We start from the raw sequence: 72,089 nt of genomic DNA on the forward strand, positions 1-72,089 counted from the left end.
TATATATATATATATATATATATATATATATATATATATATATGGTTCTATCTGACTACGTCGACAAGTCAGAACGCCGACAGCGAGAACACCGACGCCAGAAGATCGAAAACGGAGAAGACCGACGGATCAAAACCCCGACGCTGAGAACATCGACATGGGAAAAGGCTGTGGATGTATGCGGTAGTGACGGACGGTAGGGTGCGAGTAAGGTAAGTGTGCGACTGTGATAGTTTGTGGGTTGGGGGCGTTAAGTGAGTTAGGGTCCTGGGGCAGGCTAGATAAGTGTGCGACTGTGATAGTTTGTGGGCTAGGGGCGGGTTAAGTGAGTTAGGGTTAGGGCCGGGCTAGGTAAGTGTGCGACTGTGATAGGTTGTGGATTAGGGACGAGTTAAGTGAGTTAGGGTTAGGCGGCTAGGTAAGTGTGCGACTGTGATAGTTTGTGGGTTAGGGCGGGTTAAGTGAGTTAGGGTTAGGGCGGGCTAGGTAAGTGTGCGACTGTGATAGTTTGTGGGTTAGGGCGGGTTAAGTGAGTTAGGGTTAGGCGGGTTAGGTGAGTGTGCGATAGTGGCGGACCTTAGGGTTAGGGTTTGGGTTAAGGTTGTAGGTAGTTGTGTATGTGAGGTTTAGTGTTGGTTTGTAAGGATTTTGGTGTGCTTGTGTTGTGTGTGTGCTTTTTGGACCGGGGATTTGTTTTGTTTGTTGCTTGTCGGGATTATGGTGTGTCGGGCATGTGAGGTTTCGTGTTTGTGAAATGTCGGTTATGTGGTGTCGGTGATTTCGTTTTCGGCGTTTTGACTTGTCGACGTTGTAAGATAGATCCATATATATATATATATATATACACTGATCCTGCATGTTTACTGTTTTCTCTCTAACTCCTCCTGCAACTTGTGTTGAACTGTGCAGCTGTGGTTTCCAGTGCCCTGTATAGATGCAGGGACCTAGATTTGTAAATTTCCATATAAAACTTCCTCTGCTGTTTTCTCAAGTATGTAGCTGAGTATAGAGCAGTTAGTTTGCCCATCGAAAAGCATTACCCCAATAGTATTGTTTTTGTTTTAGATCAACCCTAGACAACCCGCCCAGCCCAAAAACTATAACCCCTAATTGTACCACCCCACATAGATCACAAAAAAGAAGATACACAGCCATGGATGTGCAGTTTCATATCATCCCTGTAGCTAGACTGGTGAAAATGGGCATCTTGAGACAACTGTCTCATGTTTACTGACAACCATCTTATTCATAAGCAGACTGACACACCATGTGCAAGATGTAATTGATGTAATATGTCTTTGATGGCAAGGCCCTTGCATATAGAGACTGATGTCTCTGAACAGGTTGCTAGTAATACACACACACACACACACACACACACACACACACACACACACACACACACACACACACACACACACACACACACACACACACTACACCTACTATGGATCAGACACACAAACCTACATATGCTAAGGCTCTTAAACGTAATCTACCCAACCCCCAACAACCTCCCATACATTGCCTTCAGCAACCTCCCAAACACTCTACAAAGACAGCATTCCACAGGACACACACAGCCATACCTCACACAACCATATATTGGTCATTGGAGACTATTTTGAGACACACTGATGCCTCTCTTACCAGGCTGAGCAAGGAGATGGTCCTGGTCAGTTGCCTATCAGGGCAAGGATCCACCAGATCACACATGCACTCATGACACTGAACCACAAGTACTAGTGTGACTGTTATAGTCCATGTGGGTGTTAATGATCAGCAATGTACCTTCCTGGACTATATTAAGAGAGACATGATAGAGATTTCATATTATGTTTCCCAGGCAGGTATGAGCCTAACGTTGAGCAGTATTCTACCTTCTCCAAGTATGATAAAATATAAACTGAAGGTGATTGACTTTAACAATTGCTTATTTACTGGTGTCATTCTATGGGGGATCCAATATTTGTCAGTTTGGGAGGACATGATCAGCGGACTATGCTGCTTTGTTAGGGATTGTCTGCACCTGTTCTCACTAATCTTTCGGATACTGGCCAGAATATAATCCACCCTATAGTGCCTTTTTTAGGCAATGCTAATCTGATAAAAAAATGATCATGAATGAGAAACTAAAGGTGTTACTGCTCAGTGCTAGGAGTCTCAACAAGAAGCTCCACTCCATGGAAGCACTCGTCACCCTGGAGAGTGTTGATATCTGTGCAGTTAATGAGATGTGGTTTTAAATCCATGGAAGGCACACAAGGCTATAATGCCTTTGACACATTTAGACCAGCTACTGTACAAGAAGGGACAAGACCACTGAGTGGCGCACAGCTACAGTTATCCCACTCCACAAGGGGGAATCCACCTTGGATCCCGGGAACTACCATCCCATCAGTCTGACGAGCCTGATCTGCAAGGCCATGGAACGCATAAACAAAGACATGGCAACCTTCAAACACTGGACCCAACCCAGTTTGGGTTCATGAAGGGCCGATCGTGTCTCCTGAACCTGATTGACTTCTTCAAATTAGTCTCCAGAGCCATGGACGAAGGTAAGGCTGTGCCTATCTGGATCTCACCAAGGCCTTCAACACCATCCCCCACTCTGGAATCCTAGATAAACTTACTAAGCTGGGCATAAATCCCTACGTCACTCGATGGGTTGCCAACTGGCTTACTGACAGAACCCACACTGTAAAAGTAGCCGACTCCAAATCCAGCTCCAGACAAGTGACAAGTGGAGTACCTCAGGGTTCAGTCCTGGGACCGCTCTTGTTTGGCATCTACTTCTCTGAAGTACAGGTCAACACTAAGGGACTCTGGCTAACAAAGTTTGCAGATGACTGCAAACTGGGAGCCATTATTGAATCCCCAAATGATGTGGATATTCTACAAAAGGGCCTTACAGAAACAGATGCTTGGTGCTAGAGCCATGGGATCAAACTCAATGCCAAGAAGTGTGTAGTTATCCTCTTTGGAAAAAAACATGTACCCATGAATTACCACATAGGTGGCAGTACATTAAGCACTAAAAGTGTGATACGAGACTTAGGAACACAGGTGGACAGTGGTCTCACCTTCACTAACCGCATCTCCACAACAGTCAGGAAATCCTTCTATGTGGCACACCTCATCACTAAGGGCTTTTCATCCAGAAAAAAGGAGGTCATTGCCCTACTGTACTCATCCTTCATTAGACCCATCATAGAGTACAACACCCCATTTGGTATGTACCTCACAAGACATCTGCAACAACTGGAAAGGCCACAGAAACACCTCACTAAAAGAATTGCAGGCCTAAAGCAGATGCCCTATGCTGACCGACTAAAAAACTCCAACTATATTCTGTTACATATTGTGTACTCAGAGGTGATCTCTGCTTAACATACAAGGCCATGTCAAACCCAGAGCTGTTGGACATGCTGCACTTAAAGAAATCCCAATCCATCAGAGCCACACATAAACTTTGTTATCACAATGAACAAAACATGCTGGAAGGATAAGTTCCTGACCGAGAGACTCCCCATACTCTGGAATAGACTGCCCATACATGTCAACCAGAGCGCCTCCTTGGCTTTCTTCAAAAGGAACTTTGACGACTGGATGGGTGATAGGAAATTTACACCGGGGATTACGTCAGTTGCCCTGGTAGACAGGGGTTGAGGGGAAGTAAATATTGTGGGAAGAAATAGCCAGGGAATTGTTATGGCTGGGCTTGTACAGGCCCCAGGGCTGATAGCCTAGTAGCAACCTATGAACCTATAAGAGGTGGAGGTGTATAAATCTACATAAAAATTAAGAACACCTTAAGACTGGTCAAACAATATAACATGCTTGAGCTACTCCATATCCAACTAAAATCCAGTACCATATCCTTGCTAACAATAGGTCCTTGTCTATGACCCAGGATAAGCATATCATATACCTGAATGTACTGCAGTCAATCACAATTCAGTCCAACACCATATTCATGGGTGATTTCAACTATCCCACCATCAATTGGGATGCATACACAAACACCATCATGCAGGCTCGAAGATTCCTGTATTTTTTCAATGGAAACACCCTGGAAGAGCTAGCCTGCACATTCAGTAGGGGTGCAAATATCCTGGATCTGATACTCACAAATATAAGGGAATATTGCACACCCCTTGAATAAACCCTCACTGTTCAGATCAAATCACAAAGCAACAATCATTGAAATAAATATAAAGGCTGAACTCCCAGAAATAAATATAAAGGCTGAACTCATGACAAACTCCAGAACCTTTAAGAACTTTTCCAAGGCTAACTTCCGCCTATTAAGTGAAGGCATAGCTTAATTTCAAGCACCCCACCCAAACTCAGAGAACACAGTGGCCTATGCTGAAGTGTTTATGGGAACCTTGTATAAGCATGTAAATAACTGCATAGAAACAGCAGTACCAAACCAAAATAAACTTAGGACAAACTACAAAAAAACAACCTCCCTTGGTGAATCCACAGTATAAATGTGTTGTACAGCAAAAAGAAAATCCTATCCAAAAATATGAAGCGCTATACCCAGAAGACAAAAAATTCCTTCATCAGTCTCAACAAGCAACTCAGAGGGCTAAACAAGTTTACCAAAGCCATCTCTGAGACAAAAATAGCCTCCTAGGCTAAGGATAACCATCAGGCATTTTTCAGTTATGTATGCAACCTTAAAGGCAACATCCAGTAGTGCGCTGAACTAATAGTGAATCAAGCTTCCAATACTTAATTGGGGGATATAGCAAATTTGCTAGCTGATAAATTTAGCTCCAGTTTCACCCCCATTTCCCCCCAGGAAATACCTCCTACCATTTCTTCACCAGCTATCACTAAAGAATAGGATCTCATTGCACTCTCCAGAGTTAGAAACATTGCATCAATGGGTCCTGATAATATCCAAGAATACTTGTTAAATAGCTTGAAACATGATCTGTCAGGCCCACTAGAATCACTGTTCGATCACGGCCTCCAAACATGCTTCACCCCTAGGGAATGGAGAGCTGCAACTGCATGTCTCTACACAGTCAGGCCACCAAAAGACCCAAGGAACTACAGACCCATAAGTTTGACTAGTTATATGTGGACCTGATAAAAAAAGACATAGGAAATCGTGGGCCCATCCCAGTTCAGTTTCACCAGGGAGAGGTTGTGCCTACTAAACTTGGTGGACTTCTTTGAGAAGTTATCTGAAGCCATGGATGAGGGCAAAATGGTACATACTGCCTATCTTGACCTGGCAAATGTATTTCACACACAGCTCACTCAGGGTTTTATAGACAAACTCAAAATTTAGGCATAAATTTATGTCACCCTTTGGATAGCCAAAGGACTCACAGATAGGACACATGAAGTTAGGGTGGGGGAATCTACCTCCATCAGGAAGTCTGTTACTAGTGGTGCCCTACATGGTTCTGTACTGGGATTTCTCCTGTTTAGACTACTTATCTGAAGTCAAGGTGTAGAGGGCCTTTGCCTGACCAAATTTGCTGATGACTGCAAGCTGTAAGCAATCATTGAATCCCTCAGAAATGTAGATATCCTCCAGAAAGATCCAACACAGATAAATAACTGGTGCCAGAACCATGGTTTAAAACTCAATGCAAAAAATGACGAATTATATATTTTGGGCAGATGTCTGCACCTGCAAATTTCAGCACTGATAATACTCCCCTAAAAGTAGACCCAGTGGTGAGGAACTTCGAACTCAGGTTGACAGTAACCTTAACTTTGATCACCATGTGCCCATGTGTCCATGATAGTGAGAAATTCCTTCTACATGGTGCAACTTACAAGTAGGGACATGACCTCCAGTTCTAAGGAGATCGCAGTCCCACTATACTTGGGCCTCATTAGACTAATAATTGAGTACAGTGCAGATTTTGGCATGTGCTGGTTTATTTTATTTATTTTGACATTTGGTTACTGGATTTGTCAGACTGAACTACAGCTCATTTTCAGCGGAGGCCCAAGAAGATGCACTTCATACAGTTACAGTAAAAGAACAGTGACAACATTAAGTACAGAAAGTCAAATACAGAGGAGAATGTGGGTACCAATAAAATTTCTAATGTAGTACAGAAATATGCAGTTCATTAGGTAGTTAAGTAATTATACTAGGAAACATATTTTATTTATCATAGGTATATATAAATCACTTAGTTTACTAAAGCTACGTAAAAGAAAGAGTAATCTTACAGTGTGGTAGAAAGTAGAACCAATCTGCTGGGTGTGGAGTAGTAGATAAAGAAAATATGGAATAGAAATACAGCCAGGTGTAGTTGACAAGGGTAGTATGTAGGCAGAGGGGAAAGGGCATGAAGACAAATTTGCTTGAGATATGCAGACAAGGGAAGGGCTGGTATAAAGATGATGGACAGGTAGATTATAGGACAGAGTCCACAGCAGGAATACTGAAGGGAGTTACAGTGTGCTTTGGCAAGAACAAATCCAAAAATTCAGAAGAGTAGCTGTTAAAGCTTTTGTAAAGATGTTGGTATTGGATATAGCTCTGATGCTCAGAGGGAGTTTGTTCCAAGCTAGGGCAACTGATTTTGGCCAGTAGTTCTTTTGGGCTTATATACTTCCAAGAGAAGTTGGTCAGAGCTCCAGAGAGAGCTCTTGGAGATATAGAAGGAAAGGGAGGGATGAGATGGTGGGGCAGGAAGTAGGTTTGGTAAGGATGGAGTGAGTGACAAGCAGTTGAGTTAGTAGGAATGGTTGGGGGAATTCTAGCCAATGTAGGAATTTGACAGAAAGACAGAGAGGCACACAGTAGACTGGGAAGAAGGTGGGCATGTACAAGGGAAAGTCTAGAGTTTTTGGAGAGAAGTTTTTGGTTCCTATATAGCAAGCCCAGTTTTTTGGTGTGTCTTTTTAATGCAATGTGGACATGAAGATCACATTTTAATTGGTCGTCTATGGTAGCGCCTAAGATCTTGTTTTTTTGGGATCGAGTATGAGCTGGTTGTCAGTTAACCATATTTTGACAGAGTTGAATGAGATTTGGGTTAGAGTGTGAAGGTGGGACAGATTGTCAAAAGAGGAGATTATTGTTGAATCACCTGCATATTTAATGAGAGAGGAGTGAGAGAAGAAAGTGTGAAGGTGGTTGGTGAAGATGTTAAATAGTAGTGGTCTGAGGATGGAGCCCTGAGGTACAGCCATTTTGATCAGGAGAAATGGTGAGAAGGAGGATAGACACTTGACAGACTGCAGCCTGTTGGTAACATAGCTGGAGGACCATTTAAGAGTGGGGTTGGAGATGTTAAAGTCAGATAGTTTGGTGAGAGGTAGTGTCAAAGGCTTTAGAGAGGTCCAGGAATAGACAGGAGACTAGTTTATTGTTGTCTCTGGTTCAGAGGTAGCATGGGTAAAAGAAATTAACACTCTAGCCATGCTATGGTTAGGGCAGAAGCCGTGTTGGGTAGTAGTGAGTAGGTTTTCCTGGAGAAGATAATCTAGGAGCTGCTTAGGTATGCATTTTTTGAGAATTTTAGATAGGGGGGATAGAACGACTATGGGCCTGTAGTTAGAGGTTTTGGTGGAGTGGCCTCCTTTGTGGATTGGTATAGTGTAGAATTTTTTCCAGATAATAGGGACTGTTGATTCTTGGATAGATCAGTTAATCAGAATTGAGACTGGGTAGACTATTGAGCTAGTGGCAAGCTTTAGGAAGAAGGGAGGTAGATTACCAGCTGAGGTGGACTAGGGCTTCAGTTTACTAAAAAGAGATTGCATGTAAGCTGGACTGGCTTGTGTGAGACAGAGGTTTTGTGGCATGAGGGAAAGGGTGGAATGGAGAAATTTGAGGTGTGATTATTTTGGGCTAGTTTGCTGTTGGAGTCAATTAAGTAAATGTTAAGAATGGTGGCAGATTCAAGGGGAGAGTTGTTAGGACAGGGGTTTGGTATACTGGGGCTGCCTGGATGGAGGATCTTACTAATTCTATTCCAGATTTTTTTTAAGAGTGCTGTGATGGTTTGCTGGAGGCTTTAGGTAGAAGTTTTTCTTATCAGTATTGACATGTTTTTGGCAAGGTTTTGGAGCTCTTTATAGGTTTCGAGGTTGGTGTGGGATTTGGTTTTTAGCCAAATCTTACAAGCATTGTCTCTCTTGTACATTAGAGAGTGAATGGACTGTGAAAGGCAGGGAGCAGAGAGATTTTACTCTTCTCTTCCTAAGGGGAGCAAGGGAGTTGAGAATATTTAGAAAAATGAGGTTAAATTTGTGTACAGCATTACCAAGGGATAAGTCAAAAAGAAGGACCATTTGAAAGAGGAGAATCTATCATTAAATACCTCAGGGTTAAAGCTATGGAGACTGTGTTACTCTTTGTATTTGTGTGTCCTATTTAATTGGAGGGAGAATCTTAAAATGCAGGTAGGCAGGTGCTCACTTACAAAATCAGGCTGTGAACTGGGGTTGTGGTATAGGTTCAGATTAGATGTTAGGATCCAGTCTAGAATAGAGCTGACTGGACATTAGCAACAGCTGGAACAGCTACAGATGTTCCTCATTAAAAGAATACATGTTGTAAATAATATCTCCTATGCAGTCTGCTCAAAGCCCTGGACCTGTAATCAGTCTACTACAGGCTACTGAGGGGTGATCTAGATCTAACATACAAGGCATTGTCTAATTCAGCCCTGATGGATCTGCTACACATTCAAAAATTCAGTGCTAAAATTTGCCCCATCAAAGGATCTAAATCTCATCTGTGACATAAAGCTTGTTGGAGGGACAGGTATGTATCTCGGAGATTAACCCTTCTCTGGAACAGACACCAACAGAGCTCTTCCCTAAGCCTATTCAAACTCAGTTTGGACCAACGAATGGGAAATTGCAGATTCACACCTGGCATACCTCTCAACTGTACAGATTTTCTCAGAATGTCCAGCTTTTTGCCTCATATATTTTTGGTTTGTTTCTCATAAATTTTGGTTTTCTGGAAAGTCCTTGGCAAACTATTTAGGATTGAAGTCAGAAAATAATGACAGGCAGTTCAGTTTCAGACTTCATACCCTTCACAAAATTCATGCTAATGTAAAAAACTGTTATTCTATTAACTTTCTAAGTTTAGAAGAGCAATATTTAAAAAGGTGCTCCTGTTTTTTGTGCCTTTGTCCCCTGGATTTCTTGCTTTAAGTGGCTGAGAGGTATGACACCTGGCTTGCTGCCTGGGCTGTTATCGACAAGGGGCAGTTTGCAGAAGCCCTAAGACACAGGCAGATATGAAAGCCATTCTAACCTATGGGCATTGATAATTGAGAAAACAGGGGCATGAATAACTAGCCTTAAAAAGGCCCAAGGGTCATTAGCCTAGTAATCTTGTTTGATCACATTTGGGTAAAATAGTAAAAGAATATATTAGTATACCGAGGGAAATGAAAAATGTAAAAGAGGAGGCAAAAAGAACACAAGAGCAAATTATGAGTATTGTAATATCGTATGTAGAAGAGTGAAAAGATGGAAAATAAGAGACTAGAAAGTAAAAAAAAATCCAGAACAAGTAAAGGAAGAATTTGAAAAAGAAATTGTTATTAGTGAATTGGATGAAGTACTTAGGAAATTAAATATTGATTCAGTATCGGGCTCAGATGGCATAGGGTCTAGAATGTACAAGAAATTAATGGACTGGCAAAAAAGAGTATTTTGTAAGTGTACTGAATAGATGGTTATTGGAAGGGATTGTTTATGAAGATTTAGGTAGTGGGATATTAACATTTATATGGAAGAAAGATGAAAAGAATGAAATAAAAAAATTGGAGACCCATCACATAAACAAATTATAATGTGTTATTTAATGAGAATAATGCAGAGAAGAATGGAAGGAACAAGGGATATTATGGAAGAAAATATATGTGGTATAAAAGGGAAAGGATGTAAATAATTGCTACTGGTTGTGAGTGAAATTGTAGATGTTATAAATAAAAAGGAAGATGTGAAACTTATGGTAGGTGATATTAGCAAGGCATTTTGTACATTAGGACATGATGCTTTGTGGGATGTTATGGAGAGGTATAGGATAGGTAATAGAATTAGAAGAGTTTGTACTGTATGTCAGCATATCAAAATAAGAGTGAGTGTGTCAGTGAATGGGAGACTGAGTAAAAAAATATGCATGAACTGTAGTAGAAGACAGGATGGTCCCAAGAGTGGAGCATTGCTTGCATTGATAATGAATGTGATTAGGAATGAAATAGCATATAAAATGAAAGATGCAAAAGTAGGTGGTAATTCCAGTAGTTGTGATGTATGCATATGAAGCAGCTGTTGTTGCTAAGAACAAAATATGGTTGAGGGAAGTGCTGGTTTCTCTGAAAGGGTGTTGGACAATGTAATAACCTTGAATAAAGATAAAAGTAAGGGTTTTGGTGATGTGGTGGAAAATGGATGTATATAATTTTTAATGAATGGTCTTTGCTAAGAATACAATTTGGGGAAAATGATGTGAAAGCTGTGAAGATTAGTATTCAGGGAAAAAAGTTTATCTTGTGAATTTGGTAGTAGTGGAAAATACCATATATGTCAAATGTTTAAATGATTCCAGGAAAATATGAAAAGAAAATTGTGCAACTTGTGTTTTCTTTTATATAGGGGTTCAAGATTAAACCCAGAGAAAAGAGGTGTGTTGTATATTAGTGAAAATGAAGGGAGATTAGTGTTACTAAATCCTAGTTGTTTGCATAGAGTATTAAAGTGGGTAAAGGAAGAGAGTGAGAATTTAATAGTGAGAATGTTTAAATATAAGTATAAAACAAGTATTGGACATCAGAATAAGAAAACAAATATGTTAAAGAAGAAATTAAACATTATCAAGAGAAAATACTAACATGGAAAATAATGTGGTATGATAATGTGAAGAAACAATATTATTATCAAAATCACTGGAAACATCTACCAGAAGAAGTGATTAAAGCCATTAATGTATAGAAAAAGTGTTGTAACGAGATATAAGAATGTCAGGATTTCTTATAGAGGCTGGTAATAAGTTACCACTAAATGAGACTATGCCACATAAAACGAAAGTTGAAAAGTGTGTTTACTTTGTAGGGAGGAAGAGACAGCAGAACATTTTTTTTATGTAAAGGAGTGGTGAAACTCTGGAAAACGTGTGAAGAAAAAAATTAGATTATTAATGACAACTGAGCAGGAAAGGAGAACACAGACCTTTGCCAGTTCAGGTAGTTTTTGGAGGAAACCAGGTGCTTGACAATTTAGAAACACCTTTTTGGTCCAGTGGCAGTGAATCCTGCATGGAATGTGGGAGGTCTTGGGTTCAGTCATCAGGAAGGGTCAATGTTTCCTTACATGTTTATTTGTAATATAATGCTAGGCTCATGGTTTGTACTGCATTGAATGCTTGTGTGTTTAAAATTACCATTATGTTGGTTTTCTAGCTGAAAAGAGAAACTGTCTAGGGGGGAAACCATGTACCTGGCTATCTAGGGACTATCCGGAACCAAAATAAGTCATTACTATCCAAGTCAGTAACAGAGTGTAGTTCAGAAATGAGACTGCTTCACTTTCTTGTTCATTCAGCTAGTATTACATGACCTTGGATAATCTCTGCTGTTTTTGCCATTATCCACTCAGCGTAGCTCATTTTCTATATTAGTGTTTAAAAATGACTTAAAGGACAAATTGAGTCGGTTGTGTGTTTGCGCAAAGTAACATTACTGTGCCACAATATAAATTTGCTGCACAGCATTACACTTCCTCTGTCTTTATGTTTTAATGTAGGACAGAAGAAAAAATGTAACATTAACATAAAGCCAGTTACATCATGCTATCTATTTCTTTATATATTTCTATCACAGACATATGTATGTAGCTGGTGTTGCCATTACTGTCTCTGAACAAATGTTTTTCAACCTTGAGTATTGTCATTTTAAAGCCTAGTTCTACTAGTTTACATGGGATATGTAAGCAACTATAACCTATTACATTTAACCAGCATTATTTTCACTATAATGTAGTACTTTTAACCAGCATTATTTTCAAATGTTTTAAACGTGTGTTGCTCGAACTATTTCCATCTAATATGATGGAAGCCTCAGATTCACATCACATTTGGGATAACAAAAGGTTACTCATGTTTAATTTTTAATTTTGCTTCTCCCCTGGACCTTACTTAATATCTTCACTACTTTCAACCAGCTGTCCCCTTTGTTCCACCAGATTGCATGTTGGGTATTCCTGGACTTGGCAAGAGCCTTGCAGCTCATTTGTTCCTGGCTGAGAATCATTATCAACCCTCCATTCTCTGATGAGAGTCAGGTAGTAGGGAGTGGGTCAGTTTGCTGGTTCTGTGGGATTGCCAACAATTTTCCCTTCGGAATAGTCTTCTCAGCTCTTTGGTGGCACCTCCAAAACCACAATCTTTGCCTCCTGAAGGAAAGTGTGCCTCAACACACAGACAGATGTACCCTCTGCTGCACAGTGTCATCACAAGCTTGGATGCCTCAGAACTTCATTACATAAACAACTTGTTCTCCTTCTAGATGCTGTCCATGTGATGAGCTAGCACTGCATCCCATCCATGGGATGGGCAAGACACTAATAAATGCTCAGTCCCAAATTTTCTGGCCAGCTCCTACAGGCAGCCATGCCACAAGTCAAACTCCAGCTATCTGCAGCACGGTCACAGCTTTCACCCTCAACATTATGGAGCTGGCATCCCCTGTTTAACCAATTTGATTAACTTTTATGAGACCATGGTTGATGCAGTAGATACAGGATTATCACTTGATGTAGTATACCTCAGTTTAGCCAAGGCTTTTCACACTGTTGCTTATGATATGATTTTGTAAATTCTGTCTAGCTTTAAAGATATGAAACTGGACTAGTGAACAGCCATTCATTAAATCAGGGTTTCCCAGGGCTCTGTCCTGGCACCACACCTGTTTAATATGCTCATGTCCTTATTATATATTATGAGAAAGGCTTGGTGCTGAAAATTGTCTGACAATCCAAAAGTAGATAAAACGGTAAGAAGTTTTGATGACCATGCCAATTTTAAACGCATATTAAATGCCTTTTTTGTGCGATCGGTGTTAAATCATGTTAATTTCATCACCAAGGAGTGTGCAGTACTACATTTTTAGAAAAGTAATAAGTATCTGAAAGAACTGATAAGACTGTAATATACTGGACTTAACTGGAAACAAGTGAAATGAGACTGGAATGAAAGTCTTTATCTGTTAATTACCCACATATAAGGCTTTATTAGATGCTCACAATATCCGAATACTGTTTTCATTAACAGTGCTGATAATTAATAAGTCTCTAGAAGTGCTGTAATGCTGTTAGTTTTCATTAACAGTGCTGCTAAATATATCCAAAGTTTTTGCACATATATTCTGATTCTCCTGAATAATATAAACTGAACAATCTTTATTTGACCTGTCTTCCATACTCGGACTTGAGTGTATGCATTGTAACTTCCTTTCTGAAATGCTGGATATTTAATCTTTTCCGTATATCAGTCTGAACTAACTGACTTCATTATTTGTATCTGAAGTATATCTTTAATAATACCAAAATCCTGTAGTGCTTTATACGCCTCCTTAGCCTTGGTTACCTTGGTTTCCAAACTTGGTCTTACATGTGCCTCTTTATCTAGCATTCCATTGCTATGTACATCTTTCCCTTGAGAAAGGACATTCTGTAGCTGGCAAGATTGTATCTTTCCCTTGAGAAAGGAACATTCTGTATTTTCTGCATATTCCATGCTTATCTTTCCGTTCTAATAAACTGTCTTTCTCTGAAACCTAATGCATGCATGTCTGAATCTCTATTTTCAGGCCTTATTCTACCTTAATGTACTATAGTAAATTCACTAAAAATACCCTAACAGTATCCATATGCATTTGACAACAACATCTTCGCTGATATGACCCATTTTCATGGCCCAGGTGTGTCCATGTGAATAACAAACTGAAGTTTTAGATTAATGCTTAGTGATTACAAGAAAATGCTTTTTGTGGTGTAACTACTGTGTTAGTTTTTTTGAATCATTTTGAGACACTCCAAGGTTTTATTACCATATTACAAATCTTCAGAGATGCTACATCTTGAATACTATTCCCCATTCTGTACTCACTCTATAGGTGAGATCCAGAAGTAAAAACAATTATTCACCTAAAAAAATGTTTCTATGAGGGGACTTAATAATATCAAGCATTTGACAAGTCTGAAATGTTATGTTATCATCTAGTTAGAAGGGACTTGATCTTGAGTTTTAAATGTTTGAAGAAAGTGTCCTTACACACTATTCTGGACTTAAATTTAATCAACATTAACGAAATATAAGGAATTATTGTATTCTACTGGTAACAATTTGAAATGCTGGGACCCATTTTAATGAGTCTCCCAATATGGAGATTGAATGGCTGAAAAAACAGAATTGCATATACCAATTTAAAAATGGCCATTTCTTGGAATATTCCCTTTTCTCAGAGGTATGACAATCTTGAAGTTGGTATATATACATTTGGAGGTGTGTATTGTGTGGGTGTATGGTGAGGGGCTTGCTTCCCACATAAGGGTTGCAGGAGGCCTTCTCTCCTGCAAAAAAACAAGTTTAAAGGAGACTAGAGATATCTGATACTTTGATCTTCTAATGCATTTTTTTTTTGGTGTAAAACCAAGTGCCGACATTTCAATAGGGAACTTGTTGTACTTCTTGTTGACAGCTACTCCTTTACCTTGAAATCTAGATTCTTCCAGTGTTAAGTGGGCAAGTTACAGCCTTGACTCTTTTTTTTTTTTTTTTTCTTCACATCAAGTGTATCCTCAGGACACACTCCTAGGCAGCTTCTTATGATGCTTTTGAGTCTGCCAACTAAGAAACATTGAAACATAAAGTGTTTTGTATTACTTTTGTTTTTATAAATTTTAATGTACAGTGATTAATGGGACTATAGTTACTAATATTTCATACTTACACCTGTAATCCTCATTAATTATACATGTACTCTCCCTCTTCATAAATTTAGTTTATAAAGTACTTTTCAGACACTCCTGAAAACATCTTTGTGGCTCTACTGAGTTTGGAGCACTGGCCTTGGTAAACCTTTAGGGAGGGTTCCCTTGTTGGAGATATTGCAACACCAGCATCATGGTGTCACTTGGTGTAGGATGAATTGAGTTACCTCGCTGACTACCTCATGCAGAGGATTATCTGTGAGCTGCTAATTGCTGCCATCTTATACTTCTGGTTAAACTCACTCAATCTTGATTTGCTTACATTGTAACTCTGGGCATTATTTAACCAGGCACTGCTCCTAGGTTGTCTCTGAAAACAGGAATTTGTGCCTTTACCCAGTTTATAAAGCCATAAAAATCCATATATTTTCAAAGATCTGTTGTGGCATCCATCTTTCCCTAAAATGCTCTATGTATTCCATCTTCTTATTTAAGGATTTGGTCAGGCATCTATCTTTATGCATGCTTTTGGTTATCATCTAGTTAGGCATCTATCGTTGTGCATGCATTTGTTTATCGTCTGGTTAGGCATCCATCTTTGTGCGTGCTTTTGGTTATCATCTTGTTGTGTCAAGAGTTGACTGGTAGGCATTCATCACTTCCATGGTTTAATGGGCTGAACACACCACAGAAACACAGTCCACAATACGTAGTGCAAAATCACATCCAACGTTTCGTCACTCCTTCTTCAGATTACAAACACATAGAACCACGCACAGTTACTTAAATACTATGAAATAAATATAATTAACACGCTCAACCAATAGGTAAAATAAATTAATTAGTTACATAATTAATTGCATATTACCAAAATACTAAAAGATATAAATATAATAATAAAGGCTAACACCAAACATAAGTCATAAAAAAGAGCTTAAAATGTGACATTGAGGTTGAAATGTAACATTAAAAGTCATACCCATTTAACTAGTAAGCAGTGTTTAAATTTTCAAGTTTAAAACATCATCACAATAAAAACTTGAAAATTTAAACACTGCTTACTAGTTAAATGGGTATGACTTTTAATGTTACATTTCAACCTCAATGTCACATTTTAAGCTCTTTTTTATGACTTATGTTTGGTGTTAGCCTTTATTATTATATTTATATCTTTTAGTATTTTGGTAATATGCAATTAATTATGTAACTAATTAATTTATTTTACCTATTGGTTGAGCGTGTTAATTATATTTATTTCATAGTATTTAAGTAACTGTGCGTGGTTCTATGTGTTTGTAATTTGAAGAAGGAGTGACGAAACGTTGGATGTGATTTTGCACTACGTATTGTGGACTGTGTTTCTGTGGTGTGTTCAGCCCATTAAACCTTTCATTTTGAGCCTTTTCGTTTTGGAACTGGTGCTTTGTTTTAGTTATTTGTTCAGCTAGCACCTTCCTTTCGTTACGTTTATCACTTCCATGGTACCATTATGCATCTCATATGGTTCTTCAGAACTCAGTTGACTACCGGTTTGCTTTACATTTCTGGTTGTAGGGCATTTCTTAGATGGGTTACATGTCTTCTCCATGCATCATACCACACAACAACAGCATACATTTGAAACCCATTTCTTGAAACAGTTTGGTCCATATGCTGTTTTCTCTCTCCTCTGGCTAGCACCTACTGCCTTAGGGTAGAGTTTCCTCAGTACTCTCCAATTCATATGCTGAAGCTGCATGGCGTATACCAATTAAAGTATATCTTTCTTCACTAAGTTCAATCTAGAGTGCACTTTTGTATTCAGAATTGAAGTGGTTGACAAGTGTTGGTGGATACATCTATAACATCATGGCACTCGAGCAGAAAAATACATATATTGTATTTTACGTGTTTACATTAAGGCTGATAGGATTAAAGGGATTCCTCAGTATTTGCACACGTCTTCCCTCCTCCGCCCATTTGCTGTGTGTGATAATGTGTAGACATAACTGTTTAAGCCCATTTTAATTTATACATTTTAATTCCTGTGACATGAATCATTGATCATTATCAGTAACAATTTGTTCAGGCAAGCCCCTTTTTACAAATATAATTAATTCTGATATTTTCTTTTCAGGAAGTCATTGATTCATACAGATTTAATTCAGATTGCTTTGCGTGTGCATTCTGTGTAATTAAGACCATATAGGACCATTAAAGGCAATGTGAATGAGTGTGTGGTGCAAATAAACAGTTTTAAGGATATAACAACTGTTTTATAATAATTGATTTTATTTTACATACTGACATAGTACTATATACCTTGTCACAACATGTCACTTATTCATTGTGGAATTATTCCACCATACACAAATACTCCATGCATTTCCCCATAAAGTCTCCTCCCTATTAAACTCTCATCTATATTAGACCTCCCAAACACTTCTGTCTATACTATCACAATTTCTTCACCATTCAGAAACTGTTTCAAGTCCACATCTTTCCCCATAAAATCCAAGTAATCTCCCTTTATTAATTTCCTCAATGTTTACTCTAACTGTGCCACAAGTCTCTGAGTTAAAATGATTGAATTATTGCCCAGTACTTGTTATTACTGCTAATACTTTGTGCCATGTATCCCCCCCCACACACACACAGTTCAGGAGGTTTAGCACAATCATCCCCCTGCATGGTTTACACACACCTTCCCCCAGCAGCACATATAGACATTAAATGATGCCGTGTTAAAATTGTAACTATCTTCTTAAATGTTTGTGATCTGATGCTATACGCTTTTAAATATTCTGCTTGTTACTTGCAGTAACTAATGCCTCAGTACTGCCTTCACAGTTAACTAAAGAGTGATTCAACAGTCTTATTAAACAAATCGTCTTGTTTTCTCATGTTGCTTTTCTCCCTGAGATGTCTCTGAAAATGAACTTCACTGTTGGCTATCCCCAATAAATAAATTAAAATAAATACAAAACACATGTATATATGCTTAGATGCTCACATACCTAAATGTATAAATAAATGAATCATGATAATTTTAAGCCCAGCCACAATTCTTTCCCACATTACACTTTAAAGATCAGTTAGGAGGTCATGTGGCCCACCAGTTTTCCTTCTTTTAAACGCCAAATTGCACTAATTCTCTCACCTTCCAGTATTTCCTTTTCAACATATCTGCTTCGCCCTCATTCAGTCCTTTCATGCCCATGTCCTTCCACTCCCTCAGTCATTCCTGTGCCCACATCTTCTGCCCCCAACATCTAGCCCATCCCATCCCAGTATCGTCCACCCTCCTCATTTAGTCCTTCACAGGCCATATCCCCCCCCACTCTCATTTCTTCCTAAAGCCATGTCCTGTCTTCTCAGCTCCTTGTATCTCTTGCTCCCCTTTGCAAAATGATACAACCCTACATGGTATTTGGCAAATACTATCATTATCTAGCTCTTCCCGCTGGATTTCTGTCATCCTTCTTTCCACAACTTCCCTGTTCCCCTTTAAAAATGATTTGTGTAAAGGGGTTTTACTTATATTGCTTATGAGTTCCAGTATAAGTGATCAGAATTTTTAAGAAATGTCAAGCATATGTGTTATATCAGACGCAAGCTCAGTACAGTTCTAAACTGTAAAACCGAATGCTAATAGTCACTAAATAAAATAAGTTAAAACAACTTTTATTAATAAAATAAAAATCTTCTGCAGTAACTAATGCCGCAGTACTGCATTCATACTTAACTAAACCGTGATTTAACAGCCTTATTAAAGCCTCTCTAAATGTACTTATCCATAACATGCTAATGCTGAAGGCATAGCTGACTGTAATGAAACAAAAAGGGGTAGGGGAGGAAGATGATGATAAAAGTGCTTATAAAAGATCCCCATACTTGAGGGAAGCAAAGTACAATACAACACACCATATCTTAAACATGAACTTGTAAATTACTGAACTAAAGAATGAATAAATAAATATCTTAGAATTCCAAGTTAAGTAGTAAACACAAAGTATCTTAAAATAAATTCTAATAAATAAGTAATCATTGTGCCAAATATCTCATTAAAAATTCATGTTTCATGTCTTTGGTCTTGTGTGTGTCATATTTAAAAATTGTCCATGCCTCACCATTCAGAAAGTGCAACTTACACTGTAGTAATGTAGGATGTCTAGCCTTAATGATTTAAAAAACAAAACAAAACTAGTGTCTTGAGTGAGGGACCTTCTCATGTGCTTCTTCAAAGTGTGCTGCTACTGGATTTGCTGTAGTTTTATATTGTATCATAGGTACCGGGGGGGAGGGGGGGGCAAGGGAGAAAGAGGAAATAAATTACTGTACTGACACTAAAAGGGAAACAACATACAACACAACATAGTATAACTTGACAAACTGGGCACCATATGAATGAAAAAGTAAATACATTTATTAAACAATAACTACATTAGAATTCCAAGTAAAGTTTCAAACATGAAACCAAAGTGTTTCATATTTATTTAAACATTAACCATGACACTTTATTCAAATTGGGATAATTTGCACCTCTCAGTAAACATTTTAATATAACACACTTGAGCCCTAAGGAATAAATAATGGACATTTAATAAGATATTTGGTAAACTGGCAATTCATTTACTGGTTTTTATTATATATGTTGTACGTTTATTACAGAAAAGATGGAAATGGACTCAAGACTGAAAGAATGGTCTAAAAAATGCATCTTAAAAGTCAATGCAAAACAAAAAAATGTAAAATACATTTGGGAAGCAAATATCCTGGAAAGTATTAGACAGCTGAAAGGAAGCAGCAGTGACAACCACCAATGATAGTGACTATGGGTGTGTAAAGCAGCTAGGAAAAGACTGGTGCAATACTGAAATATATAGTGTGGGACCTTACCAACAGAACACAAGAGATTGTTCTTTTATTACAGACCACTGGTAAACCCTAACTGCAGTGGTGTAGTGCAGTTATGGTGACCTCATCGTTGTAAGGGAATATCTATCTATCTATATATACACACACACATATATATATATATATATATATATATATATATATATATATATATAATGGGTCTACTTAGAAGACCGAAATACTAGAAGACCAACTGTTAAAATCCTGTGAAAAGAAAGCCAACAGCCGCAGAAAACCAGCATCCTGGAACACTGACTTCCAACTCTAGGTAAGTAATCATTTGGCCACCATGTTGAACTTTGCCTCTTTCCCCCACGGTTTTGCGACCTTGGAGTTGATATATTTAGTTAGAGGGTGTGGGGGTGAAGCCCACCACATAGGAGTGTGTGAGGGGTGAAGCCCCCCACTTTGGTGGTTTTAGATTGCTTTTGTCGGCTTTCCTGTCTCGGGATTTTAACAATTGGTCTTCTGGTATTTTGGTCTTTCAAAGTAGACCCATATATACACACACACACACACACACACACACACACACACACACACACACACACACACACACACACACACACACACACACACACACACACACACACACACACACACACACACACACACACACACACACACACACACACACACACAAAAGGAAGAAGTAGTGAACAGCAGGGCATCACAAAAGATTGGAAAAATCTAATATTCATAGCCTTGAAGAAAAAAATGAATTAAGTAACTGAGAATTATTAGCACCTCAGAAACTAAACAGAGCCCAAATGAATACCAACATCCAAAAATTTATAAGTAAATGAAAATGGAATTTGGGCTGTTAGATGGATGTCTCAGGAGAGAAATAAGGAAGTATTTTTTCCTCATAAAAGGTGTTAAATGATTGGGGCTTCTACTATGACTTGTCAAGTTACAACTCTGTGAAGAACCGACTCACAGAGCACAAATGGTGGTTGGGAATTCAACAAGATGAAAAAAATAAAAGTAACCATATGGTAGGAGGCAAGATCCCAGTGTCCCCACATCACTGAGTTTATATCACCCCCACAATCTCATAAACATAAAGAAGGGAGAAATCTCCCAAAAGAAAGGAATTGCTGTCAATGCACACTTAGCAATGATATCAGCAGTGGTTTCCTATGAAAACAGAGATCAAGGTTTGAAATTTACTGAGCTGTGCTTATTCGGCTAGAACCTCATCCTGCCTGCACTCATTGAGCAGGAGAAAGGTTTGATTTGGAATGCCAGTGATGTAACTGATAGCGAAGAAGTACAGAAGCTCTGTTATGAGTGGTTCTACTATGAAAAGCCTATTTCCACAATGTCAAGCAGCTGAAACACAAAATAATGGCCTAAACACAGAAGGATGGAAAAATAAATGTTTTTTTTTTTTTTTTTGCAGGAGGCATGCCTGCTACACCCTATTATGTAAAACCATCCTTACCTCCAAACTAATGTGTACCAACTCCATGGTTGCACCAACTCAAAGAGGGGAGAAATTTCCCCAAAAAGTGAATCATTACGGGTACACAATTAGAAATCACATTGGTAATTATTTCCTGTGGAAAACAGAGGTCATTGTTGTGTTCTTTGGCTTTTGTTCCCATTTGGGCTACTTATGTGCAAGAAATTTTATTTTGACCACCCACAGAGGGTTGGCATGAGCAAATATGACATTGCTGAATTAGATATAACACATTTATAGTAAAATACCATAAAAGTTTTGATTTGTAATAAAAGCATCTGATTAAAAACTGTTCTTAAGTTACTGATAATAGAGTTTAATTTTAAGATTCCTGCTGTAGAAGAATCACCGAGTTCCTGTGAATTGAGTTCAACCTGTTACAGTTAAAATAGCCTTCCATAAGAGTGAATATGCTGAGAAAGAATGACATAATTCAAAATATACATGGTTGCTATAAAGCAATCCTTTGGAAGATGGACTAACACAAACTGCAGGATGTATATTTTATTCAAGAAGAGGGATGCCAAGCAGCCCTTATACCTCATCAAAGTGTGTGCTTTTATTGGTAGGGAGAGAAATATTTTAGTACCTATGATATATTTAAATATTTACTGCAGCTAAACTGAAGTCATTTAACATTTCTGCAGAAAAAAATTACTTAGCACCACCTGGTGCTTCACCTTGGATTTTATTTGCTCACTATTATCCATGAGAGTGTTGTTAATTTTAATTTGCACTGCATGAGTACAATTAATTTTCTCATCATGGAAGTCTGACTTTAATGCTACAGACTTGTAACTGATCTGTCAGGGGGCTCTGCCTCCAGTGGCCTCATTCCAAATTAAGGCCAAAGACTGCAACATCACCTTTCAGTGTAATGAATAAATCAGGAACATGTACATTGTTAATAATTAATAATGAGACCAGTTCTTCTTTGCAGGCCACAGAGTGACAGCAAGAGGTCATTTCTGTGCTGCCAGTAAATATAAAAATATGTGCAATTGCTAGGAATATTAATCGTTCTTGGTTTTCTGCCCAAATAATGTCATAGAAGTGATAAAATAATGCAGGCTCTCTCTGGAGAGGTGTAGAGCACACATGCATCCTTTAACATGTCTATGAGTATACATACACTTGTGGACACACACACACTCTCTCTCTCCCCCTACAGCTTGAAGCAGTGCCAGATGTGAGCATGCGACATACAGACAGACCACGTTATTGGAAATTACACTTAACTTGCTCCCATACTTATAGGGTGACTGCTAACAAGCTGTTTGGTGTTCCTGTGCCTTATGGTTGTGCATCATCTCTAAATACACAGTGACAGATCCTTAGGCCTAAAGGCAGAAAAGGTTTTGTCTATGTGGCCATTGAAAGCTTTCAGCAGCACACAAAAGACCCAGTTATGACTTCTCTCAGAGACATGCATTTCTAATACCTCTTATTAAAACCACTTATAACCTCAGTAAGAGAGTAAGGTCACCTTTTCCATTACCAGAGTAATTAATGTGGTATAACATGCCACTTTTTCAGCTGCTATAATGCTATATGATAGTATCTTTAAAACCATCTAACTTACTTTCTGTGCCCTAGTGTGTCTGTTAGATATTACACATATGACCTTTCTGCTTTCTCTACTTAATACTTTCTAGACTGAAAAATTAAATTATGAAATATTTCCTTCAATGGTAACCTGAGAATGAACCTGTACATTTTGTTTGTTATTGTATCTTTTTGTTATGTTATCTGAGGCATACAACTGTATTAGCTGGAGTATTATGGTTTTGCACTTTAATTGTAAATCTCAAGTACAAATCATGAAGTTTCTAGTAATATTTGATATTTGTTGCATTACACTATTCTTCTAATTTACTTTATACTGGGACAGGGCTGAAAATAGTTCTTGGACGGTGGACCAGTCCACCCACTTAGGAGTGAAATAAGCTAACAAATTACTGAAGACAAATCCCTAATTCTTGTTAATTTGGAAGCTTGCCTATTTGTGCAATACAGCGTCATGGTGGTAAAGTTAATTTTTTTTTTTTTGCAATTTTGTTGCTTATTGTAGAACAGTCTCCGTCCTGGAACACAGAACTATCTCCTGTTATACAAGAACTAACTAAAGTGAAGCATTTTGATTTAGTTACAGCAGTGGTGATGCTAGCATTAGATACAACATGACTTATTCACGTAAATCTAATCATTGTAACAGTTGTCATCTGTTCTGTGTCTCCAATGAAGCAGGATTAAATATCACAAAAAATCCTGCTTGGTCAGTGAACTGGACTGTATCAACTATGAATAAGTACAAGAATAAAAACAACACAAAAAATCACTAAGCAAAGTGTTTGACAGCTGTGTTATACCAGCACATTCATTACACTCTTTGATCAGCACCTCAGCTTCCTCTTACATCCCAAAGATATGTCCTTAAGTATGTTAACGATCCTCTAAAATGATGGTAGGTGGGTGTGTGTGTACAATGTGAGAGTGTGTGTGTGTGTGTGTGTGTGTGTGTGTGTGTGTGTGTGTGTGTGTGTGTGTGTGTGTGTGTGTGTGTATGTGTTGACTGGATTATTTCTTTACCGTATGCCCATTATTTGCCCAGATAGAGGACCTATAGTAGTTCATTGATGTGGAAGTACATTGAAAACTGAAAATAACAGATGTAAAACATAGACTGTAATAGGTTCAACTGAATCCAGTGAATTATGAAAAACCCTAATTAAACAAAAACAACATTTTTGCAAGTGGGTGGCTCCCTACCTTCCCATACCTCTCCTACCTTAGATGCACCAACTCTGAGATCACATAATAATAGTAAGGAAAGGGACAGATTCCTTTTCTCCACTGTCCACTTGTCTCAGAGAAAACACACTTCATGCTGCAAAATAGATATGTAATTGAATACAATGTGCCTATTCACTAATATTTGTATAGTAAGGCAAGCTGCATGTCGTCCTCTGAATGCAGCATTCGATCTTATAAGCTTTGACCGAATGCTGCAAATCTTAATTTTGATTAAAGCAGTCTTGAACAAAACAATGGCACCCTGGATATGTTGTGATTCCCTATGAGCCTAAAAATTATAAAGCAGGTGTGACAATAAATGAATACATGATTTAAAGTGCTGTTTCTCTTATCCCTTTTTACAGAAGAGGGTATATGTTTATGTTGCAGGGGTACTGCATTTTGGGTATATGCTTATGTTGCAGGGGTACTGCAGTTTTGGTATATGTTTATGTTGCTGAGGTACTGCAGTTTGGGTATATGTTTATGTTGCAGGGGTACTGCGGTTTGGGTATATGTTTATAGGCTCATAGGTAGGTACTAGGCTATCTGCCCAAAGTCATTTATAAGCCTAGCTGGAATGTGTTGGCTTTCACCGTCCCCTTAGATTAGTTCCCTGTGCCTCTGTCCAGCAGAGCCATTGAAGTGATCCCTGGGGTAAACTTTCTGTTTCCCATCTACTCATCAAGGTTTCTCTTGAAGAGGGTTAGCGAGGAGCACTGCCTAATGTAGATTTGAATCTTGTTCCAGAGCATGGGAAGTCTCTGGGACAAGAATCTCTCTCTCCAGCACGTCCTATTTATTGTTGTGGTGAAGTTTAGATCGCTGGAGCATGTGGCTTGAGGGGATATGGTTTCCTTTAGGTGGAGCATGTCCATAAATTCTGGGTTGGACATGGCCTTGTATGTTAGGCAGAGATCACCTCTGAATAGGTGGTATGCAACCGAGTAAGGCTGGAGTTTCTTCAGTCGAACTGCATAGGGCATCTGCTTGAGGCCAGTGATCCTCTTGGTGAGGTACTTCTGTGGTCTTTCCAGTTGTTGCAGGTGTCTTGTAAGGTACATCCCAAATACTCTATGATTGGTCTGATGAGTGATGCGTAGAGGGGCCCAATGACCTCTTTCGATCTGGATGCAAACCCTTTTGTGATTAGGTGGGCCACATAGAAGGATTTTCTAACCACTTTGACAATGTGATTATCAAAGGAGAGGTTACTATCTACTTCGGTCCCCAGATCCCTTATTACGTCTTCCGTATTTAGGGGGCTACCACCTGTGTGATAGTTTGTGGGTACTTTGATTTTTCCAAAGGGGATGACTATGCACTTTTTGGCATTTAGCTTGAAGGCATGGTTTTGACACCAGGTATCTGTCTCAGTGAGACTCTTTTGGAGGATGTCTGTGTCAGCCAGAGAGTCAATTATAGCCCCTAGTTTGCAGTTGTCTGTGAACTTGGTCAGCCATAGTCCTCCTGTGCTTGTCTGTACCTCTGAGAAGTATATGCCGAACAGGAGGGGTCCTAGGACTGAGCCCTGGGGAAAGCCACTTGTAACTGGTTTAGAGTCTTATGGGGTACTGCAGTTTGGGTATATGTTTATGTTGCAGGGGTACTGCAGTTTGGGTATATGTTTATGTTGCTGGGGTACTGCAGTTTGGGTATATGTTTATGTTGCAGGGGTACTGCAGTTTGTGTATATGTTTATGTTGCTGGGGTACTGCAGTTTGGATATATGTTTATGCTGCAGGGGTACTGCAGTTTGGGTATATGTTTAGGTTATGGGGTACTGCAGTTTGTGAATATGTTTATGTTGCAGGGGTACTGCAGTTTGGGTATATGTTACTGGGGTACTGCAGTTTGGGTATATGTTTATGTTGCTGGAGTACTGCAGTTTGGGTATATGTTTATGTTACTGGAGTACTGCAGTTTGGGTATATGTTTATGTTGCAGGGGTACTGCAGTTTGGGTATATGTTTATGTTGCAGGGGTACTGCAGTTTGGGTATATGTTTATGTTGCTGGGAACTCGTAGCTCTGGTATATATATTTGTAAAACGCAGGTACTGCAGTTTGGGTATATGTTTATGTTGCAGGTGTACTGCAGTTTGGGTGTATGTTTATGTTGCAGGGGTACTGCAGTTTGGGTATATGTTTATGTTGCAGGGTTACTGCAGCTTGGGTATATGTTTATGTTGCAGGAGTACTGCAGTTTGGGTATATGTTTATGTTGCTAGGGTACTGCAGTTTGGGTATATGTTTATGTTGCTGGGGTACTGCAGTTTGGGTATATGTTTATGTTGCAGGGGTACTGCAGTTTGGGTATATGTTTATGTTGCAGGGGTACTGCAGTTTGGGTATATGTTTATGTTGCAGGGGAACTGCAGTTTGGGTATATGTTTATGTTGCTGGTGTACTGCAGTTTGGGTATATGTTTATGTCGCTGGTGTACTGCAGTTTGGGTATATGTTCATGTTGCAGGGGTACTGCAGTTTGGGTATATGTTTATGTTGCAGGGGTACTGCAGTTTGGGTATATGTTTATGTTGCAGGGGTACTGCAGTTTGGGTATATGTTTATGTTGCAGGGGTACTGCAGTTTGGGTATATGTTACTGGGGTACTGCAGTTTTCGTATATGTTTATGTTGCTGGGTACTGCAGTTTGGGTATATGTTTATGTTGCAGGGGTACTGCAGTTTGGGTATATGTTTATGTTGCAGGGGTACTGCAGTTTGGGTATATGTTTATGTTGCTGGGGTACTGCAGTTTGGGTATATGTTTATGTTGCAGGTGTACTGCAGTTTGGGTATATGTTTATGTTGCTGGGGTACTGCAGTTTGGGTATATGTTTATGTTGCAGGGGTACTGCAGTTTGTGTATATGTTTATACCCAAACTGCAGTACACCTGCAACATAAACATATACCCAAACTGCAGTACCCCAGCAACATAAACATATACCCAAACTGCAGTACCCCAGCAACATAAACATATACCCAAACTGCAGTACCCCAGCAACATAAACATATACCCAAACTGCAGTACCCCAGCAACATAAACATACACCCAAACTGCAGTACCCAGCAACATAAACATATACCCAAACTGCAGTACCCCTGCAACATAAACATATACCCAAACTGCAGTACCCCAGTAACATAAATATATACCTCTCAGTAAATTTACAACATAAACATATACCCAAACTGCAGTACCCCAGCATAAACATATACCCAGGCGCTGCGGTGCTTGCTGCGGCAGGCATGCCCCAAACTGCAGTACCCCTGCAACATAAATATATACCCAAACTGCAGTACCCCATAACATAAACATATACCCAAACTGCAGTATCCCAGTTAACATAAACATACGCAAACTGCAATCTCTACAATAAACATATACTCAAACTGCAGTACCCCAGCAACATAAACATATACCCAAACTGCAGTACTCCTGCAACATAAATGAGTACCTTAAAACTGCAGTACCCCAGTAACATATACCCAAAATGCAGTACCCCTGCAACATAAACATATACCCAAACTGCAGTACCACATAACATAAACATATACCCAAACTGCAGTACCCCTGCAACATAAACATATACCCAAATGGCAGTACCCCTGTAACATAAACATATACCCAAAATGCAGTACCCCTGCAACATAAACATATACCCAAACTGCAGTACCCCATAACATAAACATATACCCAAACTGCAGTACCCCTGCAACATAAACATATACCCAAACTGCAGTACCCCTGCAACATAAACATATACCCAAACTGCAGTACCCCTGCAACATAAACATATACCCAAACTGCAGTACCCCATAACATAAACATATACCCAAACTGCAGTACCCCTGCAACATAAACATATACCCAAACTGCAGTACCCCTGCAACATAAACATATACCCAAACTGCAGTACCCCAGCAACATAAACATATACCCAAACTGCAGTACCCCAGCAACATAAACATATACCCAAACTGCAGTACCCCTGCAACATAAACATATACCCAAACTGCAGTACCCCTGCAACATAAACATATACCCAAACTGCAGTACCCCATAACATAAATGGGTCTACTTTAATTAAACAAAAGCGGAATCCATTGAATACGAATCTGTCGACACGTAAACAGCAAAATGCTGAATTGTCGAATGCACTAAATACCAAAATCGGAAATGTCGAATTGTCATAGTTGGCCCATCTGCGGTAGAGCTCCATAAGGTAAGTGTGCGATAGTTACAGACCTTAGCATTAGGGTGGGGGTTAAGGTAAGTGCATAGATAGGTAATGTATGTAAGGTTTAGTGTAGGGTTTTGTTAAGTGTATGTGTGTGGAATATTTACTTTGTGTGGGTATAGTTCTGTAGGGTAAGTGTGCGGTAGTTACGGACCTTAGGGTTAGGGAGGGGTTAAGGGTAGTGCATAGATAGTTGTGTATGTGGGGTTTAGTGTAGGGTTACAAGTGGGGTTTTGGTGCTTGAATTTAGGGTTAGTAGCAGGGTTTTGGTTAGTGTATGTATGTGCTTTTTGTTGTTATGTTTGCATAGGTAGTATGTTACAGGCGGTGGGGTTGGCCGACTATTGCGGTTTCAATGTTTAAATTTCACGGTTTTGCATGTTCGACATTATTGTGTTTCGCTGTTTATGTGTTGATGGATTTGTATTTGACAAATTCTGCTTTTGTTTAATTAAAGTAGACCCAACATAAACATATACCCAAACTGCAGTACACCTGCGACATAAACATATACCCAAACTGCAGTACCCCAGCAACATAAACATATACCCAAACTGCAGTTCCCCTGCAACATAAACATATACCAAAACTGCAGTTCCCCTGCAACATAAACATATACACAAACTGCAGTACCCCTGCAACATAAACATATACCCAAGCTGCAGTACCCCTGCAACATAAACATATACCCAAACTGCAGTACCCCAGCAACATAAACATATACCCAAACTGCAGTACCCCAGCAACATAAACATATACCCAAAGTGCAGTACCCCTGCAACATAAACATATACCCAAACTGCAGTACCCCTGCAACATAAACATATACCCAAACTGCAGTACCCCTGCAACATAAACATATACCCAAATGGCAGTACCCCTGTAACATAAACATATACCCAAAATGCAGTACCCCTGCAACATAAACATATACCCAAACTGCAGTACCGCATAACATAAACATATACCCAAACTGCAGTACCCCAGCAACATAAACATATACCCAAACTGCAGTACCCCAGCAACATAAACATATACCCAAAGTGCAGTACCCCTGCAACATAAACATATACCCAAACTGCAGTACCCCTGCAACATAAACATATACCCAAACTGCAGTACTCCAGTAACATAAACATATACCCAAACTGCAGTACTCCAGCAACATAAACATATACCCAAACTGCAGTACCCCAGTAACATATACCCAAACTGCAGTACCCCTGCAACATTAACATATTCACAAACTGCAGTACCCCATAACCTAAACATATACCCAAACTGCAGTACCCCTGCAGCATAAACATATATACAAAATGCAGTACCCCTGCAACATAAACATATACCCAAACTGCAGTACCGCATAACATAAACATATACCCAAACTGCAGTACCCCAGCAACATAAACATATACCCAAACTGCAGTACCCCAGCAACATAAACATATACACAAACTGCAGTACCCCTGCAACATAAACATATAATTCCTGGCAGTACCCGCAGTATTTCATATACATAAACCGCAGTACTGGCAACATAAACATATAGCAACATAAACTGCAGTACCGTAACATATAGTACCAACTGCAGTTTCAGCAACATAAACATATTCAACCGCAGTATTCAGCAACATAAACATATACCAAACCGTAGCATTGCAACATAAACATATACCCAAAGTGCAGTATTTCGCTAAACATAAACATACTAAATTGTTGGTAACATAAACATATACCAAACCGCAGTACTTCAGTAACATATGTAACATATACCCAACTGCAGTACTGCAACATAACATATACCCAAACCGTAGTACCCTGCACATAACATATAGTTCAAAACAGTACTGCAGTTTGGGTATATGTTTATGTTGCAGTACTGCAGTTTGGGTATATGTTTATGTTGCTGGGGTACTGCAGTTTGGGTATATGTTTATGTTGCTGGGGTACTGCAGTTTGGGTATATGTTTATGTTGCTGGGGTACTGCAGTTTGGGTATATGTTTATGTTGCAGGTACTGCAGTTTGGGTATATGTTTATGTTGGGTACTGCAGTTTGGGTATATGTTTATGTTGCAGTGGTACTGCAGTTTGGGTATATGTTTATGTTGCTGGGGTACTGCAGTTTGGGTATATGTTTATGTTGCTGGGGTACTGCAGTTTGGGTATATGTTTATGTTGCAGGGTACTGCAGTTTGGGTATATGTTTATGTTATGGGGTACTGCAGTTTGGGTATATGTTTATGTTGCAGGGGTACTGCAGTTTGGGTATATGTTTATGTTGCTGGGGTACTGCAGTTTGGGTATATGTTTATGTTGCTGGGGTACTGCAGTTTGGGTATATGTTTATGTTGCTGGGGTACTGCAGTTTGGGTATATGTTTATGTTATGGGGTACTGCAGTTTGGGTATATGTTTATGTTGCTGGGGTACTGCAGTTTGGGTATATGTTTATGTTGCAGGGGTACTGCAGTTTGGGTATATGTTTATGTTGCAGGGTACTGCAGTTTGGGTATATGTTTATGTTATGGGGTACTGCAGTTTGGGTATATGTTTATGTTGCAGGGGTACTGCAGTTTGGGTATATGTTTATGTTGCAGGGGTACTGCAGTTTGGGTATATGTTTATGTTGCTGGGGTACTGCAGTTTGGGTATATGTTTATGTTGCTGGGGTACTGCAGTTTGGGTATATGTTTATGTTATGGGGTACTGCAGTTTGGGTATATGTTTATGTTGCAAGGGTACTGCAGTTTGGGTATATGTTACTGGGGTACTGCAGTTTGGGTATATGTTTATGTTGCTGGGTTACTGCAGTTTGGGTATATGTTTATGTTGCTGGGGTACTGCAGTTTGGGTATATGTTTATGTTGCAGGGGTACTGCAGTTTGGGTATATGTTACTGGGGTACTGCAGTTTGGGTATATGTTTATGTTGCAGGGGTACTGCAGTTTGGGTATATGTTTATGTTGCTGGGTACTGCAGTTTGGGTGTATGTTTATGTTGCTGGGGTACTGCAGTTTGGGTATATGTTTATGTTATGGGGTACTGCAGTTTGGGTATATGTTTATGTTGCAGGGGTACTGCAGTTTGGGTATATGTTAATGTTGCTGGGGTACTGCAGTGTGGGTATATGTTTATGTTGCAAGGTACTGCAACTTTGCTGATCAGGAGATTACCATAGCTTTTAGAAATCAGTACCATTTTATCACTGAATGATAATCTCAGGAGTGACTGCTATGAATTCTTTCTCTCATCTTTTGTAACTCTGCTGTGGTACCTGTTGTGTTCACTGAAAAGAAACAAAATGAAAATGAAAAGTCATAATTAAGTTAAACCGCTTCCCGATTTACTCAAACTGATGAGGGATACTGCTCTTTGTATGATTATCCTGGCTGTACTGAAGTTGTATTTGAAGCAAACTGAATGCATTTTGTTTTATTCTTTTATTACTCTTTGAGATGGAAGCTAAGATGTTGCTGTGCAACTGGAGTAATTTAAGTGGAGCTGTTTTACTTTTACTTTCAGTACTGATACTGGTAGAAGAGTGTATTAACCCTAGTTTGTAAGAACATATACAGTATTATGCAATTAATTATTCATAGATATGCAGCACCATAATATTTGAAAGGAACTATTTAGTGGACAGTTATGAAAGGAAAAAAGTGAAATAAAAAGCAGAAACAAAAAGCAAACTTTGTATTCTAATGTTTTCAAATGATTTTCTGAAACTGGACATTTTATTGTGGCAGTAAAGTTTTCTAGCTTGTGAATTAATATGTTTTATGTAATGATGTCATGCCTGTTATGGCAACAGCACATGGCTTCACATAGTGCTTCATCCCACATCAAAAGTGACATTATTACACAAAAACACATACCTGTCATGTCTTCCTGCTGAAACAATAAATGCATGAATGCAAAAATACAGGAATTAGTTTAATTTTGTATTTAAAGCAAGTGGTGGATCTTGTATGTTATGGACCTGACTTTAATGTTTTTACATGAGATAAAGTTTATGACCACTCATTCAGTAAATTGCTCAGCCAGTGTTAAATTTTCTAAACATATGTTTTGCAGTTGCATTAGTAGTAATAGAGGTAGTGCTGATGATAATAATAAATAGGTGGTATTGAAAAATATAGTATGCAATGCATACAAACTATACATGGCTGAAGGCACATACTAAATTATTCAACAAAAGAGAAGGAGGCCCCAACACACACAAAAGCCCAATGCTGGTAGCACGATATGAAACAAAAAGACAAATAACCAGCATGGCTACCACGACCATAAAATTAAAATAGATATGTTTATTAAGAACAAGGATAAGCACTTTCACATTCACAAATGCTTCATCAGATCCACATATTTCTTAAAACAAACATTCTCACGTTTAAAACAGAGACCAAACAATTATGTTGCTCATAAATTAAAGAACCAATGAAATCATAGAAACATTATGTATGTAACTTCCTCCTTCTCAAAGCGGGTTTTAGACAAACATTTGCATTGATGCCTGGGTTTATTTCTGCCTGTAGTCTAAGTATCCATTTCAGCTCCAGGTTTTCCAAATGCATGTTCAAATCACCCCCCCCCAGGGTTCACCTTTACATATTGAAACACCCTAAAGGAGAACGTATGTTGTGGATTATCTTGTATATGTTTTGCTAGGGCATTCTTAACATTATGTGTCCTGATATCATAGAAATGTCTCACAATCCTATCTTTGAATTTCTGTACAGTTTTCTCTACCTAGAAGCAGAAACAGGCTCTGAACATGGCCAAATATACCAGATTTTGTGTCTGACCATCTGCATGGAACTTGGGCTTAAATGTAAAATCAAATTCTGGATGTTGTAACTGTTGCTCCCGGGTAATAACAGAGCAAGCTTTATATCTATGACAAGGGAAACGGCCTAGTCTCTCAGAGAAGTTCCCCTGGGACTGCAGTCTTGAATCACATAACTGCTTTAGGTTATTGGAGTTTCTAAACCCAAAACCTGGTTTGCTACCCACAATTTCAGCTGATCTGGCATCTGTGATTAGTAGACTCCAATTTTTAGTTATGATGTCACAGACCAAGTTACTATCATTGGTATATTTAGTGAAGAATCATAAGCCAATTTGCCTATTCATCCTTCTCACTTTCCTTCCCTCATATAAAGGGACCTGATCAGCTGAAAAATAAGGTCTGGCTGTGGTATTGCTATTACTTAAGACTTGTTGAGTCATCAAGTGCATAGATTCCTTGTTGTACCCCCTGCCCTCCAACTGGGTTACTAGTTGCTCCATATTTCTAATACAGTCATCTTCCATCGTACAAAGTCTGGACATACTTGTAAGCTGTCCCTTGATAACATTGCTGAAAACATATCTTGGGTGCATGCTTTCATATATCAGTAAGCTATTCTTCCAACAGGCTTTCCTAAAGATGGTGGTATCAGTATTCCCCATCTGGGTTTTATACAGCCTCACATCTAAACAGTCAATGCTGGAGGAAGAAGCAGTGTGTGTAAAAGTCAGAAAATTGGTAGTATTATTAATAAAAATCAAGATTTGTTCTAAATCACTCATTGCCAGCCCATAGAATAAATATATAATCTAAAAACACTAATACAGCTTAATGTAACCTATGTGGCATTGTTCAAAATTAACTACTCTTCCCAGTAATGCATCACCAAATTGGCATACGAATTAGCACATGGGGTGCCATGGCGACACTCCATTGCTGTAAGTAGGCCTCCTCTTCAAACATAAAGGCATTGTTCTCCAATATAATTTCTAGGAGTGTACAAATGAGCATAATCATATTACTTTTATAAAGACATTTGATGCTTAACAATTCTCTCCCTCCTTGTATGCCATAATCTTTGGGTATACTGGTGAATATTGAATTCTCAACATCCAGTGCTACAAATAAACTATCAGCAATTTCATTATTGTTGTCAATCAAGTGATGTTTTAAATCCATAAGAAAGTGATTGGTGTCTTTTAAGACAGTATTCAAAGTACGCAAGACCATTTTCAACTTGTCTTCTACAAATATGGAGAGTGGCTCCATGAACCATCCTGCTCCAGCCTGACCCTGTGTCAGCATCCATAGTGTACACAGAAAAATTCCATGTAAAGGATTTTAGATAGACAACAGGGGATGTTAAAACGTAGGTAGATGGACAGAAATGGCATAGCACATACAGATATGAGCAAAACTGTCCACCGTGTGTCCAAAAGTGTAAGGGAAATAAGTTAAAATAATTTTATTTTTTTAATGCTCTGGGTATGTTTGTGTAGCATGCTGCAGTGTGCAAACATGCTTTTATGGAAAAAAGAGTGGAAAAACACATTTAATAGTATGTGACAGAAATGTATTGTAGGACCCTGCATGGTGTATCTACAATGGTGGAATGGTGCTGTTGCTAACAAGGTAGGGCCTGGAGCTGTGTAGTTTCCAAGTTGTGTGCAAGGATCCCTATGCAAATGAGGTGGCATTACTGAATAGCACAAATGGGTATCTGTGTCCGCATATCCCTTCCATGTAGGTACAGAACTGTGTTGGTGTCCACAGAAGAGGTAGCTGACATCAAGAAAGGGTGTGTCTGAGGACTTGTAAGCTCATTTGGAGCTGAGCTGCACCTGTTTGCACAGTCTGCCGCTGTGCTGAGCAAGGGGGGGGGGGGTGTACAGTGACTGCTAAGCATACTTCTCAATCATACTGAATTCTTTGGTTTTTACCATTTTTGAGGCCAAAATATTGGGGTACCACAAATTCCCCAGTGGCCCCTTAATTTCTGAATTTCCTGGTCTTTTTTTTTTTTTTTACCACTTTAAATTTTGCGCTGATGTCATTACACATCACCAGCCTATGGGGTCGTGGGTGATGACATCAGCTACTGCCTAAAACAGCAATATGGCAGGATAATTTAAAGTTTAGAGAGTTCTTTAGGTAAGAGGAAAAACAAAACAACTGTTAGTATTTGCATATAGTGTGTTTACCAACTGTGACCTTTTTTATATGGTGTGTTGTTGCTACATTTATTTTCAACCGTTGGCCCATTGCTGCAGTAGTTTAACTGGCCGGTTAAGTTCATTCCTCGCTGACTGTATGTAATTTTGAGCATCATTTATTTTATCTTTCTTAATCCACAGCTTATTCTGCATTGCTGTGTTCACAGCACTGTTGCAAGTTCATTTAAGGCTTTTGAGCATTTACCATTACAGGCAGAGGAAAAAAACAACACAACCACTGTTAGTATTTGCTTTCTGCAGTTCCCCCACTGCCATATAATGCATTTACCAATGGCCGTTGCTGCAGTTCTGTTGGCTAAGTTCCTTATTCATGGGGCTGTTCAGTTTCATGGCATTTGAGCATTACAAGCATTAATTTAATTGCTGCATTTATCTGGGTTCAGTATCATGACTTTTGAGCATTATGGGCATTCATTTAATTGTTGCATTTATCCTCATTCACGGTGCTGTTGCAAGTTCATTCAGTTTCACAGCTTTTGAACATTAATTTAATTGCTGCATTTATCTGGTATGTAATCCGCGGCTGTGTTCATGGTGCTGTTTGAGCATTTTAAGGGATTGCTTATTTATTGTTTGAGCATTTTCAGTGATTACTTTGTTTACCAACGACCCGTTGCTGCAGTTCTTTTGGCTAAGTTCCTCGTTCATGGTGCTGTTGCAAGTTCATTCAGTTTCACGGCTTTTTTGCATTAATTTAATTGCTGCATTTATTGTTTGAGCATTTTAAGTGATTGCTTTATTTATCTGGTACTTCATTTTAAGTGATTGATGGTTTTGTCATTCAGGGTGTGTGTGTGTGTGTGTGTGTGTGTGTGTGTGTGTGTGTGTGTGTGTGTATATGACTTGTATCATTCAGGGTTTATCTTGTTACTACTTTAAATGCAGTGCCAGAGAGTCAACTTGCATTCAGTGTTAATATTCATTGGATCTTTTGTAAGTGATGTTTCTTTCTTTTTCAAATAACACAATTGACCAACTTATGACTGGGGCATGTTGAAGCACAGAGCAAAATCAGCATCAGGAAAGTTTAAAATAAAGAACAATAGAAAAAGAAGCTCTGCCAAGGCAAGCTGGTAGGATGGTGCAGGCAAATACATGGATATACTAATCTTATATAGAAAGCCATAGCCCAACTGTGGCTACACTTTTTGTACTGTGCACAGTTCTAGAAGCAATATAAGGAAATGGATATTATACTGCTGGAAGGAGTCCACAGTAAGGCCAAAATATAGGTGTGGGATATGTAACAGAAAAAAATATGACAAGTGTCTAGAGGAGATATAAAACTTAGTGGAGACCAAAAGAAACTGGAGATCATGATATGGGTGTACTAGACTATGTGAAAGACACATTAAAGAGCTACCCTGAATCAGAAGGACAGAGAGCAAAGAAGGGCAAGGCAGCAGATTGTAGGGGACTAACTGCTGACTACTTCTCTGGAAGAACAACTTCGTAGGCAGGGCTGCGGACTCATGTGACAGTCTAGTACTACCAGAATCAATATTTTTGTTTCCTGAATGTTAAGTTACATCATTCTGGAGGCATGACTGGTACATTAATTATAGTAAAAAAGTGAGGGCAAGGTCATTATGGTAACTTAACATACTGTAGTTTTTGCATATATTGTGAGCTGCTTTACTTTGTTTTGTTTATATTTAGTGTTACTTATTGCCTGTGGGTTTGTTTTCATTAACAGTTGTATCATGTTTGTTAGTCTTCAGATGAAGGGACTACTACATTTAGCACACTTCGTACTACAGAGTTTAGTTATGTGCGCTTGGTCCCTGTTAATTTCTGACATCTTTAAGATGTTTGTGGAACTTGGAGTTAGGAAATGGTACTTGTAGCCTGAAACAATATGCATTTACCCTGGAGTATTTCATAACAATGGTAGCTGTAATAGTTGATGGATATAAAACATTATTTTCAGCAAAGACTGAAGAATTAATTAACACATTTTCAAAACTAAATTGGACACCTGAGTGGCTAAAGTTATAACAGTTAATATTTTTGTGGCAGAACCAAGGATATACTAGAGACAGCATTGCTTCCTCAAAAACATGTTTTTCCTACACTTGTATGTGTGTGTGTGTGTGTTTGTGTGTGTCTGTGTGTGTGTGTGTGTGTGTGTGTGTGTGTGTGTGTGTGTGTGTGTGTGTGTGTGTGTGTGTGTGTGTGTGTGTGTGTGCACCCCAGTTAGTTATGCCTGGTGTTTAGGGTTACTCAGGCTCAAACCCTGTACCTTGGGTACAAGGAGAAAGAGCCTGAGTTCTCTACACATACCACCACTTCTGATTGAAGGAGTTATAGCTCTCATCTATACAAATTTTCATGGAATGTCTGGAATGACTTTGGCTCATACTTTTGGTCTGTTCCTCTTAAAATTTGGATGGTGCAGTGGCTGTGTTGATGCCTCAAAGCAAAAGGTTCTCTGGTTCAATTCTCAGCTGAAATGCCTTCTGTATGGAGTCTGCATGTTCTTCTTGCGTTTGTGTGGATTTGCTAGCAACAATGCCTTCATTAGTTACAGATCTCTTTAATGTGGAATTATTTAGATGACTTTTACCTCTGCAGAGATTGTACATATTTACCTGTGTATTATAGAAGTCTGAGTAGATTTTTATGATGGAAATGTTCTGAATTGGGCAGTTTCGTCATTACTGGTTTGTGCATTTTGTTTCATTCCTTACTGGAAAAATGTTCAAAACAAATTTAAAATGCACTCTAACAAGTGTGCTGTATTATACAAGGAATATAATTTAATACAGTCAGGAAGGTGTATCAAAGAACACATGTATGTTTTGTGTGCAAGGTGCCTATGATTTGAAAACAGCCTAAAGATAATTATCTGCCACTGGCCAGATGCATTTTCTTTGGATGTGGGTTTCAATGCTGTTTCAGTGAATGTGAGTTTCAAAGGCAGAGAAGTTTTAATGCCAAGTCTGTTTTCATCGTGAGACTGTATTGCTTTGTTTAGCAGATGTTTATTAGTGTTTGTGCTATAAAATGTAAAATAAAATCCAAATCCTTGTAGACGTAAAGCAGTATGCACATTGGTGTTTATGGTAAATGGGGTGAAATAGCCAAGTAATGGGACATTGGAATAGCTGCAGGAGGGACTCTGTGGGCATATTTTGGTTGTATGTTCTTCAGTTTGCATTGGAAAGTTGGTATCCTACAATTCCATTGGAGTGGGTGGGGTTACATAATTATGCATGCCCATATTATGTTAATCAGCATACATATTTGTACCTATTTTTCATGGGCCTTTGTCCAGATTTTTGATGATTCCAGGTTGAGAGTTATGCTGCTAAGCTTTGTTTCCCTTTGGGGTCTTGTTTTTGTGTGTTTGCATGGTGCGCTGTTGGCCTAATGGTTAAGGTGTTTACCTTACAAACTCAAGGTGCAGGGTTTGATTCTCACATGGGTTAACTGTCTAGGCTTCAAATGGCCCACAAGGGCAGTTAGCCTAGTAATAATCTATGAACCTATGCTGAGCATGACCTTTCGGAGGGGGGGGGTTGTACAGTGACTGCTATGCTTTGTTTACCTTCATGGCACTTGTTTCTATGTGTTTGCATGGCACGCTGTTGTGCAGAATGTATCTAAAAGGCAATGATATATTAATTACTGATGACTCCTGTTTCACTTACACTAGGACCATTAAATCTTCTTAATGATGTACTTGGCAGGTGGAATACATCATAGGTAGCCAATCACACAGTCAGCACCTACAGTACAGCACTATAAAGTATGCATACACACTACATTCTGATTTTTCACAGACTTGGGAATTTTAAGTTAAAGAATGCTCGAGGTTGGTTCAGGTCTGCTACATCTGTATGTGCTAGATGTCAAAGTCAGTGCTGCTGACAACAGGCCTAGGCAGAGGAGGAGTAAAGTATTCAGGCCCAGGATAACCTTTCAAGAACCACATGAGCTGGAGATTTTTGAGCACTACAGGGTGGACAGGAACATACTATGAGATCTCCCTGAGCTCTGCCGCCCTCAACTCATACTCAGAGCCAACAGAGGGGAACCAATCCCAGTGGAAACAAAGGTATGTATAGTCCTTAGGATAATAGCCATAGGTACCTTCCAAAGACCAACTGAGGACATGATGGGGGTCTCACAGGCATCAGCATCCAGGGTACTCCACCAGTTCCTGGATGCCAAGCTACCACATGCCAGTGAGCACATTTATTTTCCCCTCAGTCCTGAGGCAAGGGCCAGCAATATGCAACACTTCTACTGTGTAGCACACTACCCTAAGCTACTGGGTGCCATAGATTGCAGAAGACTGAAGACACAAATTAACTTCAGCTGACCACAAGGGAAACTTGGCAATAGTACAAAAGATAAAGATTCCAACAAGTAGAGATGCTTAGTTTATTGTCACACAGGTGAGGAAGGTACAATCTCTGTCAACCGCAAGGAGTACTAGGTCATGTGCAATTACCATGAATGTGTGTGGTGGTAGCCATGGCAGTTTTCATGACTCCCGTATATGGCATGCATCACAGCTGTACCAGATGTTTGCTAGGGGGGCATCCAACATGGCCATTTACTGGGGGATGCTGGCTAAGCCACGGAACCATGGATGATGGCACCCATCAGAAATGCACACACACCCATGGACGAATGCCATAATGAGGCACACACACAAACTAGGAACATCATAGTGTGTGTGTTTGGGCTGCTGAAGTCATGGTTCCAGTGTCTTGATATATCTGGTGGAGCCCTGCAGTAGTCTCCTGCCACATATGCACATATGTTCACAGTACATGCCATGCTACACAATATGATCCCGTGGAAACAGTTGCTGCAGGATCAGCAAAGGGAAGGGAAAGGATACACAGCCCCCCACCAGTGCCTAGGTCACCACAGCCACACTCACAAAAGGACTTGGAGGAGGAGTCCCCTGATGATGTCCCTGTAGGCAGACGTTGGCATGGCCAGTCTCCCCTGACATTGGCTAAGAGACCATGCATAGCACATTCACTGACAACCTAGGGCCCTAGGGACTGACACCTTACTCCCGCTCCCATAACGTAAACGTGTTGATGCTAGGCAACCCACACAACCTGTACCTATCTATGTATTGGTTGTGTACAGCTTGCATTATACAGAGTCAGCCCTGAAGTACAGGTCTCTGCATTTGCAAGGTAAGTCTCTAAGCTGCACACTAATTGTAAGGGTTACTATAATATATCATATGTATGAATCTGCTGCTGTTATGCAAGGAAATATAGTGGGCTAGTTAGACAGATGTAACATCCACATGGGACTACAGATACCCAGTCCAATAGTATGTGTTCCTTAATAGTCACTAGGCCTTAGGGTTGGAATATTCACTACATCAGTCAAGGGACATGTTAAACAGTGGGCTGACATGATATTTGAACTACTGTATATCCCAGCAGATCTTGTCATTGTTCCCCCACCCCCAACACAGCAGTGTACCCATACAACTGCTTTAACAGAAAATCACCTATGGTATATCAGTGGACCAGGCAATCTCAGGGCTGTAATGGATATTGCTCACACCATTGTATGTCTCTCCTCACGCAGGATAACAATGTACATTTTTATGCTGTTGATTGTGTGATGAATGACTCCCCTCTTTCTGGTGACCTGAGTGGCTCAGTGGACTAGGGAAGCTAACATGGTTGATGGTGTTGATGATTCGAATCTGGAATTACTCACATCTTTTCCATGTGAGGTAGCACCATGTTGGTATTTTTCACAGACTGTCTCACCTCTTATTGCAAGAAATCTGGACAAAGCCAGTAAGAGTGGGGGACAAAGGCCCAAACATAGGGAAAGATGTCAAATATTGTCCCCATAAACCTAGAAAGTCACTAAGTAAAGGTGTTGCATTATTACATATATTCTGAAGGGTATAATATCTGACACACAAATGGTTGTCTGTAAGTAATATAATGTAGTGACATCAATACTTAATAATTCACCAGAAGGCCACAAGTGTATGAGGAACAGAGCAAACATATGAGGCAAAACTCTGGACATTCTGTGGAATTCAGGATAGTTGAGAGGTATGCAAACTGTCAGTCTGTTGGTGGTGTAATATTACCAACCGCAGTCGCAGATTAAGTACAGCGCACAGCTGGGGAATGGTATGGCAAGTTTGAATGAAGTGCAGTACTACTGAAACAAGGCAGATGTTAATGTCTGTAATATACAAAATCCCAGACTGGAGTACAGGTAGGTGTGGACTGGAGTCATCTAATTAATACTGACAGTCCCACTGGGCATGCCCATACAATTAGTTAAAATGAGCTCAATCCTGTTGCCCCTTCATCAAAATGATGAGCTCAATCCTGTTGCCCCTTCATCAAAATGACCTGTTATGTATATATGTCTATACATACAGATATGCGTATACATATCTGTCTGTCACTAGCTCTCTCTCACATGCATGGTATATCTATCGCTATGTAGTTTCAAATAGATATGTACATATGCATTATTTTTATATATATATATATATATATATATATATATATATATATATATATATATACATATATACATTCCTATATATATATATATATATATATATATATATATATATATATATATATATATATATATATATATATATATATATCTAGCAAAACCAAAACGTGAGGTGCGAGTACCAATCCTTAATGTGTCTAATGTCCACCTCGCAGACTTTTTCAAAAACACGTAACCCTATGTGCAAAGGGGGATTGAAAACACTAGGTAATTTTAAGCATGGCGTTGCATCACTGATTTCATTATTGAATAGTAAATTCTGCGAGGTGGACATTAGACACATTAAGGATGGTCTTGGGACTGTAAAACCACCTACCAGTTCTAACATAAGTAAGAAACAGAGAACAGCCTTGAATAATTTCAACCTACTCCCGGTCCGAGCCGTTAAACTGGACAAGGGGGGAGGGTTGGTCATTTTTGATAATGATATGTATACTGAAAAAATGTTATTAGTCCTGGATTCACCAGCTTACAGGCCTTCTTCCCTTAATGAAATGAATGTCACCTATAATAGGATCAGAGGATATTTGAGAGATATGTTTCTAAGTGGGAAGATTAATATTGATTTATATAATTTTCTGGTTATCTCTTTTCCTAAGGCTCCAGTTATGTTTGGAATTCACAAGATCCATAAGGATCTTGGGAATCCCCCTATGAGAGCATTGGTGAATGGAAGACTATCAATGACTTACCCATGTGCTAGGCTAATAGATCATATTTTGGGTAAATACATTAAGAATATTCCGGTTGTCTGTAAAGACTCGTGGTCCTTTCTCAGTAATATTAATAACATCACATATGATGAAGGTGATAACTTTCTTACTATCGACGTGGTCGATTTGTACACATCTATTCCCCATCAGGAAGCCATAGAGTGGATAGCTTTAATGCTACAAGAATTGGAGGTTATTCAAAATGAAATAGATATTATCACAGAACTTTTAGATATAGTCCTTGGGTCTAATTTTTTCATTTTTGACAATAAATATTACCTCCAAAAACAAGGAGTAGCCATGGGTTCCCCTTGCGGGGCAAGCATGGCAAACTTTTTTATGGCTTTTTGGGAAAACAAGTATTTATTAAAAATGCTGATTTGAAAGGAAAAATTCGCTTGTACATGCGTTTTTTGGATGATATTTTTATATTATTTCATGGTGATGCATCAGATGTGGAAATTTTATTACATTATATGAATAGTACAACAAGTTTCCTCAAATTCACACATCAGTTTTCTATAAATGAAATTGATTACTTAGATGTGAGGTTGACCAAAGACACAATAAATAACAGATACTTGTCTGCGGTCTATCGAAAACCTACTTACTGCAATTCCCTACTTCATTTTACTAGTTTACATCCACTAAGGCAGAAACGATCTATAGTGAAGGGACAGGTAGTGAGGGCCGACATGTGTAACACGGTCCATTCCTTCAAACAGGAATGTAATTTTCTCAAGAATCTTTTCCTTAATAGAGGCTATCCTGATATCCTCATTGATGGGATTATTGAGGAGATAGAATTCAAACGATCAACTGTTTTTTACAAACCTTTATTAGAAGAAAATAAAAGTCATGAAATCCAAAGTGTTAGTTCATTAAATGTATCACAAGAGATTATGACATCAAGGCCAACTCAGATTGATATTACAGTAAATAAGAAAGTTGACTTTTCAACTTGTTTTATTACCACTTTTAGTATTGATTGTAAATCAATTTGTGATATAATTTTTAAAAATTGGCATTTTATTAGTAATGATACCTTCCTTTCAGAAAAGTTAGGATTATTGCCAAAAGTGGTGTATAGGAGAGGAAAAAATTTGAAATAATTGCTACAAAGAAAACCACATACCAACCAATTTAACAGAAGTAAGGGGTCATTAATATGTGGAGCTTGTAATTGGTGCAAATTTTTAGACCAGGGAATCCTTTTCTATAAAAGGGAAAAGATACTATATCCATCAGAAAATTAACTGTGAGAGCAAATCTGTTGTTTATGTGGCTTTTTGCCAATGCTGTCCAGCATTTTATGTTGGTAAGACCGACCGAAAGTTACGAGAACGTGTCTACCAGCATATATATGCCATTAGAAATAGCAAGGTTGACAATGCCCTTGCTAAGCACATTTCTAATTACCCTGACCACAAGTTTGTCTTTATGGGTGTTGACCAAATGCTTCCTAATGTGAGAGGTGGCCCCCTTTCTCTTATGTTAGAGCTACATGAATTGGAATGGCAAATTAAATTGGATGCTTTTAATTCCCCTGGTTTAAATGAAAACTGTAATATCTCAGCAGTTCTTAGATTAAAAAGTTATATGAGATAGGCCTGATGTTTGAGGTGAAAAAATATGAATATATTATAATATATAATATACTAATTGATAGGATTTCCCTCTGACATAAAAAGATATATATAAAAAATATATTAAAAATTTAAAAGTTTTTATCCCTGTGAATTAATTGTTATGCAGACATATAGTGTAGATAAATGTTTGGATGTTTTCATTGTTTTTAATTTTTTAATTTTGTATAATAAATACATTTTTAAAGGTATAAGTAGTAATTAGGTATCTTCAGGAATTTATTGACTATAAGGTTAAAGTATATAATAATAACAAATGAATTTAATATATTTTAAATGCTTTTCTTGCATATATATTTCTTATTTTATTGTATTTAATGTATAATACTTATTATTTGTCTGTTCCATAATAGGAGCGCCAAGACAGGAAATTATGTTGTTTAAAGAACTTCCTGTACATATTTAAAATGCTTTTTGGCGCCTTTCAGTGATGTTGTTCTGAGGAAGCTGCTTCTTGTTTGTAGTGGCGAAAACGCATTTTATTTTAAAATAAATTGGTGTTCAAGATCTTTGGAGTATTTTTGTGGAATCTTTCGGTGTGTCTTGGATTGGTACTCACACCTCACGTTTTGGTTTTGCTTGTTTGTTCTTTTGCACTTGGTTTATATATATATCTAGATATAGACGGAACACATATACATATCATACACACCCGCAGCTACAGTTCTATATACATCCCTGTCGCATACAGAAATGTGTGTGGGGATGTCTGTATTATCTGACTTACCCTAATAATGGTGAGTACATTTCCACTATCACAAAGCCATACTGTTGCTCAAAGGATCCAAGCTAAGGGTGCAAAAGTACAAATTCCACTTACTCACAAATCCCTGTGTCTGATGGATGTCACCACTTAGACACAGGTGAGCAGGTGCTGTAATGTATAATGTTGTTAATGCATGTACGGACAGAGCAACTTGTCCCTGCCCACAGTTATGCCTATGTAACTGCAAGCAGCCACATATGGTCATACTGGTAACTGTACACACATTACTAGGATAATTACAGTTATCCCACTGCTAAGGATACTAGATGCAGATAACAATATGAAGCAATATCCCAGGCCATAGATGCTGGTCAACACAGGCCTAGTTTGTATAATGCACAAGTACTGTGACTGCAATCACACACACACACCAGACTTAACATGTGGCACGTGCGATAAGTACTGTGATCTATAGTGTATAAGACTAGATAGGTAGGGGTTCTAATTTCACTCCAGCTCACTTGGTGTGTAACTCTATGTGTGTGTGTGTGTGTGTGTGTGTGTGTGTGTGTGTGTGTGTGTCTTCCTGCAAATTAATGGACATGCCTTTTTGGGCTATCCACCGGAAATGGTTATGCACTTTTTGGCTTTGTAACTTGCTGCTGGCTTCCACACTGGCCTCTTCTACAAGGCCTGATGTCAGCCACCTTAAAACTACCAGTTGACAATGTAATATCAGATGTAAGCCATGGCCCATGTGATAAGTACAGTGATCCATAATGTATAAGACTAGATAAGTAGGGGTTCTAAAACAAAAAACACACTGAAAACCCAAAAGGGCACCAACTAATAAAGAGAAAAGAAAAAACACAATGCAAGCTTAAAACTCTACTTTATTACCACGAACAATGTAAATTCTCGACAAAACTTAGCACTTTTGCCAAACACATTGGTTTCTTCAGAGCTGAGAGTAACAAAACCAAGGCAATAAATACATCCTCACTTGAAATTTAGCCAATCAGCTTAAATTATAAAATGGTAACCTAGCAACCATCTTTTAAGCAGTCATTACCTTAATGTATACTATCTCCTGTGTGAGTTAGTTAAAAACAATATTTCACTGCATGTTTTATCATAAAAACTGTTAAATGTTAAAATAAACAAATCATTTACATATCCACAAAGGTACATCAACCAAAATCCTTTAAAACACTCGCAGATTTTTGGCCACCACCAGTTTGAGTGAAAAGTAAAGTTGGCATAATAAAATGTTGCAAATATTTCCTATATTTTGCTAGCTCTCTGTTTTAAAATCGGCATAATAGATATGCTGTCATTTAGGCCGGGGGCGGGGGCTAGTAGCATTAAACCTAACCTCTAAAATAATGCTTAGACTTCTTCAGACATCTCTTTACCCAAAATGCTGTACTTTTTATACATTCATTAATCAATCAATTATATAATTAAGTAATCAAATATGTAAATATTTAAAGACATATAAATCCAAATAAAAGGAAAGGCAGTAAAAATGCAAGATAAACAATGAAAATTAATTTAAAAACCTTTTCTAAAAACCCTTTCCTATTAAAAACTGGAATACATCTATCTAGGGTGTTTGAGAATTATATCTCAAAATAAATGCATCATTAGTTTCCCCCTGTCCTATATTTTGTGTGTTGAGGTCATTACCTCAAAGAACTGGTGGAAAAGAAGTGCTTCTCTTACTCAATACCACCTGGCACACTTTCAGAAGCAGTTTCAAAGGGTAACCCCTTTCCATGAACATCCCTATTAGGGTATTCATTTCCTTTTGGTCGGTGTTATCACTTACCAAATGTGACAATCTCACCGTTTGGCGTTTAATAATGCTTTTTCTCTGGTGGAATGGATGGCAACTGTCAGAGTGGAGGAGGGAGTTACTATAAGTCTCTTTCCTGTGAATGTTACTTTGCAGCCCCACCTCAGTTTTAATTAATTGAATGTCTAAGAATTCAATTAACTCTGTGTGCCAGTGACTAATAAATTTAAAGAAGGGGGTGGTGTGATTCAAATATTCAGCAAACAATTTGGCCTCATTTTCATTTCCTTTCCATAAGATGAGAATATTATCTAAAAATATATTGTATAATCTGATCTTTTCTTTAAATTTAGACTGAAAAATAAATAATTCTTCCCAATGAAGTAACATAAGTTTGGCAAACCCTGCAGCACATTTTGCCCCCATGGCAACCCCTGAGATCTGGTGAAACAATTCCCCTTCAAACATGAGGTGGCATTTCTTTACACCAATTTCCATAAGATCTACCAAGATGTTAATTTTGTTCATATTTAACTTTTTACATCTATATAGGCTTTCCCTAAAATATGTTAAGCCCACACTCTGTGGTATTGCTGTGAATAAATTCTCCACATCGATGGTCAAAAAAGTAAATTCACCCAGATTGCTGATCGTATTTAAACGTTCTAAAATATGCCACAAAGTCACAAACGCTGCCAGGGGTTCAGTTTTTGATCCCCTTGCTGCAACAATCGGTCTAAATGGAGGATTGTTGAAATTTTTGTGGATCTTGGAGATCCCAAAGATGACTGGGATTATTAGTTAGTCAACCTTCAGAAATTTAAATTCATTCTCATCTAGCACACCCCGAAACAAAGTATCCATTAAATACAAATAATTTCTATTGTAAGCTGCATTCATCTCATTCTTTGATGTCCTTTGATATATGTTGTCATCATTTAATATCTGTTGCATTTTGGACACATAATCAATATGGGCCATTATCACAGCCCCCCTCCCTTATCGGGTTTCATTATTCTAAGTTCTTTATTTCCTGCTAGTTCAAATAGAATCCTTCTTTCTTCTAAACTGAGGTTGTCATTTCTGTTATGTTTGCTTTTAAATACCACCTTTCTCATTTCATTGGTGCACATTTTTTTTCAAATATTATAAACTCATTACTGTTAGGAGGTATAAAAGTACTTTTCCGAGTAAGAACCCTAGGCTCATTAATTACTTTCTCACCCTTATTGTGAAAAAAATAAACTAAGGTTAAATTTTCTTGTGAACAATTTCAGACTTGTAAATACATCTACAACATCAAGATGAAGAAAGGGAACAAAGGAAATACCTTTACTAAGCACCTTGTGATATGTTTCATCAATAAACAAAGCAGTAAAACTGTAGATGGTAAAACCATTTTTTTTACATCACACTGAAGTGAATCAACATTGTCATTAAAATTAAAAGTTCCCCATTCCCATTTACAAAGTCACCAAAGTCAACTGAACTGTAGTCCAAAAAATCAAAAGTCACTTGTTGATTACCAAGGCATAATTCTGTGTTAGCCTTTTCATCCTCACTGGCCTTAAAGCCACACTTATATTACTCTTGTTCTTTGTCCATTGGCGACTTCTGTTGTATTGCCTGTGGGGTTGTTAATAAGTTCCGTAATACTGATTCTTGAAACCCTGCCCCCCCGCGCTCATAAGTCACTCCGACCTCCTCACCTGCTGTGGAGGGTCTAAATAAATGGCCATTATTATAGGGAGGGGCTACAATTCAGCTGACTTTGGGGACTTTGTAAATGGGAAATGGGAATGGGGAACTGTCTTTTAGTTTTAATGACAATGATGATTCACTTCAGTGTGATATTGTAAAGAAAAATGGCTTTACCAGCTACAGTTTTACTGCTTTGTGCTTAGTAAAATTATTTCATTTGTTCCCTCTTTTCATCTTGATGTTGTAGATGTTTTTACAAGTCTGAAATTGTTCACAAGAAAATTGAACCTTAGTTTATTTTTCCATGATAAGGGTGAGAAAGTAAGTAGGGAGCCTAGGGTTCTTACTAGGAAAAGTACGTTTACACCTCCTAACAGTAATGAGATTATAATAGTTGAAAAAATGTGCACCAATGAAATGAGAAAGGTGGTGCCATTTAAAAGCAAACACAACAGAAATGACAACCTCAGTTTAGAAGAAGGGTTCTATTTGAGCTAGCAGGCAATAAAGAACTTAGAATAACAATAAGGGAGGGGGGCTGTGATAATGGCCCATATTGATTGTGTCCAAGATGCAACAGATGTTAAATGATGACAACATATATCAAAGGACATCAAAGAATGAGATGAATATAGCTTATCATAGAATTGATTTGTATTTAATGGATGCTTTATTTCAGGGTGTGCTAAATGAGAATGAATTTAAATTTCTGAAGGTTGACTACCCAATAATCCCGGTCATCTTTGGGATCCCCAACATCCACAAAAATGTCAACAACCCTCCGTTTAGACCGATCATTGCAGCAAAGGGCTCAAAAATTGTACCCCTGGCAGCATTTGTGGACTTGGGGATACAGGAGATAGTAAAAGACACAGGACATATACGTAGAGATTCGTGGCATTGTTTAGAATGCTTAAATGCCATCAAAAATCTGGGTGATTTTACTTTTTTGACCATTGATGTGGAGAATTTATTTAGAGCAATACCACACAGTGTGGGCTTAACATATTTTAGGAAAAGCTTTTATAGAAGTAAAAAGTTAAATATGACCAAAATTAACATCTTGGTAGATCTTATGGAAATCATTCTAAAGTACAACTACCTCATGTTTGAAGGGGAATTGCTTCACCAGATCTCAGGGGTTGCCATGGGAGCAAAATGCACCTCATGGTTTTCCAATCTTGTGTTACTTCATTGGGAAGAATTATTTATTTTTCAGTCTAAATTTAAAGAAAAGATCAGATTATACAATAGATTTTAGACGATATTCTCATCTTATGGAAAGGGAATGAAAATGAGGCCTAATTGCTTGTTGAATATTTGAATCACACCACCCCCTTCTTTAAATTTACTAGTCACTGGCACACAGAGTTAATTGAATTCTTAGACATTCAATTAATTAAAAGTGAGATGGAGCTGCAAAGTAACATTCACAGGAAAGTAACTCCCTTCTCCACTATTACAGTTGCCACCCATTCCACCAGAGAAAAAGCGTTATTAAAGGCCAAACGGTGAGATTGTTACATTTGATAAGTGATAACAACACCTACCAAAAAGGAAATTTATACCCTGATAGGGATGTTCTTGGAAAGGGGTTACCCTTTGAAACTGCTTCAGAAAGTGTGCCAGGAAGTTTTAAGTAGGAGAAGCACTTCTTTTCCACCAATATTGTGGGGTAACAACCTCAACGCAAAAAATATAGGACAGGGGAAAATAGTGAAGCATTTATTTTGAGATATAATTCTCAAGCACCCCAGATAGTTGAAGTGATCAATAAATCATGGGATGTATCCTTTTTGGAAGAAATGAAAAAGAGGATTGGCACAATTCCTAGAGTAATTTTCAGTAGAGGGAAGAACATCAAAAATATACTTGAGAGATCTAAGGTAAAAAAACAGAATTCCCTCTTGTATAAATGCGGGGCATGTAAAAACTGTAAATACATCAATGATGTCCCTTGCATTTCTGTGCATGGGTATGATAAGACTATTCCATGCCCAGGTAGATGCTGTTGTAATACACCTATGGTAGTATATATTGCAACCTGCACAGGTTATTCATGCTTCTATATGGGCAAAACAGTTCGTAGGTTGAAACGTAGGATATCAGAACATCTTAGAGCCATCAAAAACAAAGATGAACATAATACCCTTTTCTCCCATAGTAAGGTTTGCCCTAACTTCAAAAAATGTATTTTCTTTGTGATTGATAAGGTTATTTCAAGTGACAGGGGTGGCAACGATAGGTTGAGGGTGGAAGAGAGAGAATATATATGGCAGGTTAGGCTTAATGCCACTAGCCCCCCGGCCTAAATGACAACATATCTATTATGCTGATTTTAAAACTGTGAGCTAGCAAAGTATAGGAACCTTACAATAATATTTGCAACATTTTTATTATGCCAACTTTACTTTTCACTTAAACTGGTGGTGGCCAAAAATCTGTGAGTGTTTTAAAGAATTTTGGTTAATGTACCTTTGTGGATATGTAAATAATTTGTTTATTTTAACATCTAACCATTTTTATAGTAAAATATGGAGTGAAATATTATTTTTAACTAACACAACACACAGGAGGTAGTATACATTAAGGTAATGACTGCTTAATAGATGGTTGCTATGTTACCATTTTATAAATTAAGCTGATTGGCTAAATTTCAAGTGAGGATGTATTTATTGCCTTGGTTTTGTTACTCTCATTAACTGTGAAGAAGCCAATGTGTGGCAAAAGTGCTACATTTTTGGGAAAATTTACATTGTTCGTGGTAATAAAGTGGGGTTTTAAGCTCGCATTGTGCATTTTTGTTTTCCGTTTATAAGTAGGGGTTCTAATCTCACTCCATCCCACTTGGTGCATATGTGTATATATCTATATGGCATAACCATGGTAGCCTAGACATATGTAGGATTTTGCAGTGTTTTATTTGTAGTGGGTGATGTGGCCCCCCCAAAGGACTGATTACAACAAGGCCTATGTATGTCATCAAGCATAATATGTCATAAAATGATAGTATTAGCAAACATGAGGTGTGTTGCATGCACCTCGTACTGTGATCTGCAGTATGTACCGTTATATAGGTAAGTGTGCACTCCTACATGCAGACAACCTACACTGTGTGTGCACCTTAGCATGTTCTGTATGCACTGAATGGAAGTGGTGCTAGCCTGAATATAGCCATGTGTTTGTGTGAGCCTGTTAGAGCATTTTATAACATGTTATGGAATCATGAGATGTATGGATTGAACACAGAGTACTGTAGCCTTTGACTATCACTGGTCGGAAAGATGTGGTTGCATTTACTGTTGTACAACCAATAATGACAGGTTTGGGATGTACATCCCAGACTGGCACTGGTATACTGAATGTGGCAGTCATCACAGCTGCCACTGTGTGCAATGGCACCCTTGCCATGTCACTACACAGGCATATTGCACAGCTGTAGCAGTCACACAGGTTCCAAGGTACACCAATATACAATGTAGAGAACATGTCCTATGGAGTCCATGTCAGGACTGTACATGGGTAGTCTGTCTCTGAAATGCTTTGGAGGGGATGTGTATGGCTCCATACAGACAGGTGTCAGTTCCCACTGTGTACCTCCCATGTATCCATGAGAGAACTAACACGTGTCACCTGTGCTACATACCAACATCAGTGTGGTATGCATAGTACCAGGTGAGACGGGTATGTAGCACAGGCAGTACACCCTACATGAAATAGGCCCCCCATGCATGTCATGCACATATCTGCTGTGACACACATCATGTGCAGGTTAAACATTGGGATGCAGAACACAACAATCATAACTGTTGCCGGGCAACTGTTGGCACTGGACACAGGATATATGTAGATGCATCATCTCCATCAAAACCCTGGTGGCACTTATGAAGGGTAGCAAACCTTCTCAAGGATTAGGGATGCATGAGTATGCTGAGTGCCAACATTGTCCTTGTTAGCCCATCATACACATATGAACCTATGGAGCCATGCAGTTATAGTGCTATACCTTGCTGATGAAATATGTCCACTGTGATGACATGCCATCCTGTGCTGCTTTATTTCTGCTGTGTATCCATAGGCTATCCCAACAGACTCCTGTAACAGAAACAGAAACAGGCCTGTGACACACGTGTCATTGTGTAACTATGCAGCCAATTCAACAACATGCAACTTAAGGACCACATAAGGTACACAAATGTATGTGGCGTATGCTTGATGCTTGATAAATGCCAGCATAAAACATCTCTCATTAACCACTACAAGTGGCATTGTGAACCAAAACTGCATTACATAAAAATATGTTAAGTAATATAGTTGCCTGTGCATCAGACCCATAGCTTCATTTACCTACATCAATGTCAAGGATAACAGGAATGTGGCACAGGTATCATCACGTGCACAGGGTGTTGTGTGGGGGTAGGCTGGCCCAAATGATAGACAGCATATGTGTGAGTCAGGGGGAAGCATGTAGGATGGACCATGGGGAGGTGCTGTGCGTGTCTGTAGGTGACCTGCATTTGACAGTGGTGTGTGTGTGTGTGTGTGTGTGTGTGTGTGTGTGTGTGTGTGTGTGTGTGTGTGTGTGTGTGTGTGTGTGTGTGTGTGTGTGTGTGCATGCATGTACATAGTCAAGCTCAGTGCTAGCCGTAGCCCTACATGTGTGTATGTTGGGCAGCTTTGGACCTTACATGGTAGAGTTCACAGTTCACAGTCTCTGGCCCCAAACATGGGAACTGGCTTTGCCAGGAGTTGCACTGGCACCTGCATGCCTGAGGTCAGAATTGGTGCTAGTATTTGATGGTGACTCCCATCTGCTGGGACCATGCCCCCATGGGACCACCCAGCACCATGAGCCCATGGCTTGGCATGTCGTGGTGTAGACAGCACACTGCCCTCTGTAGCGCTGGATGTACTGCCACTATGGGAGTGTGAATGTCCACAGTCATGTGGATTCTCAGCAGATGGTTTGCTGACCTACGTCCACAGGTCCAATGCTCAACTCCAACCACATGTTCCAGCACAATGTGTGGTCCAAGATGGACACTGTCTCAGCCCACTGTCTGAATACTCCATCAGTGAACCAATCCAAGATATCCCCAATACAATGGAGGCTGTCACAGATGTCAGACTGTGTGGCATCCATAACCCTAAGCATACACCTGGTGTTCTCTGCAGAATATGCCTGTGCATCCATGATGGCCAAAACATGTACCAGGGGACCTGTGATGTGACATCTGCAACAGGTGGTGAACAGACAGTGGGCCTCCTACAAGCATCCCTGTCAATCCACCTGTGTGGGACCTCACCAGCACTCTGGCTATGGCCAGTGTCTACACTCACTGGAGCCATAGTTGCCACACTTACCTGTTCAATGTCTCCACCCTCTGTTCAATATCTGTGGCCTCTGGGGATGGGGTATGTGTTTGCATATAGACTGTGTGTGGTGACAATGGAGGCAGAAGACTGATGTCTACCTCTGGGACAGATTCAGCCCCCAACAACCTCATCTGTGTCTCACTGTGGCCACCATCATCATCAGTATCCGAGGAGACACTGACATCAGGTTGTGCAGGGGACAGACTCCAAACCCCACGGTCACCGGCAATAAGAATGAAAAAACAGTACATTAATAATTGCACTATTGTGTCCAAAAAGCATCCAAGACTCATAACAACAAAGACCCACAACTGGATTAACAGTCAAACTTCCTTCTCTGCCTTCATCCACAAAACACTACCTTGGAACACAATTCATATTCAACTCAGGACCTTTATAACCATCACTTGAAGTAAATCAAGTCAAACATGACTAGTAATATTTACCTTTTACTTAATCAGTATGACACTATAATTGAAAAAAAAAACAACACACAAAACCCAATGCAACTCTCTTCGCAATTATATGGAAACACATGTCATTGCCTAATGTATTTGCCTTCAACCTGTTGTATTTTAAAAGGCATTTTAGATTCCTTGCCTCATTTAAACCAGGAGCCTTATCTGGTCTTACCTGTAACTGCCAAAGTGTATCTGTTTGTTGAACTACACTCCTGTGACTACCTCTTCTCAAAACCTTAGGTACCTCTTCCAGACTGGCATTTAAAAACATCCTACATTTTTTACACACACAATTGTGTGTACATAGGGCATTACTCTGGCCTTCAACCATACTAGACTGTAATTATTCCTTGACAAAACAAGTGTCATACTTACCAGGGGCAGGACCATGGCCTTGGGCAATACCTGATGGACCTGTGAAAAGTTGAGAATGGGGTAATGTCAGTACCACTGCATGTTGCAGCACAACAAGGTAATATGTCCATATATCTTACATTTACAGTAGCTACTGTATTACTTGTTGTATTGGTTCAAATCTGTGTATGAGTGTATACCTGAGGTTACACCTCCCCCAAAGAACAAAGACTTGACCCCCACATAAAAGTATTTACAGCCTGATGCACTGACAGCTACAGTATTACAATGCTGATTACAGTAAGCTTATCTGCACGCTCATCTGTGGAAACTGTGGCACCCACCTCCATGATGTACAGTGTGATGGATGCCTGGGAGTTGATGCATGTGCCTAGGTATGCCTGGAATTCCTCATTGGCTGAGTGTTGTTGTTCTGTTGCAGGCCTTCCACTGGTAACAGCACAATCCCTGACTATAGCTACTGCCTATTGATGCGCAGCATTAATACCCATCAATGTGCAGCATTAATCATATCGGTTGCCCGGTGTCGAACCTGCTCATATATTCTGCCCTGCTGGCCTGTGGCAATAATGTCACAGACAAGGTCTGACCACAGTGCAGTCCACTGTTCCCTAGTATGTATACCCCTGGATAGCAGGATGTCATGATGCTCACTTAGTCCTTGCAAGATTATCTCATTCTCTGCATCCAAGAAAGGTGGGTGTCATCTGTGATACATTATTCCTGAAAAACAACACAATGGGAATACATTACAGGATCAGATACATGGGTGTCCACTATGTACAGATACAGCAAGGGCAAAATGGCTGGCACTGTCCACTGCTTACTCACAAATGGCATAATCCACAGTGTGAAAACATACTACGTGTGTGGATACAACAGTGATAGTACCATTACCGAGGTATTTCCCTGTGTACCACGACAGCTTCTGCTGTATGATCATACACGCAACACTCCAGTCCACTGTGGTGTGTCCCCAAGGCCAAACACACAATAAAATGTCACAGAAGCAGTGCCAGACAAATAGCAGTGGGCTATAACAGCCACAATATGTCAGCTGTGTCAGCCTTGTTGTAGAGGCAGAGCCAGGGTGAGGGAACACTTTACACTCCAAATAAGGCATGTGCTTAAGGTACGTATGTTAAGCAACTGTGTCAATAACAGAGTACTATGTGACATATAGTACTGTTATACGGATATGTGAAGTGCGTCCCTACCTGCAGGCCTGTGACTTCATGCACTGAAAAGAGGTTATGTAATTTGCAATGCTTTGTGTGAATAAAGAGTGTATTAGTGATCCATTAATTGCTGTCTTCCCAATCATGTAATTGAAATGCAGCACAACACTGGATTTGAACCCAGGACTGTGTGTGGCAAAATGTACAGTATGGAAGTCATTTAACAAACTGAGCTACAAAGTCAGTGCTACAGCAGGTGTACTTGCAAGATATATGCGCACACACACAAGCTGTGACAAACATTTTCTACATCAATCAGTATGTGCATGGCTTTATATGGATGCATTTCTGCACCAGAGACCCTGTTGAACATGTATTTTGTCATGAATGCCTTAGCAGGTGACTTTCTACATGCTGCCAATAAAAGGGCACATTTACCTACTACCACATGCCTCAGTTACATCTATTATCATGTGTTTGTTCCACTTTGTGTTGTGGGGCATGCACCTCCGCTGAAACACACCTAATGACTGTAATTGACAATTACTATGTTTTGTTTAAACCACCTGTTTTAATTAAGAGTTGTGTGGCATGGTGGGTTAATGCAGTGTGCTGCAGGTGTGATGGGCTTGGGTTTGAAACATGGCAGAGGTGCTTATTTTGTACATGTGACTTACAATGTTAAAAACACTTAGCTCAACTAAATAGAGCTATAAGGAGTATAAGTGAAGCTGCATGACTTGAAGCACAAAACAGCTCTGTGCTAAAAAATATATAAAGAAAATAAAAAAGGGGAGATAGAAAAGTGGTGAAATGGGGGCAAGCAGGGGAAAAACATATTGAAAGGCAGAGAGGGATGTGCAGGAAGGGTGTAGGGAAGACCCATAGCTATCTATTTCTTGTACACCAACAACTGTGCACTTTGACAAATTTGTACATGAATTTTGATTCTCAAACCCCAGAGAGAGGGTGAGGACAACATAACTGCTTTGTCAAACCAATTGGACCGAATTGTGCGTGTCCAGTGGACATGTGTGAAATGGAGAGCTGTGTATGGTACAATATTTTTTGGGACAGGTGCCTATTTTTTTTTTAAGGTGAGAGTGGAATGTTGGGGAAGGGACACAGGTACATGTGGGGGAGGTAAGTTGGGTAGGTGAGGATGCATTTGCAAACAGACAAGACAGAAAAAACAGCAGACAGGGACGGTGTGTGACAGATGATGGTAGTGATCACCTTTGACAGGGAGGTGGTTGTGGAATCCGAGTCCCATGTGCCTCCACATGGCAGCAGAATGACTCATGTCCCCACCCATGGGACCGTCAGCACTGCTCCTTCACTGGCTCGAGGGTGGCTATGCTGGAGGGTGAGCACCAGGGTGATGCTGCCCCACCAGGTCAGCCAGCATGCCCTCAATCTGGTTCAGGTATTCATCATAGCCACAGTGGGTTATCCTGTGCACCAGGACTTGTAGTTCATCATGGGTGACTATTGTCCCTCTGCCACCAGTTCAGAGGGGAACTGGGCCCCGTCTCCTGGAGTGTTACTACCCGATGCTGCAGGTAGTGCAGGGTCAGCAGAGAGAGCACCACTGATCTGGGTCCCAGATGTGCTGGGATCTGGTGCCACAGCCAGTCGAGACAAGTTAGGGGGATCAGCCAGAACCAGCCTACCTTGATGTACTGTGGTACATGAGCTAAAGCAATAAGTTATGGTTAGTAACAATCAAACCATTGTTGGTATTAACAAAATGGAGCATCATATTTATTAATCCAAATACTTTTTAATGCATATTATGAACAACACAACATAATGTAACATAGCAGTCAGTATGGTAACAGCATGCCAGTGTGAAGTAAACTATAAGGCCAACAAACCAGTTAAACAAAATGTTAATATTGAATCATAACAATAATCAACCACATTTTGCAAAATATAGTAAATTTAAAAAAATATGTTAAAATTAAATCATAATAATACATTACAATAATGAATAAATTAAGATAAGACGTGGGGGGAGAGAGAGAGAAAAACATTCTGTTAGTGACATTGTAGATGACTGGCACACATACTTTTACAGCTGTGTACTGACAGTTGTGATTACAGTGACTGTAATTCTCTTATAGCTGTTGTAGCATGTACATACCTCTCAAGCTGATAGCATGGGACAGTAAGGGCCAAGCACTAACAAATGCAGGTACAGAACTACAAAGAACAGTTTCACATAATGTGGACTTATATAGCTACTAGAGTGTTCTGTAAACAGATTTGGCAATACATTGTACTCCAGGTAATAATTTATCTGGTAAATATGTGACAGACAGATTGGTCAGTTTTAATTACATTACGAGAAATTATGACTTTTGATAGGCATGTTTGTGTACAGTAATCAAACTAGACAGCCAGCACGGCTTAGTTGGCAGGCATGGGAGCAGAAACCACTAGCTGTGACTGCAGGCAAAATCTGCAAGTAATTTACTAAATGACTATAGCAGCATAGTACAGACATGCAAGAGATACAGGCATACTGGGATTACACAGTTTTATTTCTAAATCAGCAATGCTGTTGAACACATTCTTGCTACTGCTTGTAACATTCTATGAAATCTAAACACAATATCTGCACATAATATGGGCTAACTCACCCATAACATTTTTGTGCTCTTGGGGAGAGAGAAAGTATGAGCATTACATGACTGATACTGAAAATGTAGTGCTACATAGCACTGGATTCGAACCAGGACTGTGTGTGGCAAAATGTACAGTGTACAAAGAATTTAGCAGACTGAGCTACTGAGGCACTGCTGACTACAGGGTGACTGGTACTTTCCTGGAGATCACCTGGAAACATACTATGAATTGTGCAAAACAAGTTACAGGACTTTCCTCTAGCATTCTAGTACTGCTGCAGTGTTATACTAGACTGCAGTGACAATAGAACACACAAGCATGGTATACAACCATACTGCATATATTACTACAGCTTTATTCCACTTTTAACAATACTGGTGAACACATATTTTTGTTACTGGTTTGAAATAGCTGTGAAGTCTACACATATCTGGCCATGGAGTGTGCTACCTCACCCACATACTTTTATTACCTGAAGTCTGTGAAAGACAGAGCATTATGTGACTGGTATTGGCCTAGACACAGCCTTGGACAGTATTATGAGTTAAGCAATACAGCTTGCAGCCATTAGATGTGCATTCTACAGCTATTACTACAGCTGTTACAGTGTTATACTTGACCGCAGCAACCTTACCTTACAGAGTCACTGCATACAGCTCTACTGCAATGATTATGACAAGACAATTCTGATGTACACTATTTTCCTTGCTGTTATTGGTATTGTTTCTTGTTTTTAATTGAACTACAGGTATTATTCATTTATTGCTCTACAGCTCTAATTCCACATTTATTACACTACAGACTTTTTATATACTTTATTGTAGTTAATGCTTTACTCTTTCTTGCCTATTGCACTACAGTTGGCATGATGCATGCATACTTACCATGCTCACGGAGCAACCTGGCCAGGTGCCTGGCATGACACTCGACGTTGCAAGCCCTCTCAGCTGCAGCTGTTGGGAGAGAAACACATCATTGTGCATACCAGTTTTGCAGACATTTAGATTACATGTTGGTGAAACAGAGAAACAAATACTTACATATTTGTGGGGCATTCCCTGCCCTTGCTTCCTGGATCCAGGTGTCCAAGGTTGCCCTCTTTTGCCTTTTCAGGTTGTCATGGTGGTGATGACACTGCTCACCTTTCCAGGGGATACCAATAACATTGGTGAGTTCTCTGGACAGCCATTCCCAGGCCTCTGCCTTACACTCCGAGCCCTGAAAACCAACTGCAGCAGACTATCATCATGGTTTTTGACAAGGAGCCCAACCATGACCATGGACTCCTGAATGCTCCACCACTGCTCGCAAAAGTGCATACCTTCTCCTACACCACCATTCATAATGACAGATGATTGAACTCCAATGGATTCTGCAGAATTCCCACCTAGTGCACAATAATATAGGGTGTTTTCCCACCCTTACATGTCACTGAGCAACATTCAAAAAAGCGTTGCGTTGCTTAGCAGCACGCAAACCAGCCAAGCAGAGCTGAGTGGTGAGCAAACACACACAATCATGGTTAAGTAAAGCTGAGCACCGTGCAAACATTGGCAGCTGCTACCATGTTTATGAGGTGCTTAGCAGATTTGAGCACAATTCCGCAGAGTTCAGCGAGGCCATATTTTAAAATTGTATTCATAACGTGTGCGACAAAAATACAGACATGTTCTGGCTTTCATGTATTTGAATCCTGGACCTACTACACATACAGCCATAACTCTACCCATTTAGCTATGTGGATATTAAGAAATCCAGTATACCTTATCATATACCACTAGGATACCTGTTAGCAGTGCTGAGCATTGCGCTGCACCACACAAACATGCTTAAACACACTGATAATTTAAATAATTAATTACATCCAGTTTCTATTTTTAGATATTTGGCAGGTGTCAGCAGATTACATGTGAGCATAGCTTGGCATTGCTGCACTCTGTGCTTCGTTGTGAAAACACGCATTTAAAAAAAAAACAGACAACACTGATTCAATATCCATGTTCCTCAGCTCTCCCTCAATCAACCATCATTAATATGCATGGCGCACTGCTGAGGGGGAGACTGTGGTGGTGTAGGCAGATACAATCTGTGTAGGCTCTACATGGTGCCTAAACAGAGTTTATTAAATCCTAGGGAAGGAATTGTCAAGAAGAGTGTAGATCCGTTATGACAATGTCTGATTAGAAGGGTGTCTCATTAATATGATATGGTGATATTTTTGTTTACCAAAATTAACTGTGCTACTTTTTTCACATTTAATTTGAAACTATTATATTTGTATTAGTTGTTAACATGGTCTAACCCATATTAGGGCAATTGCCAATGAAAGATCAAATGACAAATCCCAATTTACTCATCTGCAAATTTAGATAACCATAAGCAAGGAATGTTGGTATGAATGCCTGAGAAATAGACGAAAAACTGGAGAGGGCCCAAAACTGAGCCCTGTAATACACCGTTGGCAACTTTTTTGATTTCAGAATGAGTTAACATTCTATTGTAGTGCATGCTTCCATTTACTAGGTTAAGCATTTATGAGCATATATGGAAACAGAATAAAGGATGAGAACTGCCATTTGATGGCATCTCCAGCACTAGACAGATGTACAATAAAGGCTCATCATAGATGCATACCATGCAAAGGCAGACTCTCGTGTCCTTCCTTTGGTTCTTTTTTCAAACTTCAGCCATCGATTAAACCTACCTCTCTTTTGTCGGGAAACTTTGGAAATGATTGCCCTCATTCCTATGGCCACCTTTCATGATGGCATTTTCACATTTCTATTCTCAACAAACAGTTTTCCTTTTTGATGTCATATCTGTCTGTTGGTAACCCATCCAGCTTATCTGTCTGATAAGCTGTGGACATGAACATGTGCTAGCGTGTCAGTGCTGGTATTCTTTTGACAGTTTTAGTAGAAATGATCCAGACTTCAAGAGTGAAAAACTATATGCATAAATACCAGTCTTATTTTACATTTGCATAGCTACATTTTCCTTTCCCCAAGAAACACTTAATGGTATAGCTCTGAAACTTAATAAAATGCCAGAAACACAAACAATCAATGAATTTCATTTCCACAAATGCCAAGTTTAAATTCAGAAAAAAAAATCTTAAATTACTAAGGGTGCCAAAAAACTGAGTTTTAATTAAGGCTTTGCTTGTAATGTTTATGTTATTATAATGTGTCATTACTTTCTGGTTGTCTGCCTGGTCTAAGTAGAGAACTCACCCACTTGTTTTGCTAAATAAAAAGTTTATTTTAAATTAACGTTATTATTTCTACTGGACTGTTTGGCTGAAAAGTGACTTTACATTTTGGTGCATCGTGGAGAGATCAGTTTCTGTTTTTACTGACTAAGTAGAGAACTGTTAACACAGTCAATAATTTCTGTCAGTAATGGGAATATCCTGTGCAGATATAACTTAAATTAATGACCTGGTTATACTGGCAATTTTTGTCTCCATAACATTGGATATTACTACCAGTTTCCCATTGGTAGTGACTCTCCAGATACTTGACACCTTCTTTCCAGTGATGGAACCATGTATCAGTTGGTTTGACAACCTTTTTTTCAAGCAGCGTGCCAAAATCTTGAAATCTACTCCTGCAAGATGTTCTAGTTCCACATGGAAAAATTGTGTGTATGTGTGTGTGTTTGGGGGGATAGGGCTTCTTATAATTCTTACATTTGCACACATTTTATATACATCAGCTGTATTTGCCAGCTCCCCACCTGCCTTGTACATCCCTAATGGAGGGCATAACAAAATGTGCTCAAATACCAACCAGAATATTAGTAAACAGTTTGCTGAAGAAGGGCAAACCAAAACTTCGGAAATATGTTTTTTAAATATTTATATATCTGCATTTTATATGGACATTATTACTGAAATCTACATAGTTTCATAGTTTCATAGTATAGTACTAGGCTATCTGCCATGGGGCATTTGTAAGCCTAGCCATAGTGATGTGGCTTTTGCCACCCCATGAAATGGTACAAAAATGTACAGATAAAATCTAGAATACTGTGCCTCTGTCTAGTAGTGACACAGTGAAGGTCCCCTTATATAATAGAATTAGTTTACTGTGCCCCTGTCTAGCAGTGACACAGATGTGACCCCTGGGGTAAACTTATGATCTCCCATCCACTCATCAAGATTTCTCTTGAAGAGAGTCAGTGAGGGGCTCTGCCTAATATGAACTGGGATCCTGTTCCAAAGCATGGGAAGCCTCTGGGTTATGAATCTATCCCTCCAGCATGTCCTATTCATACTTGTGCCGAGGTTTAAGTCTTTAGCTCTCGTGGTCCTGATGGATTTGGATTTTTGAGGTGGAGCATGTCCATCAGATCCTGATTGGACATGGCCTTGTACGTCAGGCAGAGATCACCTCTGAGCAGGTGGTATGCTACTGAATAGAGCTGAAGTTTCATTAGTCTGGCAGAATAAGACATATGTTGGAGACCCTTGATCCTTTTGGTGAGGTACTTTTGTGGTCTCTCCAGCTGTTGCAAGTGCCGGGTGAGGTACATACCAAATGGGGCATTGTACTCAATCATGGGTCTGATGAGGGAGGAATATAGGGGTACAATGACATCCTTGGATCTGGATGTGAAACCCTTCATGATGAGGTGTGCAAGGTAGAATGTTTTTCTAACCACTTTGGCAACGTGGGTGTCAAATGAGAGGTCGCTATCTACTTGGGTCCCTAGGTCTCTGATTACTTTTTCCATACTCAGTGGGTTGCTGTCTATGTGATAATTTGTGGGTAATTTGTTTTTTCCAAAAGGGATAACTATACATTTTTTGGCATTTTGTTTAAGGCCATGACTACGGCACCAGTTGTCCGTTTCAGTGAGGCCTTTTTGTAGGATGTGTGTATCTGCTAGTGTATCGACTATGGCACCTAGTTTGCAGTCATCTGCAAACTTTGTCAGCCACAGCCCTCCCATGTTTGCTTTAACATCTGAGAAATAAATGCCGAACAAGAGGGGTCCCAGGACAGATCCCTGTGGGACACCACTTGTGACTGGCTTTGAGTCTGACATTGCTCCAGCGATTTTAACTTTATGGGTTCTGTCCTTTAGCCAGTTTGCAACCCATCTAGTGACATAAGGGTTTACTTTTAAGCTGCTTAGCTTATCTATGATGCCTGAGTGGGGTATTGTGTCGAAGGCCTTAGCCAAGTCCAGGTATGCTGTATGGATTGCTTTGCCCTCATCAATGGCTCTAGTGACTGTTTTGAAAAAGTCAACCAGGTTTAAAAGGCAGGATCTGCCCTTTACAAAGCCGAACTGAGTGGGGTCAAGCGTCTGTAGGTCCCCTATGTCTCCGTTTATGAGTTCCATAATGATTCTTTCCATAGCTTTGCAGACCAGGCTAGTCAAGCTTATGGGGTGGTAGTTTCCAGGGTCTGTAGAGGCACCCCCCTTGTGGAGTGGGACCCCTGTTGTTGTACGCCAGTGTTCAGGTACATATCCCGAAGTAAGGCTAAGGTTAAATAGCATTTTTATGTGTGGGTTTAGCTCCTCTTGGAGTTCACGTAACACGCACCCCGGGATACCGTCAGGTCCCATTGATGCTGTGTTTTTTGCTTTGTTTAGGGCGGTTCTCACTTGGACATCTGAGATGACAGGGAGATTACATTCAGCTGGGATAAGTATTTCTTCTTTTGGGGGTGAAGGAGGCGAGAAATTTGCACTGAACCTGTCAGCCTGAATGTTAGCAATACCTGTGGGTTCAGTGTATTTTTTGTTGTTGTGAACCAACTCTGAGCATATCTGAGGGTTTCTGCCCAGGTTTCTAACACAGCTGAAGAAGGCTTTGTGGTTATCTTTAGTGTCCTTAGCGATTTTTCTCTCAAAGTCTGCCTTGGATGTTTTTATGAGAGAACATAGTTTTCTGCTAATGTTGATCAGAGATGTCTTCCCTTCATGGGATTTCGCTCTGAAGTGCAGTAGCTTCCTTCTTTTGTTATACAATTTGTTTATGGCTGAGGTCCACCAGACAGGATGCTTACATTTGGTGGAGAAGGACTTGGATTTGTTTGGGATTGCATGATCCATGCATTCTTGGAGATGTCCATAGAAAGCATTTGTGAAGGATTCGGCATTGTGGGATGTGGTATCCACTGGCACAGTGGGCTTAAAGGATACCATCTCAGTCTTAAGAAGAGTGAAGTCTGCTTTTGAGAAGTTTTTCACTGTGGTCTTTTGTGCTGGGGTGGAGGTGGGATATGTATATCCAGGGTGATTAGTTTGTGGTCAGATCTCACTAGTGAGGGGTATACTTCGGTGTGGAGCATTTTGTCCCCATGTTTGTGATGATCAGGTCTAGTATATTATCTCCCCTAGTGGGAGAGGTGACTAGTTGTTCCAGCGCATTTGAATTTATGAATTCCAGGAACCTTTGGGCTAGGGTATTAGGGCTAGAATAATGTACCCAATCTATGTTTGGGTAGTTGAAGTCTCCCAGTATGATGGTATTTTGTGATACATTCATATCCTCCAATGTCTTCAGGAAGGCTGAGTGGGGTTCTTGAGATTGGGAGGGTGGTCTGTAACATGCTACCAGTTGTATAGCAGTTATGCCTATGGTTAGTTGCACCTGTATGGTCTCTGATGCTTCATGTGTTGCTACTAACCTGGAGGTGTAGGTGTCCTTTATGAATATGGACACTTCCCCTCCCTTTGTGGTTCGGCCCGGGTTTTGGGGCCGAAAAACATGATACGAGGTATAGCCTAGTAGTGCTGGGGTGCTCTCAGGAGCCTTGAACCAGGTTTCAGTTACTGCACAGACGTCGATGTTCTCCATGCTGAGGAGTGCATCAAGTGCCTGCATCTTGAGATTTAGACTTCTGGCATTGAGCAGTATTACCCTTAGTTTTTTTTCATTTTTGTTTTCTAAGGAGGTGGGTTTGTCTTTTGAGCCTTGCCTAAAAAAGGCACTATGGGGGTGGCAAGAGCCTTAGCCAATATCCGGAAGCCCAGTGGTGACAGGTGTAAGCCATCCCTTGTGAAGCAGCATGGCTTGTCCAACATATCATCCCGGGCAGACAGACATTGGATCCCCTTAGAATTACACCAGTACTTGAGCCAATTGTTAAAGCTGATCATCTTGTTTTTGTATTGTGGTATCATTCTTGGTGAGGGCAAGATGCTGCACAGGGTCAGGGTCATACCAGCCTGGGCTACATAATCGGAGAGCTCCTCTATGTCTCTTTTCATGTAGTCCAGGGAGGTACGTCTCAGGTCATTCACACGAGCATGAACAATGACGGAGTCATATTTGTACTTGCTTTGGAGTGACCTGAGTGCGTGTGTTATGTGGCGGATCCTAGCTCCCGATAGACAGCTCACAGTCACCTTCTCCTTGTTCAGCCTGGTCAGTGGGACATAAGTGTGTTTGACTATGGAGTCACCTATTACTAGTGTATCAGGCAAGGTGTTTGGCCTTAAGGGCTGCGATTGGTTGACACACTGATTTATTGAAGTATGTGTTGCATGTGTTTCGTTTTGAGGTGGTGGATTTTTGGATGTCTGCTTTGGGAGCCTCTGTTGTTTTGGTAAGTTTTTTATTAGAGCCTCCGAGTATGTCTTTGTGTTTTTATGTGTTTGGATTGCAGTTGTGGTAGGTCTATGTGGGACTGGGATTGTTGTGTGTGTGGTTGCCATCTCCTCCTGTCTGGTCATGCCAGTCCTGAGTTGATAGAGTTCAGCCTCCAGTTTGGCTATATAGTTGCATCTCTCACATGTATTTGTGTTTGTTGGGAGGAGGAGAGGGTTGTCTGTGTACATGAGACAATTGTAGCATTGCCTCAAGATGCCCAGATTGACCAGCTGAACTGGAGATGATGCCAGTAATCTACCACTCGACATGCTAGAACAGTATAAGGGAGTGGTATACCTTTAAGGGAAGTGGGTATTCACAGGGGTGGTAAGTAGATGTAGTGCTTTACTTAGTACGAGAGTGCTTACTTAGTAGAGAAGTATTGAGAACAAGTGCTAGGCTTATAATACAGTGAGTAGTCTGGTTATACTAAGAGTAGAGCTTCCTTAAGGGAAAATTTGAAGAACAGACTTGGCAGAGCCAGAAAAAGTTTAACCGGCGCTGCGCTATGCGTACGACCGCACAAAGCCGTGCGCAGATTTTAAACAGTGAACTACAAAAGAGCTGGAAATTGTCCCAAACAACCAATTACTGCAGCTTCTTGTGCTGAGGCCACTTCCCCCAAGGACAGGTAGGCTGCTCAAGGCTCCCCACTCTCACTGGTGAGCAAAGAAACTTCCTTCTATCCAAGTAAGGTAATGGACAACACAGGAACTACACCACAGCCCAGAATACAGCAATGCCTGTAAACTGGTCTAAACTAGTCGAGGAAGGTGGGAAAACAAGGATTATTTTTTTTTGTTTTTTTGTTTTTTAGGTAGAAACGCACAGAAAATGCAGAAACAGTGATAAATTAGTTACACAGGCTAGCACACTTTAGCGGGCAGCCTCCACAGTTAAATTAAACAAACAAACAAGCAAACTTTCGATCAAATTCGACTAAATGTAACTTTAAGTGCAGATTTTAAAATAATGCAGCAATCAGATAAAAAACAGTTCAGGCTAGTTCAAGTTAAGCTACAGAAACTATTTCAAGTGAAAAAAAGCAAAGATACTTAAATCCAGAAGGTAGTCGCTTTTCTGAGTTCCCTGCTGCTAGGACCACTCTGTAAACCCACGTGGAGCTTGTCTGAGCAGTATAGCCAGAAAAAAACGCCCAGAGGCAGATTTTAAACAGTGAACTACAAAAGAGCTGGAAATGGTCCCAAACAACCAATTACTACAGCTTCTTGTGCTGAGGTCACTTCCCCCAAGGACAGGTAGGCTGCTCAAGGCTCCCCACTCCCACTGGTGAGCAAAGAAACTTCCTTCTATCCAAGTAAGGTAATGGACAACACAGGAACTACACCACAGCCCAGAATACAGCAATGCCTGTAAACTGGTCTAAACTAGTCGAGGAAGGCGGGAAAACAAGGATTATTTTTTTCTTTTTTTGTTTTTTAGGTAGAAACACACGGAAAATGCAGAAACAGTGATAAATTAGTTACATATGTCTATGCCACTGTTTCAGTCCTGCTATCTGAAGTCATCTTCAGTCATACTTTTCCACTATCCAGAATATCACACAAGGGTCAGACTTTTGCCTTATATTTTGGTCTGTGCCTTATAAAATGTGTGTTTTCCTGGCAAATCATTGAGGAGTACTGTGATTATGTAATGACAGATATTTGATTTTCAGGTTTCCCATTCTTTAGAAAATACATGTTAGTACAAAACCTGCTCTTCTACTAACTTTCTAAGTTTACAAGAGGCTGACTCTAGGCCTTTGTCCCCCATCCATTATTTTTGGATTTGTCTAGATTTCTTGCTCTAAAAAAACAAAAACACCACTGTCTCTGCGGAACTCTTTAATAACCCATATTTCACACTTTATCTTTACCAAAACTACTTCATCAGAATCTAATATCTGTTGCAGCGTTACTGACTTAAATATTAAATGATTAATCACTTGATCTAGTAATCCTTAATGAATTCTTAAAGTGATCATACAAAAAAAGACAATAAAAAGCTTGCATTATGTTACATCTCAAATAACATCAAATTTAATTGTAAGACATTTCCCAGAATCTGAAGAACCCACGTTCCCTATGAGACTACTGGACTCAGACTAGTCCATTAGCTACCATGACACCAGTTCAGCAATAACCCTAAGCCACCATTACTTTGTACTTATTGAGAAACCTTTTCCTCTCACTACCAAGAGTTGGGAGAAGCAATTGCTCATGAAGTAATACAAATATTAGGACACAGCTTAATTTTAAGGGGCATAACCTAGTAGAAAATGAGAAATAAGAACATCCCTGGGGTCATCTGTGTTTATTAATCTGCATCAGCATTGTAAACTGGAAATAAACAAGTAAAATCTAATTGCATCAGGTCAAAAGAGAAAGCTATGGCTATATATTGTAAGAGATTTTGGCAAGTTATCAAAAAGGTCACTTTGACAAACTCTCCACTTCTTAAAGATGTCCTAGAAAATACACACAAAAAAAATCCCTGTTCTGTACAGCACTACTTTCTCCATGACTGAACCTGCAATAGGCAAGCCACTTACCCACACATATAATCTCACCTTTCTCACAGGGATAATCCCACACTAATTCAAACACACACTTATAATAGATAGTCCCACAACTATGTCTCCCAGAACCCTTAGGACATCAGACCTATCTCCATTTGTTGCCCTCTAAATAACATTTATGAAAAACTTCTGCGGCTTAAGTAGTTGAATGTGTTACTAAATATAGCTTGCTCATACATTTCCGGCATATTCTGGGAAACTCATAATATGCTTCTGGCAACCAATACAATTACAGATAAAATGTATGCAAATATGAAGAAAGGTAATCTTACAGGCAGTGTTTTATTGACCCTAAAAAGGTATTTCTGAGCGTGGATCGCAGAATTCTCCTAGTTAGATTCAAACAGTTAACCTTCAACACATGTCCTCAGCTGGCTTAACATCTATTTTACAAACAGGAGATTCAATATTCAGAGTGGGTCTATAGTCTCTGACACAGTCTCCGTCTCAGATGGCATTCTTCATGGTGCAATTTTGAGACCTCTCTTTTCATTAATGGCAGTATTTAAGATATTTCCTCAAATTCTGTAACTCCACTTTCAGAGATGTGGAAAACCAAGTTCAGTTGGACTTTTCTATCATTTGCTACTGGTTTATGAAGAGCAATCTTACTTTAAACATCGTAAAAATGTGCCTCTGTGCTTTTTAGGTCAAACCATAAAGTGAATATACCAGTTCTTTAAACATTTGTGATCTTACAAAGACACAATTTCACAGGTACAGACCTATAAATATTTAAGAATACTCTTAGATCCCACTCTGTCATTTAACCTTTATACTGAACTTATTATATGAAAAGGCATCAGTCAATTTAAAGTTTGCTACAGTCTATCTATTTTACCCTCAAGTCAAAGGGTACCCTTGCCATCAGTGTGACCATTACCAAGCTGGTGTGCTCTCCCTATAACTGCATTAAATATCAGTTTTAATACTGCAGTTATTTCAATTGCCATCAATAACATTTATAGACCATTAACCCATCCCCACAGTATGATCATCATGGCTTAACCCTGAAAAGAAGTAAATAGCTGCCTCTACCTACTAGAGCAGCCCTTCTACTATCAACAGTCATATTTGTTTATATACAACCACTACTTGTCATTCGCTGACAAACAACTGAAAAGCAAAACATCTTCATATAATCTTTGTGACAAGTGACAAATCTCTCAGATTTCAGTACCCTAAGCTCAGACAAAGTATAGAAAAGAAAAACTTCAGTAAAGTAGTGCCTGCCAGTTGGAAGCACTTACCCCAAGAAATTTGAATGCAGAGACTAGCTTGTGTTCAGGAAAAATAATTTAACTGCATAAAGGAAAGGTACTCATGTTGCTGACTTTGTGTAATTGTCTGAAATAATTGCCACTGTTAACATCTTCTCTGTCATTTCCTAATAATCATCAACAACTGAAGAAAGAAGTAATTGTTTGTGCATAAATATCTAAACATTTCTCATTACCTATGTAAATTTGTAACTGTCTTAGTCACTTAACAATGGTGGCGTTATGTTTAGAAAATGTATGTGATATGACAAACTCTGTTATATGTAATACATCTTTAATGTGTGTGTGTGTGTGTGTGTGTGTGTGTGTGTGTGTGTTTGTGTCTAACTGCTGTAATCTTATATGTGGCATGCCAAACTCTGTTTTTTTGCATTGTATGTTCCCACCTGCATGCACTCCTTGATGTACACTCATTTGACATTCTATGTCTGACAGAAACTTGGCTAAAACCATCTACTCTCGACCAAGAAATTAGCCCTCCTGGCTATAACATCCTCAGAAATGACCGTAAAATGAAAAAAGGTGGGGGTATAGCCATTCTTTACAAATCAAACCTACAAATTTCCCTCATTAATGTGCTCCCATCAATAGATACCAAATCTGAAACCCTAACTATCAAACTCCAAATCAATAACTCTAAATCAATCTATATAATTTGCATGTATCTACATCCAGGTAACAATACAAATTCTCTAGAAAACTTGCTTAGTCATTTCTCTACCCATCTACCCCAGGAGACCATTGTACTTGGTGACGTTAATATAGACTGGTCTTCTTGTAGTTCTCTCAACCCCACCAACCATATAAACCTCTTTGGATTCTCTCAACTAATTACAACTCCTACAAGAATCCATAAACCCACTAACAAGGAAAGTACTCTGGGTTGGATCCTTATTAACAGCCACCCTGAATCTTATACTCCAGGAACCCTCCCAGATGATATCAGTGACCACACACTTACCTACATTATTAAACAAAAAACCCACATTCCCTCCACACATAATCTCAAAACCTCCCGGTCAAAAAAAAGTTTTAACCCAGACAGCTTCTTAACCGAATTGCAAGCTTGTGACTGGTCACCACTAACCTATCTAGAACTAGACGAAGCAGTTACCTACTTCAACACTAAATTTCTTAATATCCTAGACTCCCATGCCCCTTATCACTCAACTAGAATAAAAACCAAATGTTCCCCCTGGCTCACAAAACAAACCAGGCAAAACATACACTTCAAAAATAAAATCTGGGCTAATTGGAGATCTACCAAATGTCCAACAACCCACCTCCAATTTAAACAACTAAGAAATTCCACCAAAAAATATATTCTTAAAGACAAAAAAGATTACTACCTCGACCTCCAACAAACCAATCAACAAACCCCACAAAAATTCTGGAGTGGGATAAACAAACTTCTTCAACCAGGCCACACCACCACTCCAAACCCAACCGGTTTCAATAGTAACAACTCCAACCTGATCCCTGATGCCTTTAATAACTACTTTACAGAAGCCATTCAAACCCTGGCCAATTCTTTACCTCCTCTTACTGCTTCCCAACCAAATATCTGCAATACTTCTTTACCTACCTTTCAAATACAACCTGTATCTACATCTTTCATCTGTAAGCTACTTCAAAAATTGAAGCCTTGCACCCCTTCTGCTGACCAACTCCCATCTGAATACCTAAAAATAGCCGCTAAAGCCGTAGACTATCCCATCTCTATCCTTATTAACAGATCTATCTCTGAGGGCAAAATCCCTGCTCTATGGAAGATATCCCATATCATCCCTCTTCATAAAGGAGGACAATCTACTGAGCTTTCTAACTATCGCCCTATTGCCCTACTGTCCCCATTAGCTAAGATAATGGAAAAATGTATTCACAAACAGCTACTCAAGCACTTATTACAAAATAACCTACTAGCAAACTGCCAACATGGTTTTAGGCTGTTCCACAGTACATCAACTGCCCTTCTATCCTTTACTGACTCCATAAATAAAAATCGTAACAATAACTCATATTCCTCTACATTATTTATTGACCTGTCAAAAGCCTTTGACATGGTTAACCACAACCTACTGCTAGACAAACTAAAGGCTCACTCTCTAGATCCTCAAA

The sequence above is a fragment of the Protopterus annectens genome, chromosome 13.part0 (assembly GCF_019279795.1).
Source record: "Protopterus annectens isolate FY-2018-M chromosome 13.part0, PAN1.0, whole genome shotgun sequence".
NCBI classification, from domain to species: Eukaryota; Metazoa; Chordata; order Ceratodontiformes; family Protopteridae; genus Protopterus; species Protopterus annectens.